General features: G+C 48.7%; 5 protein-coding genes across 5 annotated transcripts in view; 2 read left to right on the top strand and 3 right to left on the bottom strand.

Moving 5' to 3' along the window:
• gli3 (GLI family zinc finger 3) overlaps positions 1-20145 on the bottom strand; it is a 73463-nt gene extending 53318 nt beyond the window's left edge. Inside the window, exons 1-2 of the mRNA XM_068748272.1 lie at positions 19908-20145; positions 5245-5418 (exon numbers count right to left, since the gene is read on the bottom strand). Coding sequence (XP_068604373.1) covers positions 5245-5377 — 133 coding nt within the window. The 5' untranslated portion in view covers positions 5378-5418; positions 19908-20145. The remainder of the gene's footprint in view (positions 1-5244; positions 5419-19907) is intronic.
• Positions 20146-28327: 8182 nt separating this feature from the next.
• On the bottom strand, positions 28328-30192 carry LOC137903755 (C-C chemokine receptor type 9-like). Its single transcript, XM_068747901.1, has 2 exons — positions 30138-30192; positions 28328-29519 (listed from the first exon to the last, which is right to left on the bottom strand). The coding sequence occupies exons 1-2, from the start codon at positions 30189-30191 to the stop codon at positions 28461-28463; spliced, it is 1113 nt and encodes a 370-aa protein (XP_068604002.1). The 5' UTR covers position 30192; the 3' UTR covers positions 28328-28460.
• Positions 30193-32841: 2649 nt separating this feature from the next.
• On the bottom strand, positions 32842-36349 carry lztfl1 (leucine zipper transcription factor-like 1). The gene is made up of 9 exons (XM_068748048.1): positions 36273-36349; positions 35908-36102; positions 34395-34452; positions 34095-34166; positions 33928-33993; positions 33773-33850; positions 33328-33504; positions 33133-33236; positions 32842-33051 (listed from the first exon to the last, which is right to left on the bottom strand). The coding sequence occupies exons 1-9, from the start codon at positions 36347-36349 to the stop codon at positions 33033-33035; spliced, it is 846 nt and encodes a 281-aa protein (XP_068604149.1). The 3' UTR covers positions 32842-33032.
• Positions 36350-40194: 3845 nt separating this feature from the next.
• On the top strand, positions 40195-58107 carry LOC137903691 (dnaJ homolog subfamily C member 13-like). Its single transcript, XM_068747826.1, has 56 exons — positions 40195-40262; positions 42397-42472; positions 42959-43108; positions 43217-43258; positions 43348-43548; positions 43633-43839; positions 43951-44046; positions 44217-44308; positions 44437-44603; positions 44731-44810; positions 44882-45051; positions 45159-45191; positions 45823-45922; positions 46004-46111; positions 46196-46351; positions 46442-46498; positions 46583-46704; positions 46774-46849; positions 47018-47113; positions 47203-47343; positions 47497-47514; positions 48040-48122; positions 48206-48359; positions 48496-48599; positions 48693-48852; positions 48936-48998; positions 49076-49177; positions 49308-49412; positions 49523-49725; positions 49849-49933; positions 50033-50187; positions 50389-50434; positions 50510-50664; positions 50757-50958; positions 51055-51170; positions 51278-51356; positions 51458-51593; positions 51674-51858; positions 51949-52023; positions 52102-52221; positions 52628-53023; positions 53103-53216; positions 53293-53409; positions 53624-53801; positions 53888-53979; positions 54056-54155; positions 54249-54323; positions 54417-54529; positions 54623-54792; positions 54899-54941; positions 55047-55220; positions 55304-55483; positions 55580-55720; positions 55808-55951; positions 56034-56133; positions 57085-58107. The coding sequence occupies exons 1-56, from the start codon at positions 40195-40197 to the stop codon at positions 57180-57182; spliced, it is 6819 nt and encodes a 2272-aa protein (XP_068603927.1). The 3' UTR covers positions 57183-58107.
• An 890-nt stretch (positions 58108-58997) lies between these two features.
• On the top strand, positions 58998-66385 carry topbp1 (DNA topoisomerase II binding protein 1). The gene is made up of 27 exons (XM_068748024.1): positions 58998-59084; positions 59175-59309; positions 59382-59525; positions 59623-59804; positions 59955-60148; positions 60242-60418; positions 60513-60679; positions 60767-60930; positions 61044-61273; positions 61357-61682; positions 61887-62059; positions 62142-62353; positions 62459-62775; positions 62934-63119; positions 63200-63315; positions 63396-63519; positions 63903-64043; positions 64130-64219; positions 64301-64503; positions 64602-64813; positions 64892-65034; positions 65127-65223; positions 65332-65495; positions 65573-65701; positions 65778-65867; positions 65964-66125; positions 66257-66385. The coding sequence occupies exons 1-27, from the start codon at positions 58998-59000 to the stop codon at positions 66383-66385; spliced, it is 4494 nt and encodes a 1497-aa protein (XP_068604125.1).
• Positions 66386-68474: the final 2089 nt, after the last annotated feature.

The following is a 68474-nucleotide window of genomic DNA, read 5'->3' as shown; positions in this document are numbered from 1 at the left end:
TGAGAGGAGCAACGTCAGCCGCGTCGCTCGGGCGCAGCAGCGGGGGGGTGGGGGTTTGCTCGACGGAGCCTGTCAGACAGGGCAGGCTGATTTGTCTTTGCGAGGCGGGTCATTGGTTCAGAGACTCATCGCTGACCCGGGTGACCTCTGACTCCCGGGCCATTCTGTCTCTCAGCGTGTCGGTGAAAATGATCTCGGGCTCTCCTGTTGGATGAGCAGCGTGGTCAATCACAGCTCGTTAGAATTAAAAGCCTGCGACTGAAACGTCGGGTTGGGCTCCGTGTCATCCGTGCACAAATCTGTAGCTCCAGTTCTAAATTCATTCAAAAACATTTAACCTTCCGGGATTATTCGGTAGAGAAGCCCAAATTGAGCATCTGACTCGTGCGCTGCAAGTTTTCTGTGCAACAAATGAATATCGGGAACATTTCAGGGTCACTCCCTTTTAGGTTTTATCCACGTTCACGGTTTGATTGGCTGATTGGCGTCTCGTTTTATTGCATCCGTGTGTTCTCAGTTTGCCGTTGCTTTGCTGAGCCTGACGTTATTGTGCGCTGACAGAAACACAAAGATGCAAGACCCAACCTATAATTAAATTGGAATTTCCCCCAAAGGGCAAATTTTCATTGGTTTTCATTGAGGTTCAAAGCTATATTTCTTGCTAGTAGGATGACTAACCAACAACTACAAAAAAAGAAAAAGATCCAATTCCACTACAGTTAAATTCTGGCGGGCCTCTGCACGGCATGCAGAAGTCTTGAGGCAGAGGCTTATATGCATCTTCCAGCAGTGAAGGTGGGGGGGAGCTCAAGCAGGCGGATATGTGCCAGACAAGAGAGGCCGAGCTGGGCTGGGCTGGGCTGGGCTGGGCAGCTGAGGTTCCCCTCCACTGTGATTAGCAGCGAAGCTAAGCTAATCCCGCACCTCAGGCCTCTGCGAGGTGGCTCTGCCAAAGCCTGTCCCCCCGCTGCTGCAGGAAATTGCCTTCTGTGCTGAAGTGCATGGAATAGCTATGGCTCACCGGTGAAAGCAGAGCTCACACGGGGCAGACGTGGCTTCAGAAGCCCAAATCTACAGGTAGATTTTAGTCGATACCCGTCTCCGAAAACTCAAAAATCGGCCACGTTGTGGATAAATTCCTTCTCTCTTCTTCGTACTTCTGCTTATATGATTTTTTTGTGTGTGTGTGTAGCTATAAATAATTGATGCACCATACAGAGGTCTTTTGCCTCTAAAAGCCAGTTTTCCTGTGTGGGATTGTGAGTCAGTCTCTATAACGCCTCCTCCATTGTGCTGTTTGACCCCGGGGCCAGCCAGAGCTCCCATGAGGTTCCTTATCCCACCATCAGTCCTCTCTCATTAGCCCCTGCAGGCAGAGTCTAGCGTAAGGTAACACAGAGAGGGGCCCATGCTTCCTCCTCTGGTCCCCGCGAAATACCGAAACCACAAACACAAATCACTTTCCGGCAGACGTGATGCCGCAAACCGCAAAACGCACTTCTTAAAATAACGGCCATTTTTAAATCTCATTAAAAGGATTTCTTGTCTGGCACTGTTACGTAAATTATTATAAATGTTATTCATTTATAGATGTTGTTTTCCTGGAGAGAGACACACACAAAAGTTCTGATTTATGAGTTCATGAGTTTTTGTGTGAGAATAAAACAGGGCTACAATAGTGTGAAGCAGAGGTGGCAGCAGGAGGAGGGAGCAGGGAGGAGGAAGAAGGAGGAGATGGGGCAGAACACAGCGGAGAAACAGTTGATTATGAGTCCCATCAAGTGATCAATGATTTCATTAATAAGACGGATCACGCGGCTGTCATAGCTGTGACACGGGCTGAGGAACGATCCGCTCCCAACGCTCCATCCCCAGCTCTCCTCCCTCCCTCCCTCCCTCCCTCCCTGCCAACGACGAGGCATCGGCAGGGAGAAAAGGGACGGAGCTGAGCGTTGACGGGGGTGGGGGTGGGGGTGGGGGGGATAGTCATGAGGGAGCGAGAGAATGGAGGGAGAGAGGAGGGAGGAAGTGAAAAGTGAAAATCCATTTTGAAACCCATTTTCAATTAGGGGTCCACAAGCTGTTATCACAGGTGTCCCAGAATGGGGGCCCGTAAGTGAAAATGTCTCCTATCCGTTTCTGAAATGAAACCTTATCTGGGAGGCACAAAGATGGCGGGGACAGCGTATCTGTAAATTACTTTCCATCCCCGCTGTTAACGGGAACTTTATTTCTGTCAGGTGACATTCCCCTCTATTTACTGTTGATCATTTAAATGGCTGCCTTAAAAAAAAAGGAAGGAGGCCATCGCCCCCCCCCCCCCCCGCCGTTCTTTGCGTCGCTCTTCCCGGAACGTTCTTTTCCTCCGAGCAGTCGAGTGCTCTTTTTTCTTCTTCTACCACTTTAGCCACGCTCTCCATTTGCTTAGGGATTGCTCCGGCAACCTCCACGGAAGCCAAACATTTGTCGCCCTCGGAGGCTTAACTTGTTTGCCCTGGGACCCTTGCTCTCGCCCTTTCAAGCATGACCATTAAACGGTCCCGGCTCTGTCATGCTAAAGCATGTCCGGTTATTCTCCTACCCGTGTTTCGATCCTCATCCCATTACGTGCACTGCCTCCCTCTCTTCCCTGGAATCAGCTGCACCAATATCATAAAATTCCCACCAATGAGTAACTTTTCCGGTCTCCTTTTTTTCTCCTCTAAACAAACCGATCCATTAGACCCCGCCTCCTGATTTTTCCTCTTTTTTTTTTACAAAGCAAAACAGCAAATTTAACCATGACGACAGGATTTATTCGTGCGAGGAGCACAGACATCTTTCCTTTAAAAAAAAAAAAAAAAACAGGACCCAACAAAGGAATCAGGCAACTTTGTGGTCCACCTGCTTGCCGAATGATGAGGGTGAGAGGAAAGACCCCCCCCCCCCCCCCTCCTAAAGAGCACCAATCAGAGCATTGTTGGTTCTTTTGAGCTGTCGGCGCGAGGGGAGGGGCCACGCAGATGAATGGCACACAGGATGAAGCCACCATTTACGCAACCATGTGGGGGGACACTATACCAGGACATAATCCCTCTGGGCCTTGGACAAAACTTACAGACCCGGAACAACTGGGAGACAGTCCATAAGTAGTCGATCACTGACTTAAGCCGTGATCAGCTGATCATTATTTGCTTGCAATCTAATACTAATAATGTTTATTGACATGCCGCCATGGAAGAAGGAGCTAAGCTCTACTTTATTTACCCCATCTGTCCTCCTCCCCTTATTTACCTCTAAGTTATCTTAGCACCACCACTGTGTCTCCTCTTAGCTGAGATCAGGGGCAGCTTTCCACCGTTTGATGGGGGCGTTTGCGAGGGGGGGGGGGGTATTTCACTAGGCATTTCCTTGGAAGAAACAGTCGCTGGGTTTCCACAGCTGCTCACAATTACCTTTTGTTTGGATGGAGGCAGTCGGGAAGGGGTTACAGGGGTTAAAGTTTAGGCAAGTGTAGGGTTACACCTGATAAGAGGTTATGAGTTCTGTGGGGGGGGCGACTCGGGAATGTGCGGTAATTATAACGGCACAAAGAATGTGTAAGCTATCTTCCGATTTCTAAGATGGAGATCGGGATCTGAAAAGGGGCCTCTAAGTATCATCATCAAGAGAATTACGGGACGACTGTAGATTTGGGAGCTCGAAGCTGCAGCGTGCATTCAGCAGCGTGCATTCAGCAGCGTGCATTCTGCAGCGTGCATTCTGCAGCGCGCATTCTGCCGTGGCTGAGTCGGTGCAGTGGGAGAATCCTCGGCGAGCTTTTCAAAGCCTGCCCTGTGTAGATCGAAGCTCTAATTACCGGCACGTTATGCAGAGAAATCCAGAATCACAGAGCCAAATTGCAAAGACGCACTTTTTCCACGACAAAACCTTCTTCCTTCCTCGCCTGCCTTTTAATTAATGAAGCCGCGCTGCCATCTGGGAAAATGAGTCAGAGTCAGACTTGTTCCTAAAGACGTGACAGGGTGAATTACTTTGCCCACTTCGTATGATAACTCCCATATGGGAGCGCGAGTCACAGCCACTGATTCGCCCTTTTCCCGGACGGCTCGGGGTCGATCGCTTTTGACGTGACGGAGACCCCTCCGCACCCAGAAACCCCCAAATCCTCGCGGCTAACGAGCACAGCTGCAGCTCTGGCCGCGATGATCTCAACTTCAGTTTTGTTATGACTTGATTTGGATGCTGTGAGGCTCTCCAGCCGAAACAGGAGGGGGAGGGGGGGGGCAGCATTTAATATTCTTCATTCCAGCAGCTGAATGGCGAATGAAAGGCTGAATGGCGACAGGCTTAGTGAACCGTAAGCTCCACGCCAGTTCTAATAGCATGTGTTGAAGACATTGCTATGTAAACATGCCAGGGTTTCGCTACCAGCGACGGTTAAATGTGACTCGCCGTAAAACCACGAGAAGAGGGAAGAGTAAACAGGAGGAACATGAAGTGAGGATCCGTGTGCGTCCTTTAGACTCGGTACATTTCATCTCCAAGTAATGAGAAGGAAAAACCCGTTGCCTGGTCGGCAGCAGGTCAGCGGCCCCGGCGCTCAAATACCTTGAGTGATACCAGGTGATGTGATCCCGCCCCCTCTTAGAGCAGTCTGGAGTGCGTCAAGTCTTTGTTATTTTCCCTCGACTTTAGGATAAGAGTTCATATAAAAGACCTGCAAATTCTTTTTATATATGCAGACGCACATTTTAATGTATTAATGGTGAAAAGTAGAGAAAACTGATAAATAAATGTAAAAAAAAAAAGTTTTCACACCTTGGTGCTGTTTTTGCATACCAGTATTAAAAAAAATAACGTTTTTAAAAACAAACTCTAGTAAGAAGAAGAAGAAGAAGTTTTATTTAAACTCCTTCAAACTTTCCTCTCGTTGTTGGTGACCAGTTCGTTGCTTCTTCTTCTCCTCTGCTTACGAATAACTTCTACGTCTGCGTTGCCAACTTCAGACTAAACAGAAGGAATCCATCCATCAAGTTCTTTTTATTAACATTTGTGATTTACATTTGTGAAGTAAATGTTGGACTTTATTCTAAGAGATTTTCCAGGTTTATTTTCCAGACTGCGCCGGGTGATAAACGACCTGACCTGGCGTTGCTGCGTTCCCTCACGGTTCGACTGCAGCGATCTCTCCCGAGCCCAGCCGGCTCCAGACAAACCACATTTACATTTACATTAACCGCGCTGGCTGAGGTGGGCGTGTACCGTTTGAGGTGGTGCTGGATGCCACCGCCTTCTCGCTGATGTCATTGCGCGCCGATGAGCCCTTCGTGGCCACAATGGTCTCCACCCTCTTCTTTTTCTCAGCTGCTGAACTGGCCTGGGACTGGGTTTCCATGGCAATTACTCATTCCTCAGCACCTCATGAATGCGGGATGACTGGCGGGGGAGGAGAAGTGGGGAAAAAAAAGGTTAAAAAATGAACTGTTTTACACTTGACTGAATTTGTGCATTTTACCAGCAGACTGTTTAGGAACACTTTAACCCTGACAACTTTATGAGGAAAACTTCAGACCACATCCTCCTTTTTCCGTGATCCCAAGGTCAGCGAGTCAATCCAAAGGGTCGCCCTGATTCCTTAAGCCTCCTGGCCTCCAGCTGCACACCTCCTCCAATAACATTTAAAACCTCATTTGCCTTATTTTCAACTAAGACGCACTTCTTAAAGAAAGAAACAACAACTCTATCATCATTGCAAGGCGGGACATCCTGCTTTTAGGTGTTATATCTCGGAACAGGAGCGAAGGCAGCTTGTGGATGTACTGATAATCCTACTCGAGCAGTCTTTTCTACAGAGAAAGGAGAAACCTTGAGGGGATACCACAGAGAGAGAAACGATCATAGTCCTAGGAAAAACAAGAGTTGTTTGAAGGCCCTTTTGGGAATATCGTGGTGCCGGGCAATTTCTCTTTCAAAGAATAAAGGTGGTTCAAGTTAATGCTGTCTGTGGGTTTAGAAAGGGTTCAGCCAACAGTCTCGCAGACATGCTGCTCAGGTCACCACCTCGGAGGCCGTCTACGAGCTCGCCTGTATCTGGGTCAAAGTGCCCTCTGATTACAAAGACAACGCAGCAACCGCTCATTTACACAAAGTAAAGGACAGCCTCGGTTCGTCCAATCAGAGGCCTTCACTTTAGGCTCCATGATTCACGGATGATTCCTGGAAATATTTAGTCTCTCCAATAAGGACCAGCTAATTACCTCACTGTACTATTTAACTGCCCCACCTCCTTGTAAACATGCGTGGGCACACAGGGCAGCGGTAACGTAAGCTGTAATGCAAACATAGGAGCGCTGCCGAAACTACAAGAGAGGGGAGGGGTGGGGGTGGGGGGTGATTTTTACAAACTCCCTACGGACTGAAGGCGAGGGGGGAGTGGTGAGGGGTAAACTTCAGACAAACACTGTGCGCTTTGTTTGTTTTTTCTCCCCCCCCCTAACCCCCAGAAAAACCAGAGTCTGTCTTCCATTTCGACCCGACAACAACATCTGTAAGTGATTGTTGGCTCACATGGAAAAAAAGAGAGACAGAAAGAGAGAAGGGAGGGGGGGGCTACAGTGCAATTACTCCCTTACCAATCAAAACAGAATTAAAAAAGAGATGTCCTATAATCACGCCCACGTAAATACTTGTGTAGCCGCCGTGGCCGTCCCGTTTTAGCCCGCCTCCCTCAGATCATACTTTTGATGCTTTTGCTGCATGATCCAAAAAACGTGCAGAGTGCATAAATCTGCACATGCATGTTTTGAAGTGGCAGGTAGGCGCCACTCGCTCACTTTCATGTGCAGATAGTGTAATGAGAGAGCAATCAGCGGAAGAGGCTGGCGCCCCCTTCTTTGAAACCATCGTTACATCACATGGAAGCATCGAATGGGAAAGGAACGGGGAGGGGAGGGGGGGTGTCTGCTTTACAGCTAAATAGCTCTCAACATGCTTTTGTGCGTGGAGAGCACATGCAAGTATGCATCCTGTCGCCTCCAGGTGAGTCGGATGAGACCTCAAAGAGATGGCGGTCTCTTGAATGGGAGGGTCAGGAACGGCGTTTGCACAGGGGAGGTGAGGAGAAAGCGGGGCATTCCTCTGGTTGGGCAAATATTCACAAGTCCAAGCCGCTGAAGCGTGTCTGACCGGTCTTTTGTGTTCGGCGAGGCAGTCCACAGTTCCAAAGCGGCAATTAAAAGCAGGACCTTTTCACCCATAATCCCCCCGACCTGGACGCCCACACCCAATCCTGCAGATGTTTCGTGTCTCTGCTTTCACCTTGCCTGTTGCTCATTTTGGTCCCGTCCAACTCTGCTAAAAACACCAACACGAAGACGCTTCCATCTGCGCTCGTGTTAAGGGAATATCCTGCGGAAAGAATGCTTCTCAGTGCAAGCATGTTTTTCTGTTTCTCTCACTTCCCAGCAGAATTAAGCATCTGGAACGTCACGTTATTCCTGAAGTTGAACTGGAGGAACGAGGAGTGGCGCAAAAGAAGGAATTGCCACCAAGCAATGCCATTACCCAAAAATGTCATATTAACATCTTTTGCATGACATATCTGTCCCATACTCAATTAGAGAGGAGAGAAAGAGGGTGCATCATTATTCGTGCTCAATGGTAATCCTTTCATACAGAAAGAGAGGCGATTAAACAGGTTTAAAATATCACAATTCAGACGGTTCCCTTAGAAAAAGAAAAAAAAAACGTTCTTATTTTATAAGCACGTTAAGCAAATCAATTTAACATAAATTATACGCCTAGACGACAAAGGCACCGAGTTGAAAGTCATCCGCAAATTGTACACATCAAAGTGAAACACTAAAATAAACTTTTGCCTTTGATAGGCGGGGGGGTGGGGGGGATAAATTCTGTTTTTCTTTCTGTGTTCACGCGAGCTTAAGCAACCGCTAACGCTATCGGACTGAAATCGCTGCCTTCTGTTATTTAAAGGCGCCGTCTTTACAAGCTTAATTCTATGAAACTGCTTCAGGTGTGCCTCCAATTCCACCTCATTTGCAAATGCACGTCGCACAAAACACACACTCAAGTGCTGCGGGACATTTTTATTTCAACTCTCTTGAAGTGTCTTCTTCCCCACCACACACACACACACACACACACACACACATACACACACACATACAGACTGTATTTGTGTTCATTTCATTAGGGTGACTGTTCAGTGTCGAGGGCTCCCTGAGGGTGGGGGGGGGGGGGGGACTGGCAGCGCCGCGGCATTCATCATCATTACATCAGCGACCACCGAGATCTGCTATCTTTGGCTTATCAACGCTGCACAAACTCACCACAGCGCAGCAAGTTACAGGGAACGGGAGATGGGAGACGATTGAGGGAGATTGTGAGCATGAGTGGGATAAGGGGGGGGGGGGGGATGAATGGAGAAAGGGAGGAGCGTGCGTGTGTGCTCCTGCATGCCTGCACATGTTTTCCCGCACGCACGCACAATGTGTGTTTTTCCACATTTCGCAGCTATGCCAACAACATTAACGACTCCTGCACAGCTGGAATAACTAAAACACTGAAGGGCAAAAAAAGGAGGAGGAGGAGGAGGAGGAGGAGGAGGAGGAGGAGGAGGGGGGGCCTTAGCCATCAGCCCCTCCAACAGATTAGCTGAATCTAGCAACAAGACAGAATGCGCTGGCCGAGGCTGCCTGTGTTTGCGTCGGTTAAGGTCAACGAGGAGATGAGGCCCCGCTCACCGGCGGTTAGACGACCTGTCGCGGATTCAAACTCCCTACTGAGGAGGGGGGGGGGGGTGTTTCCCTAACTCTGTGGCGCTCAGAGGAGACTACATCCTCGGGTTTCCACGCTGTGTTCGGCTCTACACTTACAGCTCGCCCTGGGCCCTGGAAGAGAGAGGGAGGTCCGAGGATTTTGTAGTTGTGGCTCCCATTCACCGGTGAAACTTAACGTTGCGCCCAGATGGCACTGAGTCGGGCCTGGAGATGATGGGAGGGGGGGCCTCCAGTAAGGGCCATTTAGCAGGAATTAGTTACACCCCGCCACACACACACACACACACATATCAGCTCCCAGATATGCACATGCAAAGTGGTTTAGCGCCCGGCCTTTTGTGCACAGTGACATGGTTGTAGCTCATTTACATCCGAGCATCACGTGTGAGTCCGATTCTGAACTCCAAAGGCGTGTGCGTTTACGTTATATTGCGAACTGGACAATAAAGCATTCGGAAATCGAGGTATTTTTACGTGTTTTCCGCATTTAGATTCTACAAAAGTCTTTCGATTTATCCTTGCACAGGTGTTACGCCGTCTTAACGGGATTCCATCCAATCCGTCGAGGCCGCTATCTCGAAAGCGCGACGCAGAATCTGCAAAAGGAAAGTCTGCACAGAGTTGGGGTGTTTACATTTTGCCAAGGACAAACACTGCAACGCCACAGCCCATCAGGAGCTTTGAGCGGAGCTAATGAGATTATCCTCGTGTGCGTCTTGGTCCCTCAGACCTCTCCACTTAAGATGCTTTTGGGGAGGGGACGGGGACGGGGGGCTGGTGAGGGACCGTGTGTGTTGCGTTGCAGAATGAGCTGAGTGCATCTTACATTCCTGGGCAACAAACCCACACGATGTAATCGTAACGCTTACACGATGCTTCTTTTGCGCTTTGCTACCCGGCAGATAAGGGCCAAATAAAGCGTGTTTTCCCAGCAGCCCCGTCGCTTATTAGATTGTTTATTTCCTTTGACTTTGCATTTGTTCACGAGCCACTCGAGTCGGGAAGAGTGGGCTTGCGAAAGCCGAGACAATGGATGAAGCAGGGAGCCTCGTTGCCGCGGTGGCCGGGTTTATGGCGTTGTTTTCTTCCCACGGTAAAACGCAGCGAGGCTTCGTTTGATCTGACTCTTGAGCAGAAGGAAAAGACGCTCGTTCCGCCGCTACTGTTAGATCTGCAAAAATAAATAAACATCCACGGGAAGAGAAGGAAAAAGAAATGCAAAAGTACTTTTAAACTTTATTTGCATCCGGTTGGAATTCAGTTTACTGTGAGAGCCTCTGCAGCAGCAGCTACCTTCTACTTCATAGCTAAGCTTTCCACTCAGATGGCCTCTGCACATGGCGCACTACGAAGCAAAAAGAAAGCCAGGTCTGTATCCTGTCAGCGGGCCTCTCATCTCCAGTGAAAACAGTCTTCACACAAGGCTTTAGAAAGCGCCCTGCGAGATGCCACAACCTCAGCGCGACAACAACATCTCTTCGCTGTGCGTTTGCAGCCAAAGACTACACGTTACGCCGCGTGCTCGCATGCTGCGGAGCGCCGCGCCGATGCAACGCATGGGAAAACCGGGGATTGTGTTCCAGCCTCGCTGCGTGACGCTGTGCACAGGAGCCGGGAGGCTCCGGGTGCTCTACGCGCCTCTCGGCATCGCTGTTCTTGCAGGAATAAGACGGGGGGGGGGGGGGGAACGACGACGTGGGACTCCAGGGAGGGGATGAGTAGAGGAAGAGAAACTCCTGAGCTGATGAAAACCTCCCGACACATATCTCTCTGCCTCCTCCTCGCAGTCTCTCAGAGACAGATCAAGCAGGCGAGATGGTCCTGTGTGAGCGTGGCAGCGGCAGGACGGCTTTGACAGGAGGTCTTCACGCTTAGCCACATGGGAGAGGAGCAGACGCTCCTCTGTGGCTTGAAAAGCAGCGTGTGATGATGAGCAGCGGCATCCGAGGCAACCCCGACAGCCAATACCGATCCAGATGCTGCACGGCTACAGGCTACGGAGTCACGGCGACGTCGTCCTGCACACTCGGATCCCCCCCCCCTTATCTTCAATTAAGTTTTGGCCCTTACCTTTTTTTTTTTTCATCCCATCCGTACTCCCTCTCCTCCTCCCCCATCGCCCCTTCCTTTCCTTCATTCCTTTGACTCATTGGGGATAAGTGCTAGAGCAGAGCGAGCCAGCGCCGCTATGTGATTAATGACGGGCCTCGGCGTCTCCGGGACCGAACGCTAACAACAGCCAGGGGGCAGCGCGATAATGCACAATAATAAAGCCAGCAGACAATCAGCCAGGCAAAGCAAGGCCTATTAGCTCGCCCCATCAGGACGGCTAAGTGAGAAATTAGCCCTTCCCAAGCTCCGCCGCAATTCATCAAGTGCTGCCCCTGAATCCCCCCCCCCCCCTCAAGAAGTCATAATGTTTACTTCAAGGCTGGCCTTGATGCTCCAGCGGCGAGCTTCATTGGCTCTTATTAATTCCCGCTCCGGCCCTCGCGGCCGTGCCATTTAAACCGAATTAAAGGGGTGAAAATTGGATGAGATGAAGTTGTCTTGGTATTTGGTTCTGGCGTGATAAAGCCAGACCCGAACAGAGGGAGACTTGAAAACATTAAGAGCGAGAGAGAGGGGGGGGGGGCAAACGAATCAGGATGCAAAGGAATGCTGAACGAAGCTGTCCTGAAACGTACTGCAGTCAGTCAGAGGAATGCGAGCGGAGAGAAGGAAAGGAAAGAGAAAAGGAAGAAACGGCGCAGCTTTAATGTTCCACTTCCTGTGTGGACGGGAACAGATCCAGAGTGGGAACGCCGGGTCACAGATTCCACAGAGGAAGAAGCGGATGACGCCGTCGTATCTGTGCATCCTCCATGGACTGATGGGTAAACCTTGAAATAAGACGACTCTATCAGCGCTCCAACTTCTTTTAGGTTCTCTAATCCAGCATTTCAGCCACAAATCATTTATTGATTCATGGAGGCAGGAAACACTGAGACTAACTAAACCAAGCGTTTCCTTTCCTTCTCCCTGTCGTGAGAAACTTCACCGGGCCTACTACAGGTCTCAGGGTGAACTCCCGGCCTGACGGCAGGTGAGTGCGTTCTAAAGGAGTCTCCGGCATCAGAGGGCTGAGATCAAACGCAGCTGAAGCTCAGAGGGAGTCCCGGAGACTGGCTTACTGACGGCTCTCCCCACAGCGGCGTCGGGAGGCAACTCTCTCCCTTCACTTTCACATCAACCAGAGAGCCCCCCCCCCCCCCCCCCCGACCCGAATCCCTCTGTGCCAGCATACGCAGGAAGTCTCAGAGGATTTGGCGTTGATGGCAAACAAAAAAAACAAAAACCTGTACCCCACCTACAGCCATCCTCTTCCACGCGGATCGACCGTCGCGTCAGAAACACATCGGAATAAAACTCCCGAGAGGTCAAAGGTCTCATGCAACTCAAACGCCGACGTGCCATCGCATCACGCGACTCTGGAATGAGGTGCCGTAAACCTCAACGTAAACGCCAAAGAGCGCTGTTACAAAATGGCCCCCTTGAAAATCCCCAGCGTTAAGAGACGGGGGAACATGACTGTCATTAGACAGGCAGCCCCCTCGGGGTGGGGGGGCCGCCAACTTGATTGCGAAGAAGCCAAACATCTGGATGTATTTACTCGTTTCAGCTGTTCCAAGCCAGGCTCGGAATAAATCCGGCGGCTCCGACGCCATTGCCTAGGACAGCTCCTAAACAAACACGCTCACCACTTGCCGACTCACTTATTCACTCTTCGCCGGAGCGTCCCGACCGGAGCAGGGCCCGGGCTAACGCAGGGACATGCATCTGCGAGGAGGAGGAGGAGGAGGGCCTTAATTGGCGCGTTTGACGGGTGCCTGGGGTTAATTGGGAAGCATGGCGAGCAGCTGGCTCGGCGGTGGAAGTCGAGACGGGAATCATACGCCCGCCCGTTTGCAGGGGGAGACGGCTAGTGACGAATCAGATCAGAGGAGCGGTGAACAGTCATCCTCGCATCTCGCCTCCTCCTCCTGACGAGCAGAGGCGACCTGGCTCCGAGCGACGCAATCTGGCGCCCATCACGCGGGGCTGACGGCGGCGGAGGAAGAGATCAGCCAATGACGGTGGAGGATCTACATTCGGCTAATCACTCACACCCACAATGACTCCTACCTCCAGGACACGGAACCTAGTTCATCAGTTCGCCGCTCGATGTATGTAAATCTCTCCAACAATGTGTGTACTAATGGCTTATTACCTGGCGTTAGCGGGTTTGCATTGATCTCCATGCCAGAGGGAGATGGGTGGGGTGGGGGGGTGGAGGGGGGGGGACGAGAGCAGTTTGTTGCTTATATGTACCGAGCAGGACTATAATCACATCCCAGCTTGTTTCAATAAAAGCAACATTAACATAAACCATCTCAAACACACTTAAAACCTTCACCGCCGCTCAGTCCGTGCAAGAAAGAGGGGCGGGGTCGGGGGGGGGGGGGCTTTCCTGGATTAGACCCATATGGGACAGTTCTGCGTAACTTTGTGCGCCTCTGTTGTGCTTGTCTCCGCAGATTATGACCTTTCCAAATGAGAAAACTATTTTCATCTTTTAGTTGGGACACATATAGAGAAAGAAAGAGAGAGAGAGAGCGGTTCTCTCCGGGAAAGCCGAAGCTGTAAAGGGTTTGGACATAACGGGGGCTTCCTGGATTTGGGATGGGGCGTCTGAGAGAGCGAGGATTCGGAGGCTGAAGGAAGCCCAGGTAGAGTCGTAGGCAGTAATGGGAGGAGACAGGGACTTAGAACGCCACACAAAAGCCAGGCTTTATAAATAATTCCAAAAGCTAACAGCATCCCCTTGTATGTGTGAATGTGTGAAATACATTCACACATGAATGCACACACACACACACACACACACGCCCCGCCACCAGGGGGAATAGGTTATTCACACCGCTCCGCCGGGGCTGTTATGAGTCTGACCTGCATGGATCGGGAAATTTGGAAGAATTTATTTCTTACGTGGAGGATATAGAAAGAAAACAAAAGGAAGGAGGGGAAAAAAACACACACACACACATTCACACATTCATTTACTCGCTGATAATGCAAGGCAGCAAAGCACACCGGAGACCTGTCTTGTAAATCTCTTTGTGAAAGCAGCTTTGGGGGGTAGACGGGGGCTTACACACTGAGCCCTGAGGTAGAGCTACAGACTCCACTCCCTCTAAACCCCCCAACGGTCTTCCTCTCCTCTCCCACACACACACACACACTCTGCGCTCACTCATCTTTCCTCTTCCTCACTTTTCTGTCTACCCCACATTTTAGCCCACTTTCGTGGCCCTCGCTCACCTTTCGCCCCCCCCCATCTCGTCCCAGCCCGGGCTCCAGAGCTCTGGTCCTTAGCCCTGCAGGCTCCCGCGGCGTTGCGGTGACTAATGTCCTGCCTTTGCTCAGACAATGAGTTTGAGAGTGAGCCGGGAAAGTGTTGAGGAGGGGAAAAGACTCCAGCACCTTTGACAAATGGAACCCCTCGCACCCCTGCGCCCGCCGAGGGAGGCTTTACATTGTCGCGCTCCACGCTCCACGTCCTCTGAGGGACGGCTGCGGCCCACAAAGCCACATCTGGGGTAATATAATGAATTCTTTGGGAAGTCCAACCTGGCTTTCTTCATGAATAAGATATATTTCCAAAGCATGCCGACCCCTCTTAATAAAAACACCAGCCTGGCAGGAATAGCCGAAGCCGTTTTAGGGCCCCTTGTACACGTTAATGTTTCTGTTTCTCTATAAATTTTCCCGGACCCACTTCTTTCCCGGGCCTGTCACCGAAAGGCCAGCCCTGGAAGGTAACGGACCCCCGATGACAAACTGTCGTTAGAAACGGCCGGGGTCCCCCTCTTCCAAGGAACTCTTGGATGCTCCCTCCTCTTCCCAACGCTCACCCTACCCCCTACTCAACCCTGAAAGGAACTGGGCTTTGTCTGAGGAGCAACTCCCCCCCCCCCCCCCCCTCCCAAATCTCAAACCCTAGCTCCCCTCCTGAAACCCTGTTCCTCACTCCCTGTGGAGTATTGTTAAAACACAGCCCCCCCCCCCCCTTTTTTTGTGGCCCTGCTTCTTAAAACAGCGCGCTTTGCATGAGAAAAAACGATTAGTCTTCAAATGCTGCGCTGTCAAAGGAGGACTCGTTCAGGTTGGGGAAGAAATGTGCTCAGAGAGTAGAGTTCCTCCTTTTGTTTGTTTTGAAGATGAGCCATTATTAGGGGTCTGCAGAGGAGGGGGGTCATAGGAGACACCCGTCCCCTCCTTGTCCACCTCGCCCTGAGTCCGCTGTAGAAGAAGAAGTAGTCGTCTAAACATTCTGGCTCTCTGCTTCTTTCAGGTATTAACCGTGGGATTTGATTTACATTTGGCATATGAACAATGCCCCCCCCCCCCTCGTTTGCCTCCAACAGGAAGACCCAGGGATAATACATGGGGTCCGCATTGCGAGCACAACTTAAATCATGGTTGAGAGTTAATTATTATGTAGTTTTCTCTCTTGCCTGGTTCAAATACTGTTTGGGGGGGGGGGTGCCAGGGCCTGACTCATGGCTTTGCCCGTCCAGAAGCTGGGGGGGTAAGTGACAGATCATTGTTCAGCGCCAGCAGCCGGTTCATCCGTCTCCCAATCACCATCCCGGATCCCCTCACGGACGCCACAACCGGCCCCCGTCAAACGGGACACAATTACAGCCCCGTCCCTGGGAAAGCATGTCTTTAGGCGCTCAACTTTTACCCCCCCGAAGCTAAGCGGCCGGCCTCTTGCTGCCGTGCTTCACATCGCAGGCCTAAAGACGCTTTTACAGCCGCGACAGCAAACAGAGGAGGGATTGAGCGACACCCACATGCAGGCGTGACCCCGTCCCGTTCCTCCTCAAGCACACGTGAAAAGAAAACGCCAACTCCGCGTTCCCACACCTGCACGTTTGTAATGGCGTTCCCCTCCCTCGGTGCTTTTGTGTCAATCTCACAAACGCAACTTGACTCAAATCAGTGGTTTCGCTATTTGCTCGCCCGTCCGCTTGTTTCCAGTCTTCCTCTTCCTGCTTTTCCGGCCGTCTTCAGCGCCTCTCTCCGGGAAAGCTGCTGATCAGAGAAAATGTCAGGTCTGGTTGGAGTTTCCAACAGTCCAGAGCCAAGGAGAGAAACAAAAACCACCATCCTCTCCCTGCTCCTCGCTGAGGCAACTTGAGCTCCCACTTTTTTCCTCCCATTTCCTATTTCTTCAGACAAGTGAAACAATTTTTTCGCGTTTTTTATGCTTACACAAAGAGAGAGAGAGAGAGAGAAACGGGTAAAGAGAACGAGGCGGAGCAGGAGGAGTGTGAATGAGCGTGCATCGGAACACGGGTTTGTGACTATTGTTTGCAAAAGCCTCAAGTGTATTAAGATTCCTGAGTGCGTGTAAAATATACATATCTTGAGTCTCACACGCTCGTCATCGCCACCCGCCGTACGTACGCCTTATCCAAAGACATCGCCCGGCTTGAAAGGTGCCTTTAGCAGGCTCCTTGAAGTGGGGGGGGAGGGGGTCCCGCTCTGGGACGATGATGGGTGAGGTGGAGGGGAGCCGGGGGAGCAGGAACACATAGCATATTAAATCTGCTGGCGGAGCCGGGTCGTCCTCGCGGAGCGCCGGAGAGCCAGATCTGAGGCATGCCCTGAAGGGATGGCTGGGCCTGGGGATTAGGAGGCCAAGGAGAATCCCCTGCACACACGAAGACCCCTTCTTGTCTCTGCTCACACGCAAATGCGTCCAGACGTTTTGACGCTTCGCAGGTTTGCCATCTCAGACCCCGGCTTTTCAGCGAGCTCCACAAACAATGTTTCCTTCCCCTCTCATGCAAAGCATTTTCTTTTCTTCTCCTCCTTCAATCCCTATCTTGGTCTGACTTGTCCTCCCCCACATGTGTCTGTTTCATTTGATGTCAACATATCAAAGTGTCGCATCATCAAAGTGAAAGATTTCTTTCCTCGACTCCACCAGTTTTATGCAAGGGAAGCAACAGCTAATCAAATCACACAGGCAGTAAGTCCAAACTGAAACCGCTCATGTGGATAACTGTGCCTTTTAGAACTCGTGTGATTCCCGTAAGTTCCAGAGAAACACCTGCAACACCCGCAAGCCGGCACTCGGCATCAACCACCGTCCTCATTATCTTAAGGCAAATCGACTTCCTAACATTATCCTTCCGTTAACAAAAACGCCCGCCGCCTCTCTGAGGGCTTCCGGTCGCGGCGTTAGCACGACAAGGCAGCCCATTACGGCCTCCTGACGGCAGGTATTCTTCCTGCAGGGCGTGAGAGGCCTGAGGACAGAAGCTGCCGTTAGCTATATGCAAGGCCATTAAAGAGAGGAGAGAAGAATGCATAGCACGTCATCGCCTTGCATTAACCCTCCCGGCCTTGCCAGGTCGCCGGGTCACGGTCACACCGGGTCGGAATTGCAATGCATAATTTTACTTAAAGCGGGGGTTTCGAATTTGAGATAAAACAGTGCGCCGCCGCTATCTGGAGAAGCGACTCCTGCAGAGGGGGGGGGGGCGGGGAGCATTATCCGCCTGCTCCTCACGCACGGAGCTGAAGGAGCACAGAGCGGCTATGATACATCTCTGGCTGGCTACAGTAAGTGAATGGCTCTGAGCTCTGCATCTCATTCCAGCAGATTAGCATCTTAAACACTGCTGCATTCATCACTGCTGCAGAATCATAATGAGACAAAGTCCTCTTTTTTGGGGGGGGGGGTAAAGGTGCACCTGTTTGATCAATATCCCCCTTTGGTAGTTTCCTTGTAGAATGAAAAGCCCGAACAAGTGTCCGCATGTAATAAGCAAACATATTTATCATTCATGGAATTTTTTTGTGTGTGTGTGTTTTATAATTTGTCACATATATTTATTATTACATTTACCAGACGCAGTATTTTGTGTTCCAAAAAAAATACAATTGAAATTAAATATAGTTACATGAAAAGTTATTATATGCAATATTTAACAAATCATTAAAATTTGATTAAATCACATTTTCATGCTCAGAGAAAATATATGACATTTAATATTTTACCGACGCTTAAAAATACATAGATTAGATGCCGTCATGAAATATTATTAATCGGGACGAAATTAGATGGTACATTCAAGTAAGTCTTTTATTTTAAAATTACAACAATTACAAATATGAAGGGCTTATATTTATTTTATCTCATTTCATAGATTCTCATGGTGTCATTTTAAAATATAAAATATTGGGCCTGAAATCTGAAAGGTTTTCCAGCCAGTTCATTATTTTAAAATTAAGCACAAACCTTTTGACATTGAGGCGATAAATCCCTTATTTATAGACCAGGTTAAATGGTATTTTATTCTGGTGAATTAAATAAAGGACATATTAAATAACAGTTTAGGTGACGGCTGCTTTATAATTTTATTACACAATTGTAACTGCTACCTGCAAACCCCCCCCCGACTGAAGCTGAGTGATGGGACAGCCTCATGAAACAGCGATAGGAGATTTGTATCTGTGTGAACTTGTACTGTTAAACATCTTATTTGGTGCTTTCACTCACTGCTCCGTCTCAAGGCGGGCTGACCTCCGTTCATAATTTGCCAAGTGTCAAAAACAAAAAGGAGGATTTGAGCTGCACCGCATGACTGAGCAACTCGGACCCTCGTAGTCTGTATGAAACCCGAGAGCAGACAAGCAGATAAAATGTGGAACAGCTGGCCCGGACAGGAGGGAAAGTTTCAAACAAATATCCGCACATGCGGAAGCTCGGGAGGGGGGGTCCAAAACGTTTTCATGTCCCAGACCCCCAAATTGAACACAAGGACTTCTGTTGAAGGGATTCATCTTTTTTCATCCTGCAGAGGTCCGTGTAAAAGTTTAGGGCAAACGTGTAATGCCATTATTCCTTCCATTTTTTTTATTCTAATAATTCCGGTAAATTCCAATAAACTAAATTACATTAGCTCGACACTGTTTCTAATTTTGCTTGGGGGGGCCCCATAAAATTCCCCACAAGGACCCCCGCGGAGCCGCAGACCCCGCTCAGATGGTCTTAAATTTCTCTGAGCACATGCACATGCCTTCATGAACACTATATTGTGTCGTCGAACATTTTACTTTTTTTTTAAGTTAAGCACATAAGAATTTCAAAAATGTTCCAGTGCAAATCAAATATCCAGACACGAGCAAAATGATTTTCTCCTTTTTTGGTGCTTTGCTATATTTTCACAAAACTCACTTTTTACATCCTATAATGTTAATATAATTCCAGTGGAAAATCTGAAACTCGTTAATAAGGGCTTTAAATAAAATGCTGATATTTACTGTGTGCATCATAAAGGCCTCAATTCACCTTTGAGAGTTGAACATTTTAAATGAGAATGATTTAGAAATGTTTCAGTTAAAAATTCCTGCAGGTTAAAGGTCAAAGTGGCGTGGACTTAAAAAAAATAATTAACCTGTAGAACTGCAACTGGATCAATAACAAACACTTAAAGGCAATAACGCATAATCATAAATATGAAAAGAACCCCCCCCCCCCCCCCCCCCCCCCCCACACACACACACACACACACACACGCTCGCGCGCGCGCGCACCACGCGCCTTGCTCCAAGCCAAAAGTCCAATAAAGTTTCGTATCCGCAAAAGTTCATTAAAGCTGCATCTCAGAACTCCCATCAGAATTTCACGCATTACAATTTCCTCTGTTGTAATGCGTGACGCGCAACGCGTTTTCAAACGAGTTTTGAAAGTTCACTTTTACGCATCTGTCTGTCGGATACGCGCTGAAGCGTGCCATCCGGAGTTTCCAACACTCTCCGCAGCCTGTTTCACAGAGAGAGAGAAAATCACGCACCGAGTCTGATTCCGGATCGAAGCTTCCATCGCTCTTTTTTTTAAAGCTGCTGCTGCTTCAGCTTTTTATTTAACTTCACGCACGCCTCTCAGCTTCTATGAAATACAAAGGTTTCCACAAAAAGTCTCTTGGACTAAACTTTGAAACAAATAATACGCGCGACAAAAGTATCCCTGCGTGAGTTCACTCACTTCTTCCAGGGTGCCCCCCCCCCCCATTTTTAAATTCTTACCTTATTTATTCACAGAGTTTAAAAAATATATATCTTCTTTCTTCTTCTTTTCCTAAGTTGCAGATTTGCCTCTGGAGCTGCCTGGGACTTTTTCTTTTTCTTTTTTTTTTTTTTTTACGCAGCAACTCCAACTCCAAAACGGCACTGCCAGAGTTTTTTCTCTTGCTTGTCTTTCTCCTCCTTCTCACACTTTGCTGTGTTCAACCACCGCCGGGCAAAGAACCATCAGCCAGCCCGATCATATCTGCCGATAGCAGAAAGAGCCAAAAACAACAGGAGCGTGGAGCGTTGTTATTGCATTTAGTGCGCTTTTTCGAGGGGGAATAGAGAGGACGAAGTGTGGGACTACAGCTGCTCCTTCCCTCGCCTGACTCCTCCCTCCTTTTACTCACTGCCCTCCCTCCTTTTTTAATTGGTGTACCCCTTTCTTCCTTCCTTTCTCCTCTTCTTCTATTTTCTTTTATTTGAGTTTTTATTACTTTAAGTCCTGTTAGACCCCTTTCCTTTTTTTTGGTTTTTTTGGGGGTTTTTTTTATATATATATAGAAATTCTGGTGCACAAGCCAACATTAAAGTCCTGCTAGGCCTTTGGAGCGCATTGGAAAGTAAAAAAGAAAAAGATCGGGGACAAGCGTGTCCCCGATCGAGGAAATATTTCCTCGTTTTTCCTTTTCTGTGCATTTAACATAGCTAAGAAAGTTTCTGTGAACCCATGTGGGGAAAGAACTTTATTGCACTTTATAAGAAGTCTGTACATTTTAAATTTGATCATGGATTGAAATACAAATTAATTATCTAATGCATGCTGAGTGAAAAATGTAGCTTTCAAAAATCCTCCAAAAACCTGTTAGATCAATTGATTACTCTAAATTGTCCGTATAGTGTGTGAGTTTGTGTGTGTGTGAGTGGTTGTCTGTCTCTGGCGACGCATTCGGGGTGTACCCCGCCTCTCGCCCCACAGAGGGCTGGGATAGGCTCCAGCCGCTCCCGTGACCCGCAAAGCGGAAGAAAATGGATGGATGGACGGGACAAAAAAAAAATCCTCACAAAAGACAAACCCACTCAGGTTTGATGCATTTAGAGCTACATTGGGAAGCGACACCGTGGATCCATGAGAGGTAACAACAGCCCCCTGGGTCGGCCCTTCAGAACCGTACCTAATGCTGGGGTAAAGTGGAGGGAAGCCTTCCTGTAGGGTTAGCTTATAATCAATATACATAATCAATATACAGGGAAACGATGTGGTTAAGAGAGGTCTTGAGGGTGCTGTTTCAATCAATGAAGAGGGGGGCGTTTGGGGAGGAAAATCAGCAGTTAATAATTTAACCAGCATTTGAATGTGTGTGCGTGTGGTCGAGAGGTCAAGTCCATCAGGACACAGTCGGGGGGGGGGGGGGGGGTGTTTATCCTGACACATCTAATTAGCCGGGCAAAGAAATCTGCAATTTAAAGCCACTTCCTGCTTCCAGATGAGGCTTCACGACGCTTATTGAACCAAGAATAGTCTGGCTGGACTAATTACCGGCGTAATCAATCAGAGCCTATCATCTCCTGTCACAGCAGTCGATGCCGCCGCCGTCAATAAACCTCCACGTGTGTGGAGTTCAGACTGTGTCATAATATGAAGATGGATTTAGTGACTTATTGGAGCAACTGTTTTAAATATTTCGTTTCAAAACGGGGGGGGGGGGACGCTTCAGCTTCAGCTGTCATCAAAAAACAAAACAAAGCGTACGAGTGCATCCATTCCAGTCAACGACCTGTCAAAATAAAAGCACGGCTGTTGGTGTTTCATAACATTTAGATTAAATGGACGCGATGAAAGCCTGGCGTCCGTGACAACAGGAGGTCGGGGGCCGAGGGCGGAGACAATCAAAGGCGCTCTGTAAAGACACGGCTAATTCTGCTGTCAGTTTGTCAGGCGGTGCTCATCTGGCCCGGCCTACACAGAGATAAAGTCCTTGTTATGAATCTCTCAAAGAGAATCTGAGGAACGTGGAGGTGGGGGGGGGGGGCACATGGGCATCAGTAGGGTTAGCGGCTCCCGAAAGTATTTCATCAAAGAGGGCCTGGATCCTGGGGATTGAGATTCTGCCTGGAGGCGAGTAACCAATGGTCTCCCAAGAACATATTCCAGAGTCGGGCTCACAGAGCCAACGCACAGATCAAAAGCACCTCTGGAGCCAAAGCGGTTCTGGAGGAGGGAGGAAGAAACGGGAGTTCGGGTCCCTTCTTGGCCCCCTTTAAGCCCCAGATCTCACCCCAATTAAGAAGGAACTACTGTTTGTTCTGAGATCTACAGGCAGGGAGGTGCACACACACACACACACACACACACACACACACACACACACAGCACAATCGAGATGCTGAAAGCGAACTCCGACCGCTGACGACCAACGTCTGCATCTTGTGCTTTATTTTTGTTTATTTTTAATAACCGACTGCCGGAGCGTGTTTCCAACCCCCCTCAGCGTGTCGCCGTACCAGTAGCAGTTAATCAATACTTGGCATATTAATGCGTAATGCATTTGGATTCATTTATTTTGCCTCTGGACGGATGTGACTGCTGGAAATGCACGAGCGGCACAGACAGACGGGATGACGGTTAGTTAAGATGGATAATAATAGAAAATAGAATAATAGAAAAGCACTCGGGGAACGCAGACCTACGAAAAGCACCTCGGTCCCCTTATGTTGTGATTTACACCACAAATGATTGACCTACATTGACTTTATCTCTATTTTTAGATCCCTTAACCATGAAAACGAACCTTTAGCGACTTGGATTCACGTCGATGTCATTATTAGTTTTGAAGTTATTCACAGAAAGCATCACTTTCAGTCATGGCGCATTTTCTGGATCTATAGATCCGTAGCTTTTGAAGATGCAACAAATCCGTTTGTTCCACAGCGTCTCGGTGAAGGCCAGCAGAACCAGAACCCAGAGATAGATTATTGAAAGGGTCATGGCAATCCTGCCACGGATCCCTTTTAAACACTTCCCGGTTTGTTGATCTGGGTTCTGGTCGCTGCCCTCTGTGACGACCTCGGCTCTTGGGTGAATCTGAAAATCTGGGGGGAAAAAAACGCTTCAAATCGCCGTCGTAATGGCTGCGAATAACAGCCGGTCGGCGTCGGCGCCTCTATCTGATGGGCATCGGGGGGATTTTCTCGCTCTTAATCTTAGCACTGCAAGTGCAAGTGTGCCCAAACAAATGCCTCCATCCGCCTGACACTGGGAGTGTTTGCCGAGGACCAGAGGACTCGGGGCCGAACAAACACGCCGTAAAAGAGAGATTAGGTGACCTTTGACCCGATGATGGAGCGTCGTGGAGAGTTAGCGAATACTAAAGCTGCACGGAGTTTTAAAAAGTCACCTTCAGCATCTTCCTCCTGTTTGTTGCTCCTCTCCAACGCCGCGCCTCCACATGCTTGTACATTCAAGGCTTCTTCCGCGCCTCCTCCGCCCCGCCGGGGGGGGGGGGGGGGTCGAGTGGGCCATTAGCCTGAGTGACTTGATAAGACTCTCTGCACCCAAATCATCATCACAGAAGTACATTTGCGGTTATTTTGAATCCGTCAGAAATAATAAACGCCAGAACGATATCCGCTTGGGCTACTTAAGCAATTTCCGTGTGACAGCATCCCGTGGGGGGTTTCGTGTGGAATCCGAAATGACGACATAATAGAACTACGATGCCTGCACCCCCCCCCCCCCCCCCCCCTTATCAGGCTGGATTAAAAAGGAATAATGAAACAGTAGCGGGTTCGGAGCCTTGTGTGGTACGAATATGATTATCTAATGGACTCCAATGGAAAGGCTTGTTAATTCTACTTTAACGCGAGACCTTTCCCAGACTATCTCCCGCCCCTGGCTCCTCCCAAGACCCCCCCCCCCTCCTTCCTCCAACCTCCTCGCCCGCCTCCCTCTTCCTTTAAGTTTAAGTAATCCTTCTGCTATTTATTTTTTTCTTTTTTTCCCTTTGCACAGAAGTCATTATGTCCGCCGTCTATCTCTGCGTAGGAACGTGAGCGCGGGACAGCGATAAATCCAACCCCCTCGTCTTTCGCCCTCTTCGCCGGTCTGATTGTTGGCCTCTTAAATTTCACGCAAAAGCACTCTCGGCAATTATCGCTATTCATTTCATTTTTTTTTTCTTTCTTGGAGGGATCATTGTTGCTTGAAGAATGTGGGTCACTCATACAGACTCAAATCCAATCTAGAGACCGGCCTCCGTGTTTCAACACTGAATTTCTCAACTTTACTTGACCGACTAATAATACGATTCTAAATTCTCTCTCTCTCTCCTCTAAGTCATTTTAATTTGGCATTCTGCTCAGATTTTAACTCTTTATTTAACTCTGATGCTGAATGGCATCTTAAATTTTGACATTTTCAGGTGAAATTGGCACAACTTGATGGTGTTGAAGCATAAAACATGCAACCTTGAAGCACTGTCTTGGACCTTTGTTCCACGTCCAGGCTTTTGTAGTCGAGATATTTTCAGGCGTGCATCACTTATGTGCACATTTTTTTTGCAATAGCAGCAGTCTGATTACAAATATTCTCCTTTCTTCTCTCCAGATCCAAGCTGGGGGGTCATCATTAAACCCATTAGGAGTGATGCGAGCCGCTACGCTCGAGTCCGTCCTCGTCTAGCGAGGCACGCGGGTAAGTATTGTAGTTCAGCGCACACATCCTGAGAGCAGACTTAACTCCCGCAGGACACAGTTAAAGAAAAAAACCATCAATATTTCATCAAACTACTTTCTTTCTGGTCCAGATCAAAGGCTCGACTCCCACAGTCCTACAGGTAGAGATGGCTCTTTTGTTTTTGCTCCTCAGGTAGCACAGCGGTCAGACTGTTCGCGTTTGGAAGCCTGGCAACGCGCTGCCTGTCCATCTCCCGTGCTTACTGCCTTGGGGGGGGGGGGGGGTAAAAGGAAGAGGCAGGGTGAGAGTAGGTTTCAAACATGTCCAGAGATTGAACTTCTTGGCCTTCATTATGTCCAGAGAGTAATGGTGAAATGGGATCGAAGGTGTGTTCCTGCCTGGCGTCCCTCTTAGAGGTCGTTTGAGGTCGTCATGCCGGAGCTTTTCCAGACAGACTTGCATGTTTATTTTTTTATGCCCCATCCAAATGGGGGGTAACAAGCCTGAGGTACCCCCCTTTCCATCCACCTGTATAGTCTGAGTTTATTATGATGGTTCCACATCCCCCAAAAACCTCTTACGATGTTTCACACGTGCTTTGTCAGGACCTGAAGCGTTCTATTATGACATTCCGGAGGTATTCGTCGTGTTTTTGTTCGCGTCGGTCGGCTAAATGTTACAAACGAGTCGGGACAGGAGCAACAAAAGACCAGGAACGATGTGGGATCCAGGAATCTCATCACGGGAGATGCTGCCAGGCCTCATTCTGTACGTCTCTGCAGTTAAACAGACAGACAGACGGACGGACCGGCCTGCAGCCCAGACCTGTTTCCCATTTAAAACGTGTGGCGCATCATGAAGGATGAAAAATGGCAGCGGAGACTTCGGAGCGTTGAGCAACCGAAGTCAAACGTCAAACCGGAATGTAAAAGAATTCCTGCTTCGACGCTTTGATAATAATTCATGATTGTTTCTAGAAGAGAAGGTGATGCAACGCAGGAGTAAACACGCCTCCGTCCTCACATGTTGAAAGGGTCCAACTCAGAATGTGTGAGTGTGTGTTCACTTAATAACACGCACGCACACACACACACACACACACTCACACACGTCAGTTATAACCGGCCTTGACTCAAGAGGCCAGCATCTGTCCGTGATATCACGTTTCTTTCTAATAGAAAATACCAAGCGACTCTTAGACTAAATTATCTTATATTTTTGTCAAATAAAACTTTATTGAACATGCAGTGTTGATTTGGTGCAGACTAAATGGAAAGCAAAAGGTGTTAACTCCCATTAGAAATCCAGTACAAAACGCAGCTTTATTGCCCCCGATAACAATGCGTTTTTATTTTCTTCATTTCAACGCACTTGTGTGTCAACAGTTTGTTATTTCCATTCGACACCCCTCAAAAGACAAGAGCGCTTCCGGTCCACTCGTGTTGCTCTGTTCGTCATCGCGCGTGTGTGAATGCCTGTCCGCCATCTTTCCACCCTGAACACACCAGGCCTCTCCTCGCCATCAGCGTCAATCTGCGGCTGTCGCGCCGCGCCGGACAGTGACTAACGACACCCCCGGTCAGTCAAACACTTATCGGCGAGCCAGGTAACGCACACACGGGCCTGGAAATGACTGGCGTGAAATGGAAACGTCTCTCATTCTGCGGGGCCCCGAGAGCTGAAGTGAAATATTAGCTGTGGGAGAGATGGAGGGAGCGATAAGAGGATCCCTGTTTGGGCTGAAAGTGTGCCCCCCCCCCCCCCCACTTCCATTACGTTCGGCGGGGACGGGCCGAAGATCCCCGTTCTCTCTCTCGGATGAAGGATCGCTCTCCTCTCCCGTGTCGTTACTTCCTTCACAATTATTAATTTGCTGCGATCCGACCTATCTGCGACTCTTCGTGGCGGTGAATATGTATTGATGCGTCCGCCACCATCCTCCTGTTGCCATAGAAGCGACCTCCGGGCCTCCTGTTGCCATAGGAGCGACCTCCAGGCCGTCTGACTGCAGCCTGCTCCGTGTGTCCCCCCCCCCCCCCCATTACTCATACCCGCCGCCATGTCCTCCTTCCATCGTTCTTTTTCCTCTCTCTTACACATCTCCTTCATGCACGCACACACACGCACACACACACACACACAATTCCCCCTGTGCAGAAAGATGGATGGGATGTTCCCAAACCACAGGTGCTGCTCCACTTGTGAGTCTTTGCCATCCCACTCAGTTTTTGTACTTTTTACCCCCCCCCCCCCCCCCCCCCCCCCCAGCGGTGATTACCACGGTACTTCCGCTGTGGGATAATGAGGAGCGTGGAATATTAGCGCCATCAATCCGCCTGTCTATTAGCAGCTCCGTGGGACAACGCGAACCTCGTGGATTTTTGAAACTAAGCGCCTTCGAGGCCTCGCATCCGGTTTCGCCACTAGATGGAGTCGCTTTCGTTCCCAACCTGCTTGGGAGCCCCCCACACCTGAGGAACCGCTGTGTCAGCTGCGCCACCTTGTGGCAGATATTTTCGGTGCGTTTATTTTAGCCAGGCCATGCCGCACAAGAGGGAGGGGGGGCAATTAATTAGGATGTGAGGAATTCAAGCTGCTTTAGTAAAATACAACTCGATTATGTATATTTGCATATTTGGCTTGAAGAAGATTGAAGGTTATCGTTTGACTTTTCTTATTAAATAGAATATACGAACAAAGATTAGATCAAAGTTTCAAAGGCACAAAAAAATAAGGTCACAGATTTATCAGGTTTGGGTTTAATTTCTTTGGATTCCTTTCAAGGCAGCAGCTCGGATGGGATGAATCTCCGTGCAGATTCAGAACTATGAAGTCAACCTGCAAGAATCAAAGCTTAGAATATCTGCTCTCCGGGCCATCTGTCGGGGTCCTTGGGGAGGGGGGGGGCATCCAGAGACAGGATCTGCAGCGGCGTGTCGTCGTTTGTGTCGTTTGTGAGCTTGAGGTTTTCCTGTCGTGACAGAAACAAGCAGAGCAAAGTGGTGAAAACAAAACGCTGTGGTCTCACCTTGGCTCCAGCAGGTAGGCTGCAGTCGTCTGGCGTCGACCTCAGTGACCACAAAAACATCCCGGGCTCTGTTCTCTTTGCTTTTCTCTTTTTTAACAGTTCACGTGCAGGGCTGCAGCTCACACGCACTTTGTGTTCCTGTTTGTCATCTGTCTTTCTTTACACGCATCAGGAGAGATAATAACAAGCGAATCTTGCGTGACTTCATCCCCGAGCCGACGCCTCCTCCTAAGCCAACATCTGAATCTAATAGACACTTGAAAACCTTTATCCACCCATTGCGTAATTCCAGACATTGATTTGCGTTGCTTCTGGAAACCGGGTCAAACCTCAGCTTTGAATCTAACCTCATTTTAACGCCTCACTGATTTGCAGCGGTTTCTACATGAGGGCGACCTGGAAGCTGTGAAAGTGCGGCACCGACCAGAGAGGCCCGCCAGCCGTTGTGGGTCATCGTGGGGACCCCGGTCTGAGTTGGCATCCGTTCCCACCCACTGTGAAACTGTTGAGTCATAGCGGGCGATGCAGAAGAAGCGTCCCGATGCGTGATGCTGCATCAGAACGAGACGCGTTTGCCCGAGCTTCCGCCGCCTCAGGTACGTTAGGTACGTGCTTTCCCATGTGTCAGAGCCGAAGATCACTTTCATCATCGCCTCGGAAACTACTTCCGCTCCCTCTTTAGGAGAAGAAGACGACTGCAGAATTGTCTTTTTTTTTTTTATTAGGTTTGTTCGTTTAGCAAAAAAACACTTTATTTTATACAAGGAATACACAATAAAAACAAATACACAATATTTACAATAATGTACATTCTCTGGGTCGAGGAGGATTGTGTCTCGGGATTGGGGATTTAACAGGAAATGGCAATTTACAAGGAAAGGGCCGGGGTCGTCTCCGTCTCGGACATCACAGAAGGACGTTTGTGTACTGCCGGTATTTTACTGAGCCCCCCTTCGCCCAGCCTGCCAGCGCACATCTTCACGACCCTCAGGAGGTCTTGCCTGAAGCGGACGCCGACGAAGACGTAGAGGAACGGGTTCAGGCAGGCGTGCGTGTACGCCAGGCCCTTGGAGACCTGCTCGGCCACGTCGAAACGGATCACGGTGTCGCACCGGGTGAAAGTGGCGTTGGCCGCCTGCGTGGCCTGCACTATCAGCACCGTGTTGAACGGCAGCTGGGACAGAAGGAACGCAAACACCACGGCGGCGATGACGCGGAGCGCTTTGTGCTTCTCGAAGCTCCTGGCCTGCAGGAGGGTGCGGACGATGACGGAGTAGCAGACGATCATTATGATCAGAGGGAAGCAGAAGCCCATGCAGATCTGCAGGGACAGCACCAGGATCTTCTTCTGGTTGTTGTCGTTGTTCCAGTAGACCATAGAGCAAGTGGAGGGGCCCGGTGGGTCGGTCTTCACCCTGGCGAAGATCAACTCGGGGAGGGCCAGGAGGGTGGAGGTGATCCAGACTCCCAGACAGGCCAGCTTGCTGTAGAACAGCCGCTTCTTCTTCAGGTTCTGGGCCTTGGTGACTTGAACAATAGCGATGTAGCGGTCGACGCTAATGCAGGTGAGCAGGAGCATGCTGCTGAAGAAGTTGATCTTATAGATGGCGGACACCGCTTTGCAGGGACGGACCCCGAAGTCCCAGCCCGTGGTGGCGTCGGCGGCCCAGAAGGGCAGCACGCACAGGAACAGGAGGTCGGCGACGGCCAGGTTCAGCAGGTAGACGTCCGTCATCGTTTTCAGACGGCTGCGCACGGTGGCGTAGACGCAGACCACCAGCAGGTTGCCCACGACGCCGAGGATGAAGATGATCCAGTAGAGGGGCGGTTCGTACCGCCCGCGAAATGCCCTGACCCAGCTCCTGTTGCACATGCCCGAGTTCGCAGTCAGCAACTCGTCATAGTCGTCCCTGTAGTCTGAAGGGTCCTGCAAGCAAGAGACACGGATCGGGTTTAAAGAAGGCCGCGTGCGATGCGTGCCGGGGGGGGGGTACGGCTACAGCGCGTGACGTCAGTGCGGCCTGTGACGTGCACGCTAACCAGAGGCTGCTCTCAGGTGCAGGTGTTGTGTGTCTGCAGGAGAAACCACAACACTGCAACGACTTCCTGCTGCTCCCCAAGCCAGAGGAGGGGGTTTAACAGTCCTTGGGGGGAGAGGGGGGGGCAGTAAGGGGCCCCCCCCCCCCACAGCGACACTCAGAACCTCAGATGCAACAAGTTTAGATTTAGGGCACAGATAAACAGGTCGGTGTTTACGTTTTAAAAAAACTGGAACATTTGACGCAGATCTGAGAAAGATGTCGTCTTCAGATAAATCGACTGCGTGTTCAGCGTCGAATCGGCAAAGATGCACACGAATGAGGAGTCGCAACGTGGTTTTGTTCAACTTTTACCCCACTGCATCCTTTAAAATCGTACTTAGAGGAGCAAAACTTTAACAAACGCGCACAATCTGGATCAGCCGTCAGACTGATCCAGTCGTTTTAACATCATCAATCTGGGTCTGCTTTTCACGCGTCTCGTGGCTGCTGAAATCAATACTTACATCTCCAGAGTAATCAGCCGGCGTGGTCATAAAGGCTGTAAATGTCTCATCCATGTTATCTACGAAGAAGAAGTGGACGTGAACGTAAGACCACAAGATGCAAGTGAAGCGACCAACGATGAAATCCTGTCAATTCTAAGCCGTTTAGCATCAGTGGCACAAACCGCTTACCTGCAGAGACGTAGAGACTTTCCTCTCGGCCGCAGGTTGTTTCCTTCGTCTGGTGCGTTCGACTCGTCTTCCCTTGCTTTTATGGGTTCCCTTTAACCACAGGATCACGTGCTGATGCACGAAACCTCACTCCGTCGCAGGCTCATCTGAGACCCAACGCAATCCTTCCTGTGTATTTCTTTCCCTAAATGCAGATGTTGAAAAAAACAAACAGATATTTGACAGGTGACAACGGTAGCCAGTTTTATATGAAACTACAATTTGGAGACTCGACCCACTGACCTGTGTCTCTTAAGCAGGAACCAAAGCAATGCACCCCCCATTCCCTCCACAGCCGATCGAGTTTTAGAAACTTGAAAGCCATTTTTTTGACGCGCTTTGTGCACACAGGTGGAGCGTTTCAACCCGGAGAATGAAACTGGAAACCGGCGAGGTGTGATTTTGGATAAATCTATCCTCCCTCATCTATCTTAAATCACGTCGTCTGAATGGATGATTGTGTCGGAAATCTGTTAGGATTTCATTTTCAAATAAAGGGTGATGACTTGAGCTTTTAAGAAAATCAGCTCCCCTTTTTTTTTTTTACTAAAAGTTATGCTAAAGCTTTTTTATTTAAAGGATTTTACTGGGATTTGGGGAACATTAGTTATTTGTTTTGTCCACATTCCACCAGATTCGGTACGTTTATGAGCCAAATCAGACCTGTGGAGGATTTTATGATTCTTTAAAAATACTTTTGTGCAGTTCCAGGTTAGGTGTATTCCCCTAACTAGCCATGCAAATGTAATTAAATAAAGGGAATTAAAGGCGCACCTGCAAATAGATGGAAATGAAGCCTTTATTCTGTTTTTAACAGGAATCTCGTGAAACAGATTCATCTGCGTGATGACAAATACATGGTTTATCTTTATTAGTCATTCAAACTATTGTAATAAGACTCAGAGTTGTGTTGATCTGTGGAAGATCTCTGCGGCGGAGCGGCCTCCTGTCTTCTCAGTTTCATTCCCCGCTCTGATACAACCCGGTCGGCTCTTCAGTCCTCCACCAAACGCTGATTGGGTTTCTCGGTTTTGATCACGATGAGGAAGAGGGCCATTTCATAACCAGATGAGTATTTCCCTTGTGGGAATAAGATTTTGATCAAAGTGTCAGACAGAAAAGTTTCATTTCCACAGTCAAAGTCCGGATATGTTTTCTTATTTGTCTGCAGACATATTCGTAACATGCAGGAGGCGAAGCGTGACCCATTCTAGCAGGTCAGAATCCGACCTAAATGACTAAATTTAGGTCAGATTACTAAATCAGATGCAGTTCAGCACCAAACGGTTAGGATTGTAGCACAGCTCAGCAATCTGTGCCCCCACCATTCTTAAATGCAGCTTTCCCTAAAGTCCGCTCGACGATTCCTGAGAAACAAACATAAACAGAAGGTTCATGTTGCCGTGGAGCTGAGAAAAGCCCCTTGACGGCTTCTTGGCGAACAGGAAGCGGATGTGAATGGGTGAACAAACGCTGAGCGAACAGATGCCCCATGTTGGGGGAAAACGCTTCTCTCAACAGAGCAAGAATTCGGTGGTGAGAGAAGCGCGTCGTCACCACTTCCTGTGTAGCTGCCCGCTGTGATTTATTCTCTGCTGGGTATTTGCATTCTATATGAGAAATTACCAGCATCAGCATCCGTCTTCTCACGGCAGTTCCCCTCCAGCTTCAGCTCGGCTTCTTTTTCTTTCTTTTTTTTTCATACACCTTCAGGACATAAGGTGCATTGAGGAACATGCGCATCATACAAAAACAGCATGAGTTTAAACCAGGACAAACTGTTGAAGAGTTTCAGCCAGAAGAACAAAGGGTTGATGGTTGAATGGCTGGCGACCGCTTCACCCCCCCCCCCCTCTCTATCTAGTTTGTTTACAAGCTAGTACAAGTTTAGTTTGCGTTCCCTTATTTATTATTCCTTTCTCCACATTTGACCTTAAACCATCAGAGCCATGAGTTCTCTGTGTCACTTTTCATGTTGTTCCATTCTGTCTGTCCACCTTTGTCTCAGCAATCGATGGGCCAGAAGAAAATAAAAGGAAAGAAGACTTAACTCATCATAAATATTTGGTAACGGCTTTTATTACCACATAATTTTCACGTTACAAGCAAATGGACATCTAAAGTACTATAGTGTAGACGTGTACTACTCTACAAGAGCATTGCTTCATGAACATCATGTATATTCTGTATTTATTTAACTTGCACTCCGTCACCTTAAGCATTATGGGAAGGAATCCAGACTAAATGAACGTAAATCATTTAAATATAATTATCTATGTCACTCCACATGCAAGAGGAGGAAGATGATCAGCAATATGTTAATAATCAATTCACTAAAGCTACCAGCTAGACAAGGCTGCAAATTCTCCGGCAGAAGGTGTGCGTCTGTCCAGTCGAGCAAACGGAAAAAGGCCTCTTCAAACAGGGAATTGCGTAAAGCGCCGAGGGAAGAAACGGGAGCAATCAACGGGAGTAATCAACCGTGTGGCTAACAAGCTCCCTGCGCCCACGTCTTACCTAAGCTGATAATTAAACATGAAAGTACACAGTTAACATTTCCTTGTGGAGGGGTTTCTCCTTCCCTGCTGTTTTACAGCTGTGATGGTTTCTCATCCAAACCACAGTCGTGGGTCGTTCCTGCCTCCACCTCTGGACACCTGTCGGTCCGGCGGTCTCGGGCAGAGCTCATTCGCTGGGCTCGTATCTGAAGCAGACGAGCAACACACATCAGAAACAAAACTCGTTCCTCTGTGGCTCCCCCGAGGTCCCCGAGAGCTTTCCTCACCTCTGCAGTCGTTTTCTAACTTCTTTGATCTGCTCGTTCTTCTTGGTCAGGATCTCCTTCATGTTGCGGTAGGCTGCGGTTTGCTGGAATTTCTTCTCCAGCTCCTGCAGACGGCGAATGCACCGATATCAAACGTCTCGGTCAACTCAACAACAAGCGGGAGGCTGCGGGTACGAACTGAACCACGAGACGCACCTTCTCTGCCAAGGCCAGCTGCTCCTGCACTCGCAGAAGCTCGTGTTTGGAAGAGATCAGATTCTCCCGCAGATCCTTCTGCGAGGCGGCTTTGGCGCTAAGCGACCTTTCGTAGTCCTCCTTCAGGGCCGCCACCGTGTCCTCCAGGCTGCTGACCTCCTGGGATGGAGCCGCCGGCTTGAAGGGAGAAGAAACAGCTTAGACTTTCAAATGAAATGAATATTGTAACGACTGCTAACGCACTCTTACATTCTAGACTGACAACGGCAACGCTCTAGTCTAGGACACATACCGTTTGAGGTCCACATAGGTCAGCATAGCAAACCAAGTCATAGCAAATGTTCAGGTGGAACGGTTTGGAAAATAAAGGGTTGAAAGTAAAAGTTGTAATCAGTAAAAAAAAAACATAACATAAATGTGATGCTACCCGGAAGCTAAGCAGTACCTGATGTTGACTTTGGTCCTTCTGGAGGTTCTTCAGAGCTCGCTCTGCTTTGGTTTTCTCATCGAGTGCACTCAGCGCCTGAGAGCACCAATCAGAGACTACAACATTAAAGATGCTGTGCCTTTGAAAAAAACGTGTAAAGCTAATTGTCATACCTGGGATTCTAAAGTGCGAAGCCTGGCTTTCAGTTTATCGTTCTCCTCCTGTAGTCTCGCTATTTCCTAAAAGGAATATTGACATGGGTGAGAGACGCTGCGTAGATGCACTAAAGACAGAAACCTGTAATCAGTCGCCGTTTGACCTTCTTGCAACACGTCTTCACCTTGTTAAGAAGTTCAGACACCCCACCGTCATTCAGCGGCGCTAGCTTGGGCTTGCTCGTTTCCTGGAGTGTCTGGGAACAAAGTGAATACGTCACAACTCAAACAATTCACAAACTGGAAAGAGAAGATTTATTTCTATCCGTCCAGGTGTGACTAGCAAAAGCCATGAAAGAGCAGGGTGTCATGTTACAAAATTCATTTGCTTTCCTTTAAGCGTGCATCGTGAATCATGATCAATGGCTACACTGATGGTGCTTGAAGGTCACTCTAAAGGTCACAGAGCTGCACATTTTACTCACCCTATCGGCGCGTTTAAAATCGGTATTCTCAAATTCAGCCACTTGTTCCAGCAGCTCCCTGAAAGAGGAGAGAAGCAAAGCATTTGTAAATTTGACATTAGGATAGTGTTAAAGGGTGAAACGGAACTCCTCACACGTCTTTCATCATCCATCATTGTTGACACTGTTTTTTGGCGTTGCGTATCTTATCGTGGTTAGTGAACACACTTCTTCTAGCTGCTCGCTAGCGCTTGCGATTTAACCGTTGTGGCAAACAAAGCCGCTCTCTGAGATGCTCAAATGTGGTTTTCAAAAAGCAGCTGAACTCACGTAGCCGTGGGGGCGCGCCTCTTATTTTAGACACTGCACAGGTCACGTAGGCCCTCCTGCAGTAAACAGGGCCCACCCATTCTGAGCGCTCTACATCTACAAACCGAAAAACAAGCTAACAAGATGAAAGGTAACCTTGAATGATACCTCAATGGTACAAAGAACAGAGTGAAGCGTGTTGAAATTTAGTTTGACATTTGAATATCACACGCAACAATGTTGATCAACTGCCACTTTATACTTTTTAATTTGAGAAAAGATTTACTTTCTAACCTTATATAAATAAACTGTAGCAATATGAAGAATTAAAATTGAGAATAAATTTTTATCACAAAGATCTAAAGATTTTGTCACCCAAATTTTCCCTGATGGATTACCAGCAGTGCGGAAAGTTTTACATTTAGATTTGAAAGTATTGAGACTTCTGTAAATAGAAAAAACAACATTTATTAACTTAAATAAATGAATGAATGGTCAAAACATCTTTCCATGAACAATATTCCTGTTATAACACAAAGTCTGCCTATGATGATCCTGACAAGCCGAGACATTGTCTCCAGGGTGCAACATTGATTTTACCCCTTTAGAATACAGCCTTTAATGGTTTAAGATGCTTTGAAATTCAACGTTCCGCTACTCTCTGTTGTCTTAGCGCTTTTGGTAAATGTCTCTGGATTAGTTTTCTTTCTTCTTTTTTTTTTTGCAAACTGATATAAAAATACTGTGTGAAGTGTCAGCAGTTACGGTTTTTAAGGCTATTGAACATCACTGCAAGAAGGAAACCCTTGTAATGCTTAAACAAGGTTAAATTAATACAGTGGCTTGGCAGTGACCTTTTAGCCTGGGACACGTACGGCAACAGTAACTAAGAGATCAAAACCTTAAATGCGCTGAGGAGGAAATAGGTTTTTTTTACAAACATAGCAGTCTATTGTGTGCACAGAGGCCTTGCTCACTCCTGAATTTGTTGTAACACTCCGTTTGACCTTGAACTCTCATAACCATTTTCAATCTTTTAAATTTGAAAATGTCATTGCTGTTAATCTTACGTGAATTACTGAGCACCAAAAAGATCAAAGATGTGAATCTTACATGCATACGAGATCAAGCTCCAGCTATCCTCCAGATCCAGAACATTCTGTACTCTTGTTGGAAGAGTCCTAACTTTGCAACCTTTTATAAAATGGTTGTACAGTAAACTCACCTGTTCTCCAGCTCTGAGATGTCACTCTGAAGGCGAAGGTAATATTTCTCAGCTTGGGAGAAGAGCTGCCTGAGCAAAAGCACATTAGTATGGGCTGTGTTGATGAGCTCCATCTCCACCTCCCCACGAACCACGACCTGCAACCCATCCAGCATCTCCTTCACCTCGTCCACTGTGAACGTATCCTCCACCAGCCTTTAGAGACATTTATAGACATTTAAACTCCATGTGAACTGAGAGTACTAAATTATTGGTCTCGTGTTGGTCTTACGTGTGTTTAAGTGAGAGTTACATAGTATCTATAAATCAAGCAATATATATATTTAAACAATGATACCATAAACTTGAGCACGACCCCCCTTTACCTGCTGTCTTTGAGTTCTTCAAAGCATGAGTCAATGGTCTTAAGTCTCAGGATCCTTTTCGAACGTGCAAATCGCATGTAATTGATGACTTCAGTCTGATGTTGTTCGTTAAACCCAAATTCAGCCTACGTGAAGAAAAGAAAATTGGCAAAAAACAACTTTAAAAAATCAGCAAAACAGGCAGGGAGATGCTATTGGAAACCATAACTAGCTTACAAGCGAGGTTTCAGAGGCTTTCGGCTGCTAATATGTGGCACGGCCTAGACACACGAGCTTTCATAGGTGACGTGCTAACTACGAGGATGCTTGCTAACATATCGCCCTCAAATAAAACATAGTTATCGTGGCTAACCGGTTTTAAACAGTAAATGACACCAGCTACTTACCATGGCGGCTGTGGAGCTAGCGTTAATGCCACTAAGTTAGCTAGCTGGGCTAAACAAATAGTAAACGCGAATGAGTGTTTCAGCCTGTAATTTAGGCCACGCAGCGGAAAAACCTGAGAATAAAGTCGTTAATCTTGCTGGCGTCGATGGTTGAAGTAAATATCAGTACTTTAAGTAAAAATCGGTCAATGAGGTAAACGGGTTTAAATCATAGCTGTTCGATTATGTGACAGGTTGGCTAGCCTAGCAATCAAGCTAATGTTTGCCTCGCGAATGCCGTGGTAACAGAGAATAGCGTCATTGCCTTGGTTACAAGAGGTGCGTTCAAGGCGCGGCGAACATCATGGGAATAAAGAGTTTTTTACCGTCATTCCTGAAATATGAGATTTAAAGCATTATTACAGTAGTATGGTCTCTTGAGGTACAGTACAGGTTACTGGAATTTAATAGTAATCTAGGCCTATTTCATTTACAATATGCATGTGAGAAAATTTAAAGTTAGGTTTGTCTTAAATAGTATGCAGCTTTTGAAGAGAGGAGTGATCAAACTGAAGGATGGATAGTAGAAAGCATGTACTGTAGTTGGAAATGTTAAAAAAAAAGGTAAGGAAAATATATGCAACTTTATTCAGGATAACCCGAGAGTTGCTTTTAACATTTTGCTGGCAATCAGTTTGTAAGATCTTCCTATTTTTTCCAAGTAGATTTGGGAAGGCACCCGCCCCTGAGTGCACCAGTGAGTAAATTCATATGATCCAAATAAAACCTTCACAGAAATTCTGTTGCATTATCCCCCTTTTTTTCTGTCACTATCCATTTTGCTAGGGAAGTTCCAATTAAAAAAAAAAAAAAAAAATCCCCTCATGTCTCTCTAGCTGTAATTAAGTTAGACTAAGGGGCAGCACATGGTGGTCTCACAATGTGACCTCTCCGTGCTGCCACATTCAAATTCTGTGTGCAACATCAGTCGGCACCAGAGGCCAAGATGTTTCCCTTTTACCTTCAATCACGGTGAGTCCCTTACAATTTACCACAAGAAATAGACACCCATAGTTTTAAACCATAATCTGAACGTTTACAAGTAAAACGTTACTCTTTAAAGGGTTTTTTTTAATGGGAGTTGTTTGCTCTTTGTTTGAGTTGCTATTCTACAGCGGTCAGTTAGTCCATAGCATTTACCTTGCATCTGTATCTTGAATTTCAACTCTTGTGGCAGAACCAAGATTGTCTGCAGCTGGTCTAGAAACAACTTTAGTAAACTGGAAATTGATTTGAAATTTTGCACACAAAAAAAAACACTAAAATACAAGCAAGCAGATACACGTGCGCTGAAGGGAAATGGACAAAAAAAAAACACACATTTGTAATTACTTTCAGTTGTGTGTTTAATTTGTAAAAGAAATGCGGACAAATGCGAATACACAGTTGCAATTCAGTTTCCACTTAATTCACAGAGAATTTAGAAATCAGAATATTGCAAATTATTATCAATAGCAGTCTACGTTGAATGTACTAAAATAATGTACTACAGTATACCCAGTGTATTCGGTCAAGCTTTATCCCGCTGTCAAACCGAGTCAGCGTTAGTACAGAACAAAGAACTGCTCCAAGGTCAGTTTGTACTGTATGTATGAATACAAATACTAAAGTAAATTCAGAAAAACCGATCTGAAGTCAGGCATCTCAGTGATTCCGGGTCCTTGCAAGCCAATCAGCTGACAGCCGCATGACAGACAGACATGACGCATGCGCAGTAGTAAACTTTAGCTATCGCGAATATGGCAGCGTCCTGATCCCAGTTCAGGGAAGACGCCGTAACTTAGCATTTTTCGGTATCAGAGCTGCTAAACTGAGAAGCACCTATCAACCCAGAGGGGGGTGGTGGGGGGAGGGCGGCTACGAATAATACCCATGAGCGGCTTTACAGGTAAATGCACGCGCTAGCTCCTGCCACTTTCAAGCTATCTTCCCCCGCTGCTAAGCTAGCTTCCGCTGTCAAACCTGAGCGATATGCTAGTTAGCCGCTAAGCTTGTAGGCAAGCTCAACATTAGCCTACCCCCCCCCCCCCCCCCCCCTTTCCTACAGGTGGTAAACACAAAACTTGATATCTGACGTGTCCGAGCTGTAGTTGTTCATTAGGTGCAGCAGTTAACGTCGATGTCGCCATCGGGGGGGGGGGGGGGGGGGTCTGGGGCTCTGGGGCTCGTTTGTAAAGATTCACCCGCGGTAGGCCTGCTGCAATGAGGCAGAGTTTCGCTAAACGCTTCGGAGCCAGGTAACGTTAATGCAGCATGTCTTGGATTTTAAATGGCCCGAATGAGAGCCAGAAGTGGACCTGAGAACCGCTGCCTGAGCGTGTCTCTTTCTCTCTATTCATGTTAGCAAAAGCTGCAGGTTTAGCATATTTGTTTTTTGCTAGAAAATAGTTCTTGAATTACAGTACTTTTACGACCTTAATAAAAGGTGTTTAAAATGTATTAATTAAAAAAATAGAAGGAGAAAATACAGAAAAAAAACTTAAATAAAGAAAGCCTCGTTGCATAATAATTCGTTTAAAATGTAACTGTGTCAAAGCTGTATGAGATATTTGAGCCCTGGAGAGATATTTTATTTTAGTAATCAACATTAAATGGCTCATTTAATGTTGATTAGTAAGATGTGATGGCACATGATAGCCTGACCCTTGAACCCGTACTGATGCTGAAGCAGTTTCCGCTCCCTTGTATGTTTTTCAAACTGAAATAGGTGATGTGAGCTTTTGAGAAAACAGACTTTAAGCTAAACAAATACGTAGAGCGAAAGAGTCATTTCTCGTGTGCGATTTTATTATGTCTTAAAGTGTGTCTCTGTCGCCTGCAGTGTCGAGTCGGTGCCTCCTATGTGTCTGCTCGGACCCATTTAGAGGTTTGATGCGATCCTAGTTGATGGCACCCCTCGATTAGTAGCTGGTGCACAAGAAGGCATCGAACCCGAGTGTTGTTGTGTTTGTCAAAGATCAGCTGAGAGAAGTTGTGAGACCAGTCTGGAACAAGTTTCATGTAAATGTGGCGTTTTGGTCTTGGATCTATTTAGTTCACTGTTCTAATAATGATTTATTAATTTATTTCTGCTAAACTCATGTGATTATATATATATATATATCCCATAATTTGCCCGCTTTGAGTTATTCTTGCACACTTCTCTATTTGAAGAATGGTGGATTTTATCATTTGTGGCCATTGTGCTGCTCCCGTCTTCAGTTGCGCGCTGAAATGGAGAGGAAGGAAAACTGGAGTCCGATTTTTCCAGGATCCCAGCAGAGTGCTGACACAGGTTCCCCCTGTCAAAGTGCAGCTGCCAGTAAATTACTGCATTAAGGATCACAGTTATTCCCTTTTATTCTGGGCTGTTTGCCTTTTGTTGGTTTAGTCTTTTAATGTGTTTGAAATCTGTCGCGTATTCTTCTTAATCCTTAATCCTGCTTCACATTTTGTCTTTTGCTCCAGCCGGGGAAGAAAACTCTTGATTTCTCCTCTTTTGCAGGTTCTCTGCAAAGATGAATATCCTCAAAGAGAACAAAGACTTGGCCTGTTTCTACACCACCAAACACTCCTGGAGGGGGAAGTAAGACCCGCAAGCTGTTTTTCCTGCCCTGTCCGTGTTTCCGACGGTGGCGTTGTCTAGTCCTCGTGTAGTTTGTATTGGTTTATGTCGAGGCTAACTTAAAGCTTGAACATTCTTCTCCTTTTAGGGAAAAAAAAACCCTGAGTCAGTGCTTCCGTTGTATGTGCTTTCTTATCTCGGCCCGGGAGGTCTCGCAAGCCGTCGTCAGCAGCCACTGATCTGTTCTATTGATGTGTTGTGTTGCGTGGCGCTGCGCTTTGCTGCTGTATGAAATGTAAGACAGTGGGAGGGAGTCCAGCGCAGAAACACATTCATGTACTTGATCAAGCAGTTTTCAAGCAGTTACTTCACTCAGTGAACTGTAAAAACATCTCAAAATCTGCAAAGTCCACCATAGTTTACAAATTAGATGCGTTATCATCTTTCTATCTTTCATCTAAACGGGCCTCGGTGTAGATACCTGGGGGGGGGGGGCTCTCGGAGCTGAAGGACGGGCAGGTTCCAGGTTGAGCACCGAGCCAGCGGTATCACGTTACAGATGCCTCCTCTAAACGTCTCTGTCCCATTAAGGCCTTTGCCATTGACTTGTGTAACTTAAGAAGGGCCTGCGGAGCATTAGCCATCATCGGAGCTTCATCCCGCTAATGCTGCTTCCTGGAGCATTAAGATGGAGTTAAGATGCACGTACGGTGGAAGGCAGAGGCCGATGCCGTCTTCAGCGTGGCGTGGTGAAGCAGTTTGACCCCCCCCCCCCCATTTGCGTGGCTTATCGGGAGTTCAGCCGAATGGAAGCTGAAGTTATCAATATTACCATCTGAGAGTCCGATTCTAGACAGTTCTAGATTTATCTGTGTTGTCCGCTGCACGGAGAAGGGTGTGATTTCTGGTTAGCAGGACTAACCGCTAAGCACTAGTAGCCAGACGGGCGGAGATTACATGAGATCAGCTCATGATCATGTTTAATTCGACTCTTGTGATTCCAGTTTGTCAAGAATATCAGATTTGTCTGCAAAGAGGGGAAGAAAGTCGTAGAGAGGGTTTAGTCCAAGGACAGGAAGTTGCTTAACGTTGCGCGTTACGAAACCGTCGGAAGCTGCAGGAAACGCTGCGAGAGCGTGATGCGCAGAACGACGAGGGATCTGCTGCAATTCCCGTATGAAAGCAGGAGGATATCATCTGTGAGTGAATGCGTCCAATCGGAGCTCCAACATGTGAGCGAAGGTCCAAAACGTGGTCAGAATTATGCCTGGATTTATTATGGATGCAATAAAAAAATGTGATTTAAGATCGCACCCTGCTTCAGAGAGGTTTCGGTATTCTCTGCATCCTAGCAGAATAATAAAATGAATGAATGGTTAACCTGGTCTGCGCTGACCAACACAACACTGAGGCCGAAATGTTATAGCGGCATCTGACTTCTACTAAAATGGTGGAAAGCAAACCTCGGAGTGAGGCGAGATTAGAACGCGAGAACATTCGTACAGAATGGAAAGCGTTCGGACTCGGGGTCGTGCCTCGAGCTGATGTTTCACGCCAGCCTTGCCTCTGGTCACTGGATGTCCTGTCTGGTTCTGTTAGGAGTATGAAAGCATGAACGGCACTAGCCTGGTCGCTTTGCTGCTTAACACGATTGAGGATGTGCAAGAGAGCAAAGTCGGAACGTGTTGAACAAGATTTAACAGTCGCAGTCAAGTCTCCACATTTCATTTCTATCATACGAATCTCATCGCTGTGTTTTGCTTTCGTCAAAACCCTCAAATTATCTTTTTTTTTTCTCAAGTTGAACCTGACGGACGTGATTTCCTGTTCGTACGCTCCCGCGTCGACTTGGTGTAACGCACACACACACAGATCGGTGAAATCGAATTTCACACTCCCTTCCCTCTGCGTGCGGAAACCCCGCTCTCTGATGAAGTGGCCCTTCCAGTATCGAAAGCGACTCAAAGTTAACATTTGTAAATCGCATTTAGAGCTGAAGCAGGGACGATAAGAAATGAGTCCCCAAATGCTCCTGGAATTCTCGATATTTGTGAGGTCGGAGTTATTAAGTGAACTGGATGTGTTAGCTTAGCTTTAGCCAAGCCTCCCCACCATCTGCAGGTGCCGCTGCTTCTTATACGTCTCTGTGTTCCAGGTACAAGCGAGTCTTCTCCGTGGGGACGCACGGCATCAGCACGTACAACCCTGCGACGTTAGAAGTAACGAATCAGGTCAGTATGTCCGCCGGCGCTCAGAGGAACCTCGGGGGAAGCTCCTCCTTCCTGTAGGGGTCGGTGCCCCGCCTCCACATGGACCATCGAGAATCCGTTCAACGTGCCTGGATCTCTGGTTAAAAGCTGAGCGGCAACCTTTTGAACTTCTTGCACTTCATGCATGAGTTGTAATCGATACCATCAGACATGACCTTGGAGAAAGTGGTTAAATAGAAAATATCAGCAACATTGTTTGAGTGGAATAACTACGGAGAATGGGGACTCAAACACGTTAATTCTTGATCATATTTACACAGGAGGTTTGAAATGTTAAATTAAATAATCCTAAATATGTCAAATGAAATCAAAGCAACGAGTCGATAACGCAGTAATTTGTCTTCCGGCATCGTTTATGAACGCTGAACAGGAAGATTAAAAGTCTTTTTTTTTGGGGTTGGACTGCTTGCGTACGACTGGAGCGGTGTCTTTGTTCTGTGTCGCCAGTGGCCTTATGGAGACATCTGTGGCATCGGTCCGGTGGGCAGAGGTCAGGGAACGGAGTTCAACCTCACATTCCGCAAAGGGAGCGGCAAGAAGTCCGAAACGCTCAAGTTCTCCACGGAGCACAGGACGGAGCTGCTCACGGAAGCCCTGGTGAGGATGGACGAACTCCCGCCGCGCGTCACGGCGACTGAACGAGCAGTGGAGACGATACTTCCTGTTAATCCCGTCTCTGTCGCTCTGCGTGTTTCTTGTCCACAGAGATTCAGAACGGAGTTTTCAGAGGGGAAGATAACCGGCAGGGTACGTAACAATTTGGGAAAAAGACGGATCCCTCGCTGCGTTGTTGTGGCGCAGATGGCGAAATGTCTTGCATCGTGTGTGTTTCGCAGCGCTACAACTGCTACAAGCACCACTGGAGCGACGCGAGGAAGCCCGTGAGTTTAGAGGTGACGCCGGGCGGCATCGACCAGATAGACCCGCACACCAACCGGGTGGCGTGTTCCTACGACTACCGTAATATCGAGGGCTTCGTCGAGGTTTCCGATTACCAGGGAGGATTCTGCGTCCTCTACGGCGGCTTCAGCCGGCTGGTACGCATTTACAGATGGCGTGCGTGCGCTTCTATTTTTTACGCGACTGTGATTTCCTTTACCCGTTTTTCCTCTTTCTCTCAGCATTTGTTCGCGTCAGAACACCGGGACGAGATCGTCCGCAGCGCCATCGAGCACGCGGGGAACTTCATCGGCATCACGCTGCGACTGCGGAAGGAGGCCCTGACCTTCGAGAGCTTCGTCTCAGACAGGCTGGGGAAGTACGGCTCGGACGACAGCATCACTTCGTTGGCCGAGTTCGTGGTGCAGAAGATCACCCCTCGGCACCCGGTTGGGGAACCTTCTGCTTTTCCCCTCCTCCTCCTCCTCCTTCTAACTGGGCTTCTGAAAAGCTGGAGGTTCGGCCAGCTTCGTGACGCTGACTTTGTCTTTGTTTCTCAGGAGCCCGTCAAGCGTATCCTGGCCCTGACGGAGACGTGTCTCGTGGAGAGAGACCCAGCCTCGTACAACATAGTCACCATCAAACCTTTCGGAGAGGTGAGCGCCCAGACAGGAAGGCGAGCCGAGTCGCCCCACGCTCCGAACGTTTAGCGGCGTTCTGTGCTGCAGACCCGTGAAGACGAACATCAATTGAACTGGAAGTCTTTGTTTCATTACGAATGAGCCCCCCCCCCCCCCAACTCTCACTCCATTTGATCTCCCTTCAGGTATTTGCTCTCATCTGTGATGTAGAAAACCCTCAGGTGTTTACGGTTGAATTCATCAGAGGTCAGATCCGAAGGTTTTCCTCCACAGAGAGGTACGCTGCCGCACAGCCCTGCGTGTTCCGACTCTTTCCTCGTCTTCTACGTTTGCTCGTTTTCCTGCTCCATCCTCATCTCATATCATCTGTAACCCTTTTGGCTGAGTCTGACTGTGTGTCTGCAGGGACTCCCTGCTGGCCAGCCTCCTCGATGGAGTCCGTGCGTCGGGCAACAGGGACGTGTGCGTCAAGATGGCCCCAACGCAACGGGGGCAAAGATGGGGCCTGCTGAGCATGCCCGTGGATGAGGAGGTGGAGAGTTTGCATCTCAAATTCCTGGCAGCGCCTCCGAGTCAGTTCCAACCCCTCGATCACGATACGTGCATGAATTCTGTCCGACATTTTGGGCCTGTGAGCTCAGACTCTCTAACGTGCATCGATACAGGGATCGTTTCTGAGCTTGTTGTTCTGTTTCTCAGATGGAAACTTTGCAGATGCGGTGTTCAGATTCAACGCCAACATATCCTACAGTGGAGTCCTGCACGCCGTAACTCAGGACGTAAGTACCGTGGGATTTCTGTCTACGCGGCCGAGCAGGATTTGCACTCATGTCTCCATCTCTATTTTCAGGGTCTTTTCTCCGAGAACAAAGAGAAGCTCATCGGCAATGCCATCCTGGCTCTTTTATCCCAGGAGGCCGAGCTGCCGGCTCTTAACGCCGAGCTGGAGAGCCATTTCCAGGCGATCCGACGTCTGGTGGCCTCCAAGGCCGGCTTCCAGGCCTTCACCCAGCTGCCGAAGTAAGAGCGACGAAGCGATTGGCCCACCTCGCCTCTCCGTCACTCACCTTCTGAATCGAGGGTTCTAGTTGAGCTGCTGATAACGTGCCGTGCTCTGTCATTCCAAGGTCTTGTCAAGGGCCTGGAGTCACAGAAGCAACGTAAATATGAACCCATACATCTCAGTCAGCCCGTTTGCCTGTTTCTTATCCCCCTTGTTCTTATCCGGTCTCTCTCAGAAGTCTTCTGATCTTACTGTTATCTTCGTTCTGCTGTCATCTCAGGCGCTTCAGAAGAGAGACCGCGTTAGCCGGTTGGGTTGTCTGCCTCAATCGGTTTTGACCTTCCCCTCTCGCCTTCTCGTGTTTTTATTTCTGTGCCTCCCTCTCTCTCTCATCTGCTTTACCCATTCTGCTCGTTAAATGTATGTGAGCCACAAACATTAAGAAACCCTTGGTCTTTTTTGGCTGTTGAGATGTATGAGAGGAACTGTATTTAGTGGTCATTATTTGTTCCAAATGAGCTGTGGCTGGTTTCCCCCGTCTCTGAGTCACCGTTGGATTAGCTTGGTGTCTTTATTCCACCTGGAGAGACAGATCTGTAGAAATAAAAGGAAAAGCGTTTGTACTGTTTGGTAGATCAATGAAAGACACTTTATGAGCAGAAGGAACAAGCTACTTCTGAGGCACTGCATTCTTTGTATATCCAGCCCCAGGCCTTTTTTGATTCAGTACCTTTATCTTTCTTGAGGATTGTTACCGTGGTGACATGTTGTTTTTTTTTACTTTCCAGGTTCAGGGAGAAGTTGGGCATAAAGACGGTAAAAGCTTTAAAAAGGAACAACAACAGTGTAACGCACGCCGCCGTGGACATGCTCTGTGCCCTCATGTGTGTAAGTATCGCCTAAATTAGATCGCTGAATTAAGTAGGGGCGCTTTGCAACTGAGACGTGTCCTCCGCCGCTTCTCTCCAGCCGATGCACGACGACTACGACCTGAGGCAGGAGCAGCTGAACAAGGCCTCTCTGTTGGCCTCCGAGAAGTTTCTGAAAAACCTGCTTGAAAAGTTCATCACTAACGTGGTACATTTCCTTGTGTTTCCGTTGCTGTACGGTTCCACAGACCTCGATCAAACTCATATTGGTCTCCTTTTCTCCCTCTCTCAGGACCATGGATCAGGAGCTCTGGTCATCAGCTCCTTACTGGACTTCTTAACGTTCGCCCTCTGCGCCCCCTACAGCGAAACCACAGAGAGCGAGCAGTTCGACATGCTGCTCGAGATGGTCGCCTCCAACGGACGCACGCTGTTCAAGCTCTTCCAGGTAGTTTAATCCAGACGTCCGTCCCAGGCTGACTGGGAATAAAAGCAGGCGATTCTTCGGTGCGTTGAATTAAATCGTGCTTGTCCCCAGCATCCCTCTATGGCGATAGTAAAGGGGGCGGGCCTTGTGATGAAGGCCATTATTGAGGTAAGCTTCTTTATGGCTTTGGTGGCGATTGCTTTCATGGCGTTCGTGCTTTGTAAAAAAAACTGTTCCCATTTCATTTCTTAGGAGGGAGACAAGGAAATCGCCACTAAGATGCAGGAGTTGGCGTTGAGCGAAGGAGCTCTTCCGAGGCACCTTCACACTTCTTTGTTCACCATCAGCGCCGACCAGCGGATGCTCACCAACAGGTCTGACTCAATAGTTGCCGTTTCATTATTCAGAATTGCAGCCGCTCATCGCTGACTTTTCTCAAACAGGCAACTGAGTCGGCACCTCGTGGGCCTGTGGACGGCAGAGAACCCCGTTGCCATGAACCTTCTGAAGAGGGTGCTGGTAAGGTCACAAAATCAGCTCTGTTCAAACTCTTAAACAAATATTGGATCCTTGCCCAAGTTTCAGAGGAGAAGCCATTAGTAGTATAATGGGCCAAAGTTGTTTGCTGGAACCGAGTCATGCTGTTTATGCCCTTTTGTCACTTCTTATTGTTGCGTGTCGTCTTAGCCGACGGGCCTGCTGGCGTACCTCGACAGTCCCGACTCGGTCCCGGAGAAAGACGTGGACAGAATGCACATCCGCGACAACCTAAAAATCGCCACGGTATCTGGACTTGTACATCAGGCCGTAGCACTTTTAGCACGCTGAATAAGAATCGTATCCGTAATTGTTGATTTCCATGTTTCCCACAGGACCAGCTGAATCGAACCAAGGTCCCGGAGTGGCAGCGCATCGCGGGCAAAGCAGCCAAAGAAGTGGAGAAGTTTGCCAAGGAGAAGACTGATCTAGTGTTGATGCACTGGAGAGATAAAATGGGCATAGCCCAGAAGGAGGTGAGAGTTTATCTCCTCGGTGTGATGTTACTCTGGTGGCCCTTCTTGTTTCGATTCATCTGTGTTTCATCCCAGGAATAATAATCTCTCTGTTGTCTCTGCCCCCCCCCCCCCCCTGGCCTTGTCTGGTTTCTGTGCTGTCAAACAATGCAGCAGGACAGAAATAACCTGGTAAGTAGGACTGACCAATGGGATCACTGCCATTTGCTTTCTCTTTTCCCATCCACCTTTCCATTTTCATTGTCATTTTTTTTTTATTCATCAGCCAGCCAATGACTTGTTATCTGCAAAGGATTTGTCCATGTGGCTCGAGGCGTATGGACACAATGATCACGCGTGTTTTTCAGCACTTATTTCTGATCACATTTATTAGCTAGCGTGCTAATCTTGCAAAGTGTAGTTTGATAACGGTTCATAAAATGGAAAGCTCAAGAATGACAGAATTCACCCAGCACTGCGATCCCATCTGGATGTTTTGTATCGGTCTCATAGCAACATTGTTTTTGGTGTTTGTATTTTATTTTTTTGTCTCATGACTTTCTCTTTTCTGAAAAACCGTTTTGGTTGTTTTATTGTCGTGCGCGTTGGTTCCTGGCATTGTGTTGTTGTAAAATGTCACTCATGCTTTTGTCTTTTTGAATTGTGTAACTGAAAAAGCACAAAGATTGACTTGAAGCTATTTTCAATTATTTTCAGAACCCAAACCAAAGACCTGTCATCCTGAGGAAGAGACGGCAGAGAATAAAGATTGAAGTCAACTGGGAGCTCTTTTATTACCGGTCTGTCCCACCCACACACACATACATATCAAATCCTTTATTTTCTTCCTGCCATCCTGACCTGCTCCATCTTTCCTCTGAAGATTCCAGCTCGACCATGCTCGGTCTAACCTCATCTGGAACCTGAAGACGAGGGAGGAGCTGCGAGATGCTCTGGAGGGGGAGATGCGCGCCTTCAACGTGGACCGTGAACTCGGCAGCGCCAACGTCATCTCCTGGAACCACCAGGAGTTTGAGGTTCGTGCTGCACTTACTGCAGCCCGGACCTCATCGCCCTTATCGATTTAGAATCGTCAATATCTGGCGTGCACTGGAGTTTTAGGGTTAAGGTGGCAAATCCCAGAGAGAAAACGATTTCTGTGTGCATCTGCAGGTGAAATACGAGTGCCTTTCAGATGAGATAAGGATTGGCGATTATTACCTGCGTCTGCTGCTCGAGGAGGATGAAAACGAAGAATCAAATGCCATCAAGAGATCGTAAGATTTTATGATATCCAACCCAACCGACTGCAATGATGTCATTCAAATCCAAAATGGACGAGCAATGCTTCTCCTTCTGTTTGCTCTCAGATACGAGTTCTTCAATGAGCTCTACCATCGCTTTCTGCTCACGCCCAAAGTTACGATGAAGTGCCTCTGCCTGCAGGCGCTCGCTATCGTCTACGGGAAATGTTACGAGGAGATCGGCCCCTTCGCGGACACAAAATACATCGTGGGCATGCTGGACCGCGTGAGTACAGACTGCTGCGTGCAGGAACTGTTAGAGCTAAGTGCTTCGATTTATCCTGAATGCCAAAATGCGTCTATTTTCAGTGCACGGACAAATTGGAAAGAGACAGGCTCATTCTCTTCCTGAACAAACTCATCCTCAACAAGGTAATCAAATGAGGGTTGCATGTTTACTTAACGCACACTTTAACGCTCCAAGTAACAGCTCATTATGTGCTCTGCAGAAAAACGTGAAGGACGTGATGGACTCGAATGGAGTGCGTATACTGGTAGATCTGCTCACCTTGGCGCATCTGCACACCAGCAGAGCTACTGTGCCTCTTCAGGTAATGAATGAGGTCGCGTATATGAGGGGGAAGTGCTTTCTATGTCTGTTGATAGTCTTAACCTTTGACCGATGTGTGAAAATGGAAATTAATCTGTCTGGGGTGTTACAGAGACTCTTAATTTCTGCAGAGCAACGTGATTGAAGCAGCGCCGGACATGAAAAGGGAGAGCGAGAAAGAGTGGTACTTTGGTAATGCTGACAAGGAAAGAAGAGGACCTTTCAGTTTTGAGGAAGTAGGAGATCTCCTTGAAATCACCTCCAGTCATATTCGATTAAGTGTCACAGGGTTAACGTCCAAGAACAACTTCCTCCAAAAGAAAAATAAAACGTTTTACTTGTCCAGATGCAGGAGTTTTGGAACACGGGCGTCCTGACGTCAAAAACGCGCTGCTGGGCTCAGGGGATGGACGGCTGGCGTCCCCTGCAGGCCATCCCCCAGCTGAAATGGTGCCTGCTGGCTAGCGGACAGGCGGTGATGAACGAGTCCGACTTGGCTACGCTAATCCTCAACATGCTAATCAACATGTGCTCCTACTACCCCAGCAGGTGGGTGGAAACACAACCTGCTGGGGACAATCGCATTTTATTATGCGATTGTCTTAAAAAGTGCGGTATGTGTGATGATGTCCTGAAAACATTAGACCCTGTCTGATTTCTGTTTGTTCTCAGGGACCAAGATAATGCAATTATACGTCCTTTACCCAAAATCAAAAGGATGATCAGTGACAATGCCTGCCTCCCTCACATTGTCCAGGTAATTGCGCCGTGTTTTTATTTTGTACTTTTAGTGGTACATTAAATTACATAATTCTAATTAAATGACATGGTTTTTATTTTCTTTGTCTGCTCCCAGCTACTGTTGACCTTTGACCCCATCCTGGTGGAGAAAGTAGCTAATGTGCTGTACCTGGTGATGCAGGACAACCCCAATCTGCAGCGCCTCTATTTAACCGGAGTCTTCTTCTTCATCATGATGTACACGGGCTCCAACGTGCTTCCTGTTGCGAGGTAAAACAAAAAACCTGCAACAAATGGCACATAAATATTCAAACATCTTCAATTATTTTAACACTAAATTAACCTCATTTTGGCTCCAGGAGTCATTCATAATGGAAATTAAACGCAACACTGTGAATAAGGATGACTATTTTACGCATTTCCACTCGTAGCGTGTCAATGTTTACCTCTGGAACTCTGTGGTTTCCGTAGGTTCCTGAAGTACACACACCTAAAACAAGCCTTCAGATCAGAGGAGGTAAAGATGATTATTCTTGCATCTTTTGAAACTTTTTGAAATGAAGCCCTGAGTGTTTGCGTCCCCTCCCCTAAGGCTAAGGGTCTGGACATAGTGCAGCGTAGTGTCCTGGGTCCGGTGCTGCCTGAAGCCATGGTATGTTACCTGGAAAACTACGACGCTGAACGCATCTCGGAAATATTCCTGGGAGAATTTGACACACCCGAGGCCATTTGGAGCAGCGAGATGAGGTCCGTATGACTGCGTCGGGTCTAATTGGCGTGCCGTGAGAACGGGCATCGTGGAGCGACACCTTCGCTTCATTGTGAACCTTCCATTTCAGGCGGATGATGATTGAGAAGATAGCGGCTCACATCGCTGACTTCAGCCCGAGGTTGCAAAGCAACACGAGGGCCCTCTACCAGTACTGCCCCATCCCTGTGATCAGCTTCCCTCAGCTGGACAACGAGCTCTTCTGCAACATCTACTACCTCAGACATCTGTGCGACTCCACCCGCTTCCCGGACTGGCCCATCCGAGACGCTGTAGGTCTTCTCCTTCCCAAAGTTTGTACTTCCATTGTCATATTTTTAAATGGAGGACTTACTTTAAAATGTATCCGCCACTATTTTTCTCTGCAGGTGAGGCTGCTAAAAGACACCCTTGAAGCCTGGAAGAGGGAGGTGGAGAAAAAGCCTCCATCAATGTCTATAGAGGAAGCCTACACAGTCCTCAACCTCCCCAAAGGACAGGGGCAGTGAGTGGCATTTGGGTCCTTCTTAAAATATTTTAGTAGTTGTAGCAATTAATGAGTGCATGAGATTAAAAAGAAAGACAATTTGTTTTTTACATTTCTGTCTTCAGACAAGAGGAGAGTAAAGTCAGGAAAGCCTATTTCCGACTGGCACAGAAATACCATCCTGACAAGAACCCTGACGGCAGGGTGGGTGTTGCTAACCGCTGTAACAGCCGTTACTTCATATGATACGCGAATATGAGGTCATACATTTTCTATTTATTGCCATTTTAACTTTGATGTTCCAGGACATGTTTGAGAAAGTAAACAAAGCCTACGAGTTCCTTTGCACAAAATCGACACGATTCCTGGATGGCCCCGATCCCGAAAACATCATCCTCATCCTCAAAACTCAGAGCATCCTGTTCAACCGACACAAGCAAGGTGCGACGGTGCATCCTAGACTATACACGAGAGGGGAATAATGGTGGGAATAATTACCACTTCATTGTCTTTCAAAAAAGAACTGGAACCTTACAAATATGCCGGTTACCCGATGCTCATCAAAACCATTTCCATGGAAACGGAGGACGGACAGCTCTTCTCGAAGCCTTCCCCGCTCCTCCCCGCTGCTGTCGAGTTGGCCTTCCACACCGTCAACTGCTCGGCTCTGAACGCAGAGGAGCTGCGCCGTGACAACGGCATCGAGGTTGCCACACAAACCGTCTCCCCGTAGATGTGGGGGGGGGGGGGGGGGGCGCTGCCATTGATGACACGGTACATGTTTGTATTTCATCAGGTGCTGTGGGAGGCCCTCTCCCGGTGCGTTGCTGTGTTAACTGCATCCAGCAAGCCTGGTGACATGGGTGTACAGGTAAATAATCACAACAGTGAGTCTTTAGTCTAGTCTTGTCTCCATGGAGATCTCTTAATGCACTTTAATGTGGTGCAGGTGTGTGGGCACATCTGCAAGTGCTACAGCGTCGCCGCTCAGTTTGAAGAATGCCGGGAAAAGATCATTGAACTGCCCAAAATCATCAAAGACCTCTGTCACATCTTGTTCTATGGAAAGGTAAGGATCTGTAATTACAGTTGCAAAAAAATATAAAATCTTTCTGTGAGAACTTTTCAGCATTTCTGAACGTGTAGCTGTCGTCTTCTTCCAACATCCTCAAACATTAAAGAAGATTCAAAAACAACACCGTCCTGGATAAAGCCAATAAAATAACATATTTCATGTCAAAAGAAGACTCTGCTTTCATTAAAATTGATTTGTTATTTTTTGTTGACAGAAAGAAAACTTAATAAAAACTTAAATGAAAAAATAAATAAAATATATATATATTTATATAAAGATGAGGCTTGCTCCTTCATTTTCTTGTTGCTCACACCCTAATCTTAGCTTTACACTTCTCTAATTGAAATATTTATAGACTCTTTTCTCCTGTCCATGACTTCCATCCTCTTCATTGCCTCAGGGTCTCCCAAAAACGGCTTCCCTCGCCGTCCAGTGCGTGAGCTCCTTCGCGGTAGATTTCTTCCTCCAGACCCATCTCTACCACGCCGGAGTGCTCTGGCACCTCCTGGTCTACCTCTTCAATTACGACTACACCCTGGAGGAGAGCGGCGTCCAGGCCAGCCAGGAGACCAACCAACAGGAAGTGGCGAACAGCCTGGCCAAGCTCAGCCTGGTAGCCATCAGCCGCCTGGGAGGCTTCGTCCAGGCGCCGCACGCCACCGACGGCGGCAATCCCGTTTCGCAGACCAACGGCATTGAAGGAACTCCTCCAGAAAACCCCACAATCCGCAAGAGCATAGCAGCTATGCTGACTCCATACATCTCAAGGAAGCTGGGAGCAGGAGCTCCTGCTGAGGTGGGTCGTAAACGGTCGATGCCAGTCAACGTAAACGACGGACAAGCCGAGCTCCACGTGACCCGTTGTGTGCGTTTAGGTGTTGAAGCTGCTGAACAGCAACTCGGAGAACCCGTACTTGATCTGGAACAACGGAACACGAGCCGAGCTGCTGGAGTTCCTGGAGGTTCAGCAGGAGGGAAACATCAAGAGGGTATTTTATTCACGTTGCAGTCGATGTTGTTCTCTCAACGTTCCTCACGCAGCTTTTCTCCATTGACTCTTTACAGGGAGAAAATGATCAAAGCTTTGGGGCAGAGTTTGTGTTTAAGGATCACAGCAAAGAGCTGATCGTCGGGGAGATCTTCGTCCGGGTTTACAACGAGCAACCAACTTTTCCGCTTGAGGTGAGGGCCAGCAATATTAAAACCATTTAACGTCCACATTAACACGTTGGAAATGTGTCAGGAGAAAGGCTAAATCAACCCACAACAGAAAATGAGTGTAAGACTTGATGCAAAAAGAGAATGGAGACAGGAAAGCAATAAAAAAAATAAGAGGATGTTGCATCGCATGGCATGATACGGGACTCCTCCCCCCCTCCTCCCTCTGTGCTTTTAGTACCCTAAAGCATTTGCAGCCTGCCTGCTGGACTACGTCGGCTCGCAGGCCCAGTACCTCCACACTCTGCTGGCCATGAGTCAGAGCAACAAGGTCGAGTCCCAGCAGCACGCCGAGAGACTCCGCTTCGCTGAGATGGCTTTAGAGGCTCTCCGTAACGTCATCAAGAACAGCCCCGGTGAGACGCGACGCTTCCTTCGGCTCCGCTAACCTGCCATTCATCCGTTTCTATTGGCCCTTCTCAAGCACTTTGTGTAATCGTAGGCTCGGAGTCGGAGTGCATCGGCCACTTCAAACTGCTGTTCTCTCTGCTGCGGGTCCATGGAGCTGGCAGAGTGCAGCAGCTGGTTCTGGAGGTACAGGTTCTTGGTTCGCGATCTCCGATCGCTGGAATGTACCCCTGACTTTTCTTCGTATTGGTTTCTGTTGCAGGTTGTGAACACTGTAACGTCGAATCAAGAATGTGTGAGCAACATCGCTGAGTCGCTTGTTTTATCCAACCTTCTGCTGCTCCTGCACTCACTCCCCTCCAGTAAGAAGCTAACCGGAGCACAATCCTCTGTTTCAGCTTTTGGGCTCTTTGCAGCGTTATTTCTGAACTAAAACATGTTTCTTTGTTGTTTAGGTCGTCAGATTGTTCTGGAAACATTGTATGCACTAACTTCTAACACAAAGATAGTCAAAGAGGCTATGGCCAAAGGTCAGTTACAATTTATTTTATTTGGATATTTTCTTTATTTTAGGAGCATGGATACTAATATCTTCAAAAAATATATATATTTTTGCCCCCCAGGTGCTCTGATCTACTTGCTGGACCTTTTCTGTAACTGCACACACCCCCAGGTCCGAACGCAGACGGCAGAGCTCTTCTCCAAGATGACCTCAGACAAGCTGGTTGGGCCAAAGGTCAGTCCAGACGGGAAATAAATCTGATCTTTGTCGGCGTCGAGCGCACCGTGACACATCCTAATCACCGTAATCGTTCCCCGCCCCCACCAGGTGCGTCTAACGCTGGTACGTTTTCTCCCCGGCGTGTTCATGGACGCCATGCGAGACAATGCCGAAGCAGCCGTGCACATATTCGAGGGAACGCACGAGAACCCTGAACTCATTTGGAATGACAACTCGAGGGAGAAAGTGTCCACCACTGTTCGGGAGATGATGCTGGAGTAAGAGATCAAGCTGCTCTGTTTAGTAGAGTAGATGATCAATATAGTATATTAACTAATATGACTTTGATGTTCTTTCTTTAAAAAAAAATAATAATAATTCCAGGCACTTTAAACAGCAGAAGGATAATCCTGATGTGAACTGGAAAGTAAGTGTGATCACGTGTAACTCTGATATACTATATATATATGTAGGTAATAAACAGTACACAAGATATTTCTAGTAATCATTACTTCCTGGTATGTGTGCTCAGGTTCCAGAGGACTTCTCGGTGGCGTCTGGAGCGGGACAGGGCGAACTAGAAGTCGGCGGAGTCTTCCTGCGTATCTTCATCGCTCAGCCGGGCTGGGTGCTGCGCAAGCCTCGAGAGTTTTTGGTGTCCCTCCTGGAGACGCTGACCGAGCTGCTGGAGAAGAACAACCCCAACGTGAGAAACAGAAACTATGGCCAAAGACCAGATCAAAGCTGTAGTCTAACCCTAACCCACCTAATGTTTCCGGTGTCCCTCAGGGTGAGGCATTGGAGACGGTTACCACGGCAGCGGTGTGCCTGTTCAGCACTCAGACCCAGCTGGCCGATCAGGTTCCTCCTCTGGGTCACCTGCCCCGCGTCCTGGCGGCACTCAACCACAAGAACAACGGCGTGCCCAAGAGTTCCATCCGCCTCATCCACGTGTTGTCAGACAACGAGGTGAGAGGCCAAATGGTTTTATTCCCAATTTAAAAATCAGAGCTCGGTGTCTCATTTCCGCACTATGACACTTTAACTATTTATTTTTGTGTGCAGCTGTGCGTGCGCTCCATGGCCTCTCTTGAAACCATCGGCCCACTGATGACCGGGATGAAGTGTCGGCCCGACATGGCCGGGCTGGCTTGTGAAGCGCTCAACCGCATGTTCCAGAAAGAGCAGACTGAACTCGTAGCTCAGGTAAGCTGCTAATAGACCATTTTAAAGGCGTCCTATTTGATTGCCTTGTCAAACGAGTGATTATTGCTTCGTTATTGAACCGAACAGGCTCTCAGGGTGGACCTGGTTCCGTACCTCCTGAAGCTGCTGGAGGGAATCGGACTGGAGACGCTGGAAAATCCTTCGGCGATAAAGGCCCAGATCGTGAAGGCTCTCAAGTCCATGACTCGCAGTCTGCATTTTGGAGAACAAGTGCGATGAATCGTGGTTTATTTCTGAATTAAATAAAGGTTTTACTTTACTTATTAACCCTTAAACGACCGCTGCCTTGCAGGTGAATGAGATTCTGGCGAAGTCCTCGGTGTGGAGCGCCTTCAAAGACCAGAAGCATGATCTTTTCATCTCAGAGTCCCCCACGGCGGGTTACCTGACAGGTAAAGGCTTTCTCTCCGCTTAAATCACGTGGACTTCTTGTTTTTCTTAACAATCAACGCTGTTGATGTCTGCCTGCGAAGTGTTTCTGAGGTAACTCCGAGTGCCTTTCTCTGAGCTGTCGTTGGATCTTAATGCTTTGCTTTATCCTTAAATTCGCCTTGTGGCTGACTCCTCACATGCGCTGCAATCCGGCGTCCCTTTCTCTCTCCGTGTTTTACCACTTCCTGGCGCTGCCCTTCCCTTCCTCTCTGTCCTTCACGTTTTCTTCTCAGGGGTATCCACTCCTTCTCTCCTGGCTGCCAGCAGCCCACTCCGAGGTGGGCTTTAGACGCTGCCCTCCTCTTGCTTGCTCTGATGCAGGTAGTTGTGACCTAATGTTTGACCTCGCCTCTTTCCCTCCATCTCTGACCCACACTTTGTTTTCTATTCCCCCCCCCCCCCCCCCATCTTCACAATGCTAACAATGGCCGTCCGTCTTCAACTCTGTTGTTTTGATCGCACTCATCTTTCGGCAGTTAGCGAACATGCCCTTGAAAATCGAAAGATTGTTTGTACGTGAATGTGCGGTTTACCGTGTCATGAAACTGGATTTTTCAAAATAAAACTACAATTAAAATGTAAGTATGAAAGAGAAGCGAAATCGATCCAGTAAGATGCGGTGAAGTGGCTTCACTTTGTGGGAAATAAAGATAATGAAAGTTTAAACCTTTACAATTATAAATATATCCAGATCTATTAACGTTCCACTGGAGCAGATGCTTCTCATTAGTTGTCCTCCTCTCCAAACTCTTTCATCCATCCTTAATCATTTGCATCTACTAATCCAACCAAAATCAGAAGTGGTGTCTCCTTGCAGACGGTGGACTTGTAGTTGAGTTTCATCGTTGCCGCTCCAGCTCTCCCGCCGTCACAGACGCACTATATAACCGCCGTGGTCCTGTCACCTCCAGGTCCAGGAGTCGCAGGTTATCTTACGGCAGGAACTGGAACCACAGTACTGCCCAGCGGCCCGCCCCCCGTGGACAACAACACTGGAGACCAAGGCTGACGGACACTCCCTCCCACGTCACGCTCGGGCACCCCCCAGACTGCCCTGCGGCTTCAGAGGCTGCAACCCAGAGAGGAAACCGTTCAGCTCTGGAGCGAGAACTAGACGGCGGACTGCAGGCCGTCATTGAACGTCACCAAAATCTCTGCGACACCACCTCCGGCACCCCCCCCCCCCCCCCCCTGTACAAACTGCAGTCGAGTCTTCATAAACGCTTTTTTTTTAAGGATTACTTTTGTTTCTGTGTTTTTGTTTCTTCCAATGACACACAAGAGTTTACTTTTTGTATGAATATATTTTTTACTCTAGGTTTTTGTTTTGTTTTCCACGAGAGACTTTTGAAAACTGAAACATATTTTAGTTTAATGATGTCCTCTCTGTTATCTCATTCCTCTTTGTCATATTGACTGCGCTTACCCTAAATCATCGACAGAGGTCGTTCCAGACGATTAGAACTTTACCCGCCCCAGTCGCTAGTCTGCCTAATGGATTCTCAGACAGAAAAGAACAACGTGTTGATTTTTCTGCCTTTATTCTCCACTCAACCCTCAAAGCGATGCTGACCTATTGTCTGGTTTGGTCAGGATTATTTCGATCAACTCCTCAAAATTGCCAGACCACTGGTCTTCATATTTCATTATGCTCGCTCTTTCAAGGTGACCCGTTCTGCCTCATATTTTTTTTTAAGGTAATTCTCTTTCCCCAGAATGCAAAAAGCACTAGAATATTTATAACTGAATAATAACCACCGGAAATTAGCTTTTGCTAAGACGAATGACTTTGACTGATTGTGAATCTCTGTGAAAGACTAGTGCAATTTGTGAAATGTTCAATGTAATATTGCATATATAAACTTTCTATATTGAATGTACATTAAAAATAAAATCACTCGCACTTGTACATAAAATTTTAAGAATAAAAGGGAACCCACAGTGTCCGTTTTGTATTATTGGACGTAGCATTTCAGCAGATTTTTTTTTTTCCTCGTGTTTCAAGTGCTTTAAAAGCTTTGGTTTCTCAATCAACCCCTGAAAAATGTAGATCACCACAGTTCTTTAATTATAAACGTTATAAAAGGCCCCAGGTATGTGTGACCACATTTGAATTATTTAACATAATTAAAATTTGTCAATTTTGTAGCCTGTAAACTACGTGAATATTAACGTACTTATGACTGCTGCAAGTCAAATTGCCCTCCGAGGGACACGCCAATAAAGTGAAGTGAAGTGTATTTACAACAATACAGTATTTATTTCGTACTTTCGCGGAACTAAAGTATATCGCGGAACTACTTTTGTTTTAGAGTTGGTTCCACACGGTTCGTTTGACATGAAACACCGGAAGTCCATGTTTGGCGCGAACAACAACAAAGCTGAATGTTCAACTTTACCAGTGAATTATGGAGAATGTTTATGACGTTTTCCAATAGTAAGGCCTGTTAACACGTTGCTTGCTTGTAAATGAATTATTTCGAGTCCTTTTTAATGAAAAATAAATGTTAGATAAAAGATTACAACCCGCAAGAGTCCCAAAAATCAACAGTAGCGTTTAACCTGCAAGGCTTAAGACTCCAGACTGACTTTAGGATAGCTTTTCATGTCAGACCAACCTGAAGACACTGCTGCTTCATCAGACATTAAACCAAGTGGAGGTAAGTAGCCATCGGTTTAGCTACCATCCCGAACCGATGATAGTTTATAGTGATATGAGTCTGTTCTGGACTCGGAAGCTAACTTGCGGCTAAAGCCGGCGAAGGCTCATTTGTAAACAAACGACAGCCTTTTCATTGGTTCGCTTTCACCTCGCAGATTGAACATGTCCAAAGGAAACAGAGAAGACTTCATTGTTAAGTTTGTGGAAAGTAAAGGCCAGAAAACACACAATGCTGTTAAGGCTTATGAGGTAAGCGCCAGCTGGGTGAAAGCTACTATTGATTATTGTGTGTTTTTGTCCTGCCTCATATCGATGATGCTCCGTCGTTTCTACACACAGGCCGTTTTGGAGCTGCAGTCTGAGAAACACTTGAAAACCATCGACGAAGACGCCATTTTACAGATGAACCAGAAGGACAAGTCTCTTTTTGTCTTCAGCAGTTTCGCCACCCCGGCGTTTCTGCACTGCAAAAAGGTCTGACTCGGCCTTTAATGTCGGTGTTGAAACATCCTCTGCCATGATAATCCTCTCTTGTCTCCCGTGTAGCTCGCTTGCCGCGTGGTGAGTCCCCTGGTTGTGTTGTACTGCCTGCAGCAGCAGCATTGCGTCCCCAAAGCCGAGAAGCCCGTCTATAACATGGCCATGGCTGACGTTACCATTTCCTGCACAAGCCTGGAAAAAGCAACGCGGGTTTGTTCGGCTTTATTTATTTGTGGTTTGGTCTTCTAGTCTTTAAAGCGTTTTAGAAACTGTCCGTCTGTCTCTCTCTCTCTCTCTCTCTCTGCAGACGGAGGTGATGGATCTGGTGCAGCTCATGGGTGGACGGGTCTATCTTGACCTAAATGTCTCTGTCACTCACCTGATCGCAGGAGAGGTGGGCAGCAAGAAATATTTGGTTGCTGCCAGTCTGGGAAAGCCCATTCTGCTACCGGCATGGGTGAACGCCTGCTGGGAGCGATCTCAGGACAGGTTTGTTCCCCGCATCACAAGGAACATTTCTATTCTGACCTCTGCTCGAGAGAGATCAGAATGTACTCGCCTGACGTCACCAAGTATTTAATCAAAATCCCAATAGTTTGGGTACTTTATTCATAGCTAATGACTTTGCGTGTTCTTCAGCCTGTTCAGGTACACAGACCTGCCCGTTGAGGACTTCCTGTGCCCCGTGCTGCGTGGCTGTACGGTCTGCGTGACGGGCCTGTCCGGCACCGAGCGCAAAGAGGTTCAGCGGCTCTGTGAGCGCCACGGAGCCGCTTACTCCGGCCAGCTCAAAATGAACGAGTGCACCCACCTGATCGTTAGCCAACCGACAGGCAAGTAGCGGCAGCTCCAGCTCGCCGGGCGGTTGGGTCTCCATTTTAAGCCCCGTTGCTGTCATGATCCTGAATATTTGTATTTGCTTGCAGGTCAGAAGTACGAGTGTGCGCGGAGGTGGAATGTGTACTGCGTGTCTCTGCACTGGCTGTTTGACAGCATCGAGAAGGGATTTTGCCAAGATGAGAGCCGATATACCGTGGAACGCGACGCATCGAGAGCCGACCGACCGCAGACGTCTACCCCTACGGGCACCGACAAGACGGACGGCGAGTCCCGGGCTGATGGCGCTCCTCTTTGATGTTTAAGACGCGGCGTTTTTCGGGACATTTAAAATGATGAATCCTGCTTTTTCTCCTCCAGGGGGTTCGTCTCTCTTGAGCTTGAGCCAGATCTCCGTGAATGCCAGCAGGACGATAAATGACACCGCCCTCACCAACGGCACCATCAGCCGTCTGGAGGCGCCAGACCCCAAAGACAGCCTGGACCTCACCGTCTGCCCCGCTGATGATATTCTGGATGGCTGTAAGGTCAGTAGTGGAAATCGTTCCTTTCAGACGGAGGGGGAACTCTTGATTTCGACGGAAGGGTTTTGTTTATTGTCACGTATCGTCCAGCTGTATCTGTGCGGCCTGCCGGCGAAGAAGCTGGAGAAGCTGCGGCGTCTGGTTAACTCTGCAGGAGGTCTGCGCTTCAACCAGCCCAGTGAGGATCTCACACACGTGGTCATGGGAGAGCTGGACCAGGACCTCAAGAGTTTTCTCTCCAAGGTGACACACAGGTATGTAAATGAGTATTTCTGCTTCATGATGATACCTGTATGTCGAGGTATTGCCCGTATTATGTGTGTTTTTGGCTGTTGAGATCCTGTTTTGTGTGTGTGTTGCCTCCCAGGCCTCATGTAGTGACGCTGCAGTGGCTGCTGGACAGTTTCAACAAAGGCAGCCTGCTCCCAGAAGCTGCCTTCCTCCACCCTGACTGTCCGCCTCCCGCTGCAGCTGCCCAGCGTCCCTCCATCTACAGGCCCTCGGCTGCTCCTCCGGCGGCCAGTCCCAGCACCCCCAGGCATACGAGAGCAGAGGAAGACCTGCTATCACAGTACATGGACGACGACCCGACGGTAGGTAAGTATCTGTTGCTGAAGAATTTGCTCCAGAGATCTTGTTTTATCGACCGAAGGTCGTCTGAATTCTCTTTTATTTTCCAGTTGATATGCTCCAGCCAGGAAACGACAGCAGCGCGGCTCCGGAGCCTCGGCCTGACCTCGGCGCAGCAAGTGAGAGCGGAGAACCGGCGGCAGACTCGACCCTAGGGGGGGGGGAGCCCAGCGAGGCGGGTCTGTTCTCCGGGAAGCGTTTCCTTCTCGTGGGCTTCGGCGCCGAGGCAGAGGCCCAGCTTTCTGTACTGGTGACAGAGAACGGAGGCCGGGTGCGGATGGGACGCACGCGCGTCGTCGCGGACTACGCAGTGGTCCCGCTGTTGGGCTGTTCGGTCGAGGCCACGGTCAATGAGGTCGTCACGGATACCTGGCTGGTGAGATCGCAGTTTCCTTTTTTTCTTTTTTATTGTTCTCGTGTCAAAAGGTTTTCTTGGTGCTGCTTGTTTCATTTTTTTTTTTAAGTAACCTCAACAAATTCTGAGGCAAAAGTTATGAAGAAATCGTTTCTGACGTTTAATTGTGAAACAAAAATGTCTCCGTTTTTGTTCTGTGAGCTCTATCGTGTGGTTTGTCGTCAGGCCATGTGTGTGGAGAGGGGGCGTGTCCTCCGGCTGTCCTCCAACCCTTTGTTCACCCCCGTTCCCGCCATGGACGGACGTTTTCCTCTCAGAGATTGCGTCCTCTCTGTCAGCCAGTTCACCGGGGCAGAGAGGGAGTCTCTGGTGGAGCTGGCCAAACACCTCGGCGCTGAGTACGGCCGCTTTCCATCTCACGTGAGTGTTCGGCGTTGGGACAAACGCTAAAGCCGCTTCGTTTCTCCGTCTCGCCGGCAGCGTCCAGGATTACTTTGTGCGCCTGGCCAACCGGAAGAAAGGCATGCTGGCCAGCACTCATCTGGTGCTGCAAACCCCCGAAGGCACGAAGTACCAGGCGGCGAAGAAGTGGGGGCTCCCGGCGGTCACCGTGCGCTGGCTTTTGGAGTCTGTCCGGACCGGACAGCGGCCAGAGGAACGCCGCTTTCTCGTCGACCTGCCGCCCACGCCAGGTCAGAGGAAGCGTCTGTTTTTATTTTCATTGGCGGAATAAAAACCGACTTCCAATTTAAATCCTTCCTGACTCCCGGCGTTGTCGCGACGATCTCGCTCTACAGAGAGGGATGACGAGAGTTTTGTCGGTGGCTCCCAGAAGCCCGCCGTGCCCCCGCCGGCGCGCTTGTCTCCAGAGATCCCGTTGCTGGGCCTCCAGAGCAGCAAGGCCGTCACGCCGCTGGATTTGGGCCGCTTCCGGAGCAAAGCGTTTCACTCCGTCCTGGATGAGATGAAGCCGAAAGAGGACGTCAGCACCCCCAAACGGAATCGGGAGGAGGACCAACGGGACGCCGTTCAGAAGGAGCCCTCGCTGAAGCTCGACACGCCCTCTCGTTTCCTCAGCAGGGATCAGCTGTTCAGGCCGTCCTTCAACGTCACGGTTTGGAAATATGAAGGAGGAACAGAGTCCAATGCCAGAATTATATTTGTCTTACTTTGTTTTAAGGCTCTGGTGATGTATCGTGAGCTGTTTGAGACCTTTAAATGCATTTGGTGTGGGTTTTATTTTTATTATTTTTTTCATTAACCTTTATTTAGGACGCACTCGGAGCACTAGAAACTCCAGCAGGAAGAGCCAAACCAGGAGGGAAGCTGGAAACTCCCCTGACTGATATCGTTCAGAGGAACCTGAAGGTGGCGCTAGCGAACAGCAGACGAAACGACGCCGCCGATATGCAGTCGGCCTCCGCCAGCCCCCAACTCAACAAAACGGCCGAGAGGAAGGTACAGAAAGAACGAAACGGAGGGGACTGTTGGCGTCAGGCGGTCCAGAAATGCCCCGTTTATTTTATTCCGCTTGTCAGGTCCCGGGGGAAGACGCCGGCCCTCTGACCGGCGCGGTGATCTGCGTTTCAAAGAAGCTCAGCAGGACGCAGAGTGAGCTCAACGCCATCGCCGCCTCGCTCGGCGCCGCCTTCAGGTATCCGGCACGTGTTTTTATCTCCACCGGACGCTTCCAGCCTGAAATCGGTAAAATCGTTTCACCGACTTTCTCTTTAGATGGACTTGTGACGACACGGTGACCCACTACGTCTACCAGGGTCGCGTCGGGGACAGCAGCCGGGAGTACAGGGGGGTGAAGGAGCGGGCACTCCGCGTGGTCTCCCAGCACTGGCTGCACGCCGTACGTCCCCCCCCCCCCCCCCCCTGCCTGCCTGTCGGGCTTCACTGTTCAGCTTGTAGAGAGTTAGATCTTCCATTAGAGGAATTAAGTCATCGTTTAGATACCCGTCGTTTAAAATGGGATCATATTTCCACGGCGGATGATTGGCTTTGGGCTTCGTGCTGTCGTTCAGTATTCATTTAGCACATTTCACCTGGGGGGGGCGAAGGGGGGGGGGGGGGGGTAATAATTACTCCATCGACAAGAGTAGAATATTTAATCAAAAAGAGCGCTTTGATATGTTAATCTCCCAGACAGATGGGACTCTGTCTGTGCTGCCGCCTTAGTCCCCCCCCCCCTCCCCCCCCGGAGCTTTGCAGCTAACACGTTGTTGTCTTGTGCAGTGCGCTGAGGAGCAGAGGCGCGTCCCGGAGTCGCTGTATCCGTTCACCTACAACCCCAAAATGAGCCTGACCCTCAGCCAGAGGTCTCCGCCTTTAACGCGGACACAAGTTAGAGGCGTCGCCGAGGCCGAGGGCGACACGGTGGGTCGCATGGTCGCGCATCGAGTCGTTGCCGTTAGCCTAACAGCAGCCGCCTTTAAACGCAGCGATACGTTTACTCTCCGTAGTGCGGGCCCATCGCGGACGAAGCCGCCGCCTCACGCCGCGTGAGTGACGGAGGCGTAGAAGAGGAGGTGCGAGACGCCGCAGATAGAAGTGGTGCGTGTCTCTCTGCGATTTTCATTTCATTCCATCGGCTATTGATTATTGGATAGAACCAATCGTTGCCGTTATCCGGGGGGGTTTCAGAGACTTTGGAGATGAGGGAGAACCTGCAGAGGCAGCTGCAGGAGATCATGTCAGCCACCAGGCTGACGACGGGGAGGAGGCGTACCTCGGTCAGGCTCAGCAGGCTGGGGTCGGGGGGGGCGGACTCGGGCCCCCACACACCCGACGGGGGCCGTGGACGCTGTGGGAGCAGGCGTACCCTTGAAGCTCTGAGGTAGGAACTAAAGTTTAAATTGTTCACTTACTTCCTGAACAAATTAAATCCTCTTCCTCCTCTTCCTCTTCCTCCTCCTCCTCCCGCCCCGATTTCAGGGTTTCCAGAGAAGCAGCGATGGACGTAAACACGGAGCCATCTCAGAGCGAGCAGATCGTTTGGGACGACCCGACGGCGAGGGAGGAGCGGGCCAAGCTGGCTGATCATTTACAGTGGCCCGGGAGTCCCTCGCAACGCTTTGAGCCCCCCGCTGCAGAAAACGGCCCCCGGCTCACCGACTCCATGACGGACTCTGAGCTGGTGGAGATGGGTAAGACACGAGGGGGGGGGGGGAGTATTTTACAAATACCCGGTAGAAACCTGAACGTGTTTTATTGCGTCCTCCCAGCTGCTTGTGATGTCATCGACCAGCACATGAGCAGAAAGGCCTCAACGCCTCCAACGAGGCAGCCGGCAACCAACATCCTCACGCCCGAAGCCCCCAGCATCGCCTTCCCCACCGCCAACCCCCCGGTGGCGCCGGAGCCGCAGGTGGGAGACGCTGAAACGCTCCGCTCCGGACCGGACCGTCGCTCTCATTAAAAGGAGGCGCTGCTCCTAAACGCTTTGCTTTTCCCCCTCAGGAGGAGAGCGAGGAGGAAAAGCCGCCGCCCAGATTTCAGCTGTCCTCCCTCAGCCCGCAGGAGCGCATCGATTACAGTCACCTCATCGAGGAGCTCGGTAGGTGGCGCTAATCCCCGCGGCTCGCCGCTGCACCTCATCGACCGGAACTCGCGGAGGAATATTTAGCTAAATAAACGAAGCGCGTTTCGCTGCTTGTGCCTGCAGGCGGCGTCGTCCTGGACAAGCAGTTCTTTGACTCCAGCTGTTCGCACATCATCGTCGGGACTCCTCTGCGCAACGAGAAGTACCTGGCGGCCATGGCGGCGGGTAAATGGATCCTGCACCGCTCCTACCTGGAGGCGTGCCGCCCCGTCTGTCGCTTCCTCCCGGTCAGAATCTCATTATTTGGCATCGGCGGCAAAGTTTTACCCGTCAGACTGGAAAAGACTTTTTCCTTCCTCCGCAGGAGGAGGAGTTTGAGTGGGGCAGCGGCTCCATCCTGGATGCGTTGCCCTCCATCACCACCCAGCAAAGGAGATTAGCGTTAGCCGCCATACGCTGGAGAACGTCCCTGCAGGGATGCTGCCAGCAGAGGGTGCTCACAGGAACACAGATTACTGTGTTGTATTATCAGGGCTGGGGGGGGGGTTTAAGCATTTCCTGTTCTCCAGGGAGCCTTCAGCGGATGGACGGTCATGCTGAACATCGACCAGAACAGAGAATCGGGCTTCCGGCGGCTGCTGCAGTCTGGAGGAGCAAAGGTTCGGTGTTTTTTTCCGTTTCTCATTACTCTTTAAATTCTGAGATCAGACAAACCGGTGAAATAAACATTTCAAACCGGCGGTTCCTCCCTGCAGGTCCTGCCGAGCCCCTCCTCTTCCCTCTACCAGGAAACCACCCACCTCTTCGCAGACTTCAGCCGACTGAAGCCCGGGGACTTCAGGGTCGACGTCGCGGAGGCTTCCTCGCAGGGAGTCACGTGCTTGAAGCCGGAGTACATCGCCGATTACCTCATGCAGGTCGGGCGGCGCTGCGTCGTTTTAAGTTCCTGATTCCGACGCACACGTCAGGATATTTTTTATCCTGCTTTCTGGCAGTAGATTCGTTATTAAAGATGTGTGTTTTTTTTTTGTTTATTTAAATCTTCCAGGAGCCGGCCCCGCCCATGGAGCTGTACTACTTGACTCAGCCCCCCTCCGGAGAGACGCCGGGCGCCGCGTCACGGAAGCGTAAAGCCACGGTGGAGCGCTCCAGCAAGAAGAAGTCCCGTCTGAACTGAAACGCTCGATGTTCTCGTTTCAGCGTTCCGGTCTGAACAGTAACTGTAAATTAGATTTTGTTTATCGCTTTAGAATAAAATGAATTTCATTCTTACGTCACTCCGGCATCTGGCGTCGCTGCTGTCTGAGCGCAGTGTCGTCATCTGGCCTCTTGGGGGCAGTGTATCCCCGTCTGTGTGATAATGCCTTCATGTATTTTGTGTAAAACTATAATTGTGTAATACAGTACTTAATTTAATGTTGAGGAATGATATTTATATTTAAACGACTTTGTTGTCGATTCGGGCTTTGGTACTGAGATGGTAGATTAGAACTTTTATATCTCATTTCCAAACAGCTCGACTGGTTTAATCACTTCACTCTGAATGAAAGTTATTAAATGTCTGTTTTAGTTTTCCTTATGCTTTAATCCCCCTGATTTGATTCTTAGATTAAAAACATCTGTTTAGAGAGGATCACCATTACTGCAGCTCGGCGGCACTCACTTTACCCTCCTTTTCTAAACAAATCTGTAACGGAGCTCAGCTCGTAATAATTTGGATCGCGCCACAACCTGATGGATTGTGATTTATTATCATTATTACTCATAAAAGTCAACAGGTGCCCCGTGGATGTGGGCTCACCGCCCACCTTGTAGGGGGGGGGGGGGGGGGGGGGGGTCACGACTTGAGTTTCCCCCCCAGGGCCGTGAGGTAACTTAAATGTAGTGACGGGCGAGTTTTCAGGCTGATTCTCCGCACAGGGAGGAAACCGCAGCCCCCCCCCCCCCCCCTCATTAAAATTCCTTCCTCGTCCGTTGGACAGAACAGCCTCCTCCGGTTTGGTGGTGGCACCGTGCGTCCACGCGCGCCGCAGATTGCGCACCACGGATAGCAGCTCGTCGCCGGCGGGAGGAAAAGGTTGGCGCGGGCAGCTCGTGACTGACGTTTCTCCGCGCATGGGGGGGGGGGGGCTGGAAACATGTGCGCACGGGAGGTGTGAAGCGTGACGCGGCGGCTTTCGGGGTCTCTCGGATACCGGAGCTTGTGTGCAGGTAAGGCGCGTCAGGCTCATCAAACCTGTCAGAGTATCGATTATGATCAGAATCCGATTTGTTGAAATCGTGGAGGAAGGTTTCCCGGCGGGCAGCGAGCCATCAGTGTATGGATCTACCTCTGGTCCGTGCGTGTACTTGGGGCGGGGGGGGGGGGGGGGGGGGGGGTAATAAGAAGGTGAGTTTTATGAGATTGGACTTTATTTTGGAAGGAAGGAAGCCATCAATCTTGAAGATCTCAGGGAAGCGGCTTTAAACGCAACGCAGCCTTGAACGCACCGTCATTCAGCATGGGGCCCCCCAGCGCTGTTTTCAGGCGGGGGGGGCGAGGGGGGTATAGAGCGCAGTTTAAAGTGTGTACTAATTGAACTTGCCAGATTCTCTCCATTGTGGACCCCCCCCCCATTCCTTTGTTCTGGGGCAAAGTCCTCCAGTGCAGTGTGTGTGGGTGTGTGTGTGTGGGGGGGGGGGCGTTGACATCTGTAGCTGACAGCTTCCTCGGGGCATGCTGACATGCTGTGGGTTCAGGCTGAAAGGTCTTTATTTTGGGTTATTTCTGAAGGTTTATTTACATGTGATCCAGCGTTTGTAGCTAAATATTGAAATCTATCCTTTTATTAATCAATAAAAGTTCAATCAGTCATTAAAACTGAGAAGCTTCTGCTTCTGCGTCTTTTGAATCGAGCAGCAGAAAGGCTGCTGATTCCTCCGGGTTCATCCTCCGGGCATCTTAGATGGTTTCATCCGATTCATGAATGATCAAAGATTTCGGGGATTCTTTCCCGTAGAATACATGATCAGTTTTCTGATGCTTTCTGCACGTTGGAGGTCAGCGTGTCGCTGTGATATCTGCAAGTCAACGTAATAACAATCTCCACAGCTGCTCCCTTATCACCAGGGCGAGGAAAAATCTCAGCGTTCCCATCCAAGATGGCCGACCTCTCTAAAATAAACGGACGGAGAGGAAGTTCAAGGAAATGGGGAAACTCTCCAATCCGGCCGGGGTTCGTGTCCCGCCACGAGTGATCCTATCGGTTTGAGAGTTTCCCACCGGA

This window comes from Brachionichthys hirsutus, chromosome 14 (assembly GCF_040956055.1).
Source record: "Brachionichthys hirsutus isolate HB-005 chromosome 14, CSIRO-AGI_Bhir_v1, whole genome shotgun sequence".
NCBI classification, from domain to species: Eukaryota; Metazoa; Chordata; class Actinopteri; order Lophiiformes; family Brachionichthyidae; genus Brachionichthys; species Brachionichthys hirsutus.
Note: the sequence above shows the minus strand (reverse complement) of the source record. Positions and strands in the feature narration are given on the sequence as shown.

What these genes read in the sequence shown, in the direction of transcription:
- lztfl1 (XM_068748048.1), bottom strand. Translation starts at nt 36,349, where the DNA reads ATGCGATTTGCACGTTCGAAAAGGATCCTGAGACTTAAGACCATTGAC. An exon ending in ATCTCAGAGCTGGAGAACAG is followed by an intron (nt 34,453 to 35,907) that starts GTGAGTTTACTG and finishes CTCCTCTTTCAG; the next exon opens with GGAGCTGCTGGAACAAGTGG. An exon ending in TGTCTGAACTTCTTAACAAG is followed by an intron (nt 33,994 to 34,094) that starts GTGAAGACGTGT and finishes TATTCCTTTTAG; the next exon opens with GAAATAGCGAGACTACAGGA.
- LOC137903691 (XM_068747826.1), top strand. Translation starts at nt 40,195, where the DNA reads ATGAATATCCTCAAAGAGAACAAAGACTTGGCCTGTTTCTACACCACC. An exon ending in AAGCCTTCAGATCAGAGGAG is followed by an intron (nt 50,435 to 50,509) that starts GTAAAGATGATT and finishes CCCTCCCCTAAG; the next exon opens with GCTAAGGGTCTGGACATAGT. An exon ending in ACGTGTTGTCAGACAACGAG is followed by an intron (nt 55,484 to 55,579) that starts GTGAGAGGCCAA and finishes TTTTGTGTGCAG; the next exon opens with CTGTGCGTGCGCTCCATGGC.
- topbp1 (XM_068748024.1), top strand. Translation starts at nt 58,998, where the DNA reads ATGTCCAAAGGAAACAGAGAAGACTTCATTGTTAAGTTTGTGGAAAGT. An exon ending in ACAAAACGGCCGAGAGGAAG is followed by an intron (nt 63,120 to 63,199) that starts GTACAGAAAGAA and finishes TCCGCTTGTCAG; the next exon opens with GTCCCGGGGGAAGACGCCGG. An exon ending in CCGTCTGTCGCTTCCTCCCG is followed by an intron (nt 65,496 to 65,572) that starts GTCAGAATCTCA and finishes CTTCCTCCGCAG; the next exon opens with GAGGAGGAGTTTGAGTGGGG.
- LOC137903755 (XM_068747901.1), bottom strand. Translation starts at nt 30,191, where the DNA reads ATGGATGAGACATTTACAGCCTTTATGACCACGCCGGCTGATTACTCT. An exon ending in CGGCTGATTACTCTGGAGAT is followed by an intron (nt 29,520 to 30,137) that starts GTAAGTATTGAT and finishes TCTTGCTTGCAG; the next exon opens with GACCCTTCAGACTACAGGGA.